At 35.0% G+C, this 72,089-nt stretch overlaps 3 protein-coding genes and 1 long non-coding RNA gene across 4 annotated transcripts; 1 reads left to right on the top strand and 3 right to left on the bottom strand.

Moving 5' to 3' along the window:
• Positions 1–12,401: 12,401 nt before the first annotated feature.
• Positions 12,402–13,040, bottom strand: LOC139890158 (uncharacterized). Its single transcript, XM_071873054.1, has one exon. It carries the CDS (start codon positions 13,038–13,040, stop codon positions 12,402–12,404), a length of 639 nt encoding a protein of 212 aa, XP_071729155.1.
• Positions 13,041–25,082: 12,042 nt separating this feature from the next.
• LOC139893792 (uncharacterized) lies at positions 25,083–26,004 on the top strand. The gene is made up of 2 exons (XM_071876979.1): positions 25,083–25,106; positions 25,195–26,004. Exon 2 carries the CDS (start codon positions 25,214–25,216, stop codon positions 26,000–26,002), a length of 789 nt encoding a protein of 262 aa, XP_071733080.1. The 5' UTR covers positions 25,083–25,106; positions 25,195–25,213; the 3' UTR covers positions 26,003–26,004.
• An 8,813-nt stretch (positions 26,005–34,817) lies between these two features.
• On the bottom strand, positions 34,818–38,314 carry LOC139893791 (rop guanine nucleotide exchange factor 1-like). The gene is made up of 5 exons (XM_071876977.1): positions 38,086–38,314; positions 37,537–37,653; positions 36,756–37,273; positions 35,759–36,100; positions 34,818–35,299 (listed from the first exon to the last, which is right to left on the bottom strand). The coding sequence occupies exons 1-5, from the start codon at positions 38,312–38,314 to the stop codon at positions 34,982–34,984; spliced, it is 1,524 nt and encodes a 507-aa protein (XP_071733078.1). The 3' UTR covers positions 34,818–34,981.
• A 21,318-nt stretch (positions 38,315–59,632) lies between these two features.
• On the bottom strand, positions 59,633–60,117 carry LOC139893790 (uncharacterized). Its single transcript, XR_011774709.1, has 3 exons — positions 60,006–60,117; positions 59,828–59,920; positions 59,633–59,717 (listed from the first exon to the last, which is right to left on the bottom strand). It is a non-coding gene; the product is annotated as an uncharacterized lncRNA (long non-coding RNA).
• Between the last annotated feature and the right edge of the window lie 11,972 nt (positions 60,118–72,089).

Below are 72,089 nucleotides of genomic sequence, written 5' to 3'. Positions count from 1 at the left end.
AATTGATATGAATATTTTTCCCCTGATTATTATTACTTGGTAACCTAAGAATTAGGGAACATCACTAATTTTGAGAATTAGTGCATGCCTAATTGACGCGAATCCTAAAGGTAGCTACCGGGTTTAACACCCCCACCCAGAATGTTCACTAGACGGAAGTGCTAGTGGGCGTGGTGTTTAGTACTTCGAAGTTTATATGATTATTATACAGACGAGATGTTCTGTTTTGGGGATATTATTATGCGCATTATATGTTAAGGTCGGTTACCAAGTCAAGTTATGAAAGCAATGAAAAGTGAATGTTATGTATCGAGAGAATAATTTTATACACAGGTTATGTGTATGTTATTTTGTGCACGAGATATGTGTACGGTTACTAAGAATTATGAAAAAGGATTTCGTACACGAGAAATGTGTACTGTATTTAAAACATATCGCATGTACATTACAGGTGGGTATAGGATTCGGGCCCATTTGTACCATGCAGAATTTAAATCTTGTGGTCTATCAAAATGATGAATTTTATTGTTTTATGGTAAACTTATGAACTCACCAACCTTTTGGTTGACACTTGAAAGCATGTTTATTCTCAGGTATGAAAGAAACCTTCCGCTGTGCATTTGCTCATTTTAAAGACATTATTTGGAGTCGATTATCGCAATGGAACCAGATGTTGGTGACTTCGTCCAGATGGATTAGGACGGGGTATGACATACAGCTCGCTGTTTTCGCGTTTTTTACACCAAAACATGATTCTTGCTCAATCTGATCATGAAACCACTTCAAAAACATTATATAACAACTATATAACATATATCTAACATCAATTAAGCATAACAAACACATTTCATGAAGAATCAAGCATCAAAACTCACTTTTTATTCATGAACACAAAAACCCAATACTTAAGAAATCAAACAATGATTCAATCTTACAAACCTGGATAGATGATCACTAAGAAGTAACAATTCAATCCTTAAATCTTCTTGATCCAATTCCACACTTGAATTAGATTAGAGTTTGAGAGTGATAAATGTTAGGTACGGGAGCAATTTGGAGAGTTCTAGAGAAAATGAACTCACTAGACTGATACATACACATAAATGGGTTGTAAACCCATACCCCACAACACACGGGTATTTATTGATATCTTTCGTACTTCGTTAGGAGACCCTAACGGAGTCCAAATTCAACAAACGAACCTGTTCTGTGACCCTTGTCACAAACTGGTCTCAACTAAACAACTAAATAATTATAAACATATAATTATTAAAATTACTAATTTTGTCATACCCAAGGGTACAATCGTCATTTCAACTAGGCCCAAAAAGCGGGTGTTACAAATCTACCCTCCTTAAAAGAGATTCCATCCTCGGAATCGGGTCAACTATGGTCAACAAACCCAAAATTGTTACTCGAACCGACAAGACACACGGTTAACTTTATCGATCTTATCCCCGATACCGACATTATCCATCACAATTGCATAGGGAAACAAGATTCTTGACGTCAATACACTTCTGATACAAAATAATTTGTTACAATCTTCATCGATCAACGTTCATTAATCCACTTAAGCCCACAAATTACACGATCAAGTCAAATAATCAGAGTCAAATTCATGTTTCTGCGCCATTCTGTATCATAAATTTCACGATCTGTCATCCAATTCAACTCTTTATACAGTCCACTTTTCACAATTATCCCAAGCTTAGGCAATAGAATTAGTCATCATGCTAAAATCTATACCTATGTCCACGAAATTGTCTCTTAAGTCAACAGAACTTCACAGGTTATTCGTCTCATGTCCAGTCACATCACAATCCAATATAGCACAGGCCACCTAATTTTTCTTCAGCTTCCCAGAAATTCCGTATGATTTATCACAATATACTTCTGTTGGCCGGACATAAGCATATTATCCTAAATCATACCTTCATTCTGAGTCGCTCGAACCGGAAAATACTACTTGTCCCATTCACTAGCTTAATTCCAACGAGTCTCCTCAAACGCTTCGGCAATAACTAAGCTACTTTATAATTAACCAATCACACCATCTGTCCAGTCATAGTTATTTAAACATTGTCTATCAATCATCTAAATCTAATCTATCAACCATATCATACATCCAACAAGCATAGGAAATATGTGGTCAATATAGTTCACTACCGTCATAACAATCATACTCATGTCACTACCCAACAACTTCATGTCGTCCAAAAGTCCACTATACAAACATACTCAACGCATCTCTATCCAAGTCACGGTTCTCAATCTCAAAAAGTCAACCTAAGGATCACCCCTACCCCACATGGCACACAAGGGTCACAACCAAAACATAAACAACATAATACAACAAAATAAATCTTACACTACTATTAAGATCTACTAATCTAACTGATTTGTTCGAGGTGGTGTATAAAATAGTTATAATTTTTACAAGGAAATACTATTAAATACGATACAATTTTACACAAGTGATTTATTTATTTATAGAGTGGATATACCTAAACCTTGCTACAACACTTATAGGCAGTGTACCTAATCGTACAGTAGTGTAGTTTTTAGTAAGTCCGGTTCGTCCACAGGGAACTCTAGCCAAGCTTAACGCTATATTTGTAACTTATAATTGTAAAAATACAAAAATATATAAAAGTAGTATTATTATTATAAAAGGGGGTTTTTACCGTTTAATGACCGGTTTGTCAATTTTAAAACTTTAGTCGCAGTTAAAACCTAATGTAAAATATTAAAAATAAATATAACTTAATTTAAAGCGTAAAGTAAATAACGATAATGAAATTGCGATAAATAAAAATGCGATAAATAAAAAGAACGACAATTAAAGAGTACGATAATTAAAAGTACAATTAAATAAAATGATAATAAATAAAAGTGCGATAATTAAAAGTGCAATTAAATATGAAATAAAGGAAATTAAATATGAAATAAAGGAATTATGCTTATTTAAACTTCCGTAATCATGATGTTTGACGTGTTGTTTTTAGTTTATTCCCATGGGTTAATTGTCCTTTGTCCTGGATTATTCGATATGTCCATACGGATTTGTCCATAATAATCCATCAATCATAATCATAAAGTGCGAAAGTCTTCGTCAAATTATTCTTATTCCCGAAGTCAAATATTCCAACTAATTGGGGATTCGAATTGTAACAAGGTATTAATACTTTATTTAATGAATACACCAGGTTATCGACTGCGTGTAGTCCAAGGTTTTACTACTTTGTTAACAATTACACCAATTACCCTTGAATGTAATCCACCCCTGTTTCAACAAGTCTATTAACTATTAATCCAGTTCTGTGTCCTGTAAAATGAACAATTATTGGTATTTATAGATATCCCGCCCACCGTACCCAGTCAAGCGTATGTGGTTATATATAAATACGTCAAATTATAAGTCTATATATTAAATCAATGAGGTATCATTTAGTTAATATAAAACCCATTAATAGCCCATAGTCTAATTTTTACAAGTGTCGTTCTTTTATCCAAACCCCAATTATGGTACAAAACTCAATTACCCAATTTTAATATTTAGCCTAACATCACGATTACTTCGGCATTAAATAAGCATAATAATAACTTAGCTACGAGACATTAATTTAAAAATAACATTAACCATAACTTACAGTGATTAAAAATAGCGTAGCGTTGCACGGACAGAATTTCGACTTACACCCTTACAACATTCGCTAACATACCCTTATTATTAGAATTAAAATTAAAATTAAAATTATAATTAATATATATATATATATATATATATATATATATATATATATATATATATATATATATATATATATATATATATATATATATATATATATATATATATATATATATATTTACGTATGAGAGAATGGAAAGAAAAAGATGTGTAAAAGATCGCTCAAAACTGCGAAATTTATAGCATGTGGCCTGACTTTTTGGCTCATGCGATCGCATGAGATTATCTCATGCAGGCCATGCGATCGCATGGCCTGGGATTCCAGCTCACATGTCTTTGTTTGCATTCTGCCGACGGTTTTAAATATAATATATAAATAATTTTAAGAATTATTTAAATATTATATTATATTTATGTGCATAGTTGACTTATAATTTTTAGTCCGTTGCGTCGAGCTTTGAGCGTTGACTTTGGTCCCGGTTCCGGATTTTCGAACGTCCTTGCGTATAATTTAATATCTTGTACTTTGCATTTCGCATCTTGTACTCTTGTAATTTTGAGACGTTTCTTATCAATAATTGGAACCACTTTGATTGTACTTAGTACTTTTGAGCTTTTTGGTCATTTGCGTCTTCAATTCATCGAATCTGTCTTTTGTCTTCACCTTTTATTATTTAAACGAATATCACTTGTAAATAGAACAATTGCAACTAAAAGCTTGTCTTTCTTGAGGGATAATGCTATAAAATATATGTTCGTTTTTAGCATTATCACTAACACACATATATATACGCACAATCCTATACATGTATATAACTAAACAATACGAGGATTTTGAAGCATACCTGTATTCACATCATATTCAACATCTGCATCTGCAACCATCTGATAAGCTATTGTTGTTGCCGTAGGTGGATTCTTTCTTTTCTGCCCAACTGGAGAACCAGAAGATCCACTTGATGACACTTCCAACATACATCCTCTTGGAACGAACACATCCGAATCTCGTGCCCCACAATACCACATCTCAAACATCTTTTGGTTGAATCTGAACAACGACCACTATGAGATGATCTACAACTATAACACCAAGAATTCTGACTTGATGCTGTCCCAATCTGTTCTAACCCACTTTTCTGTTTCAACTTAACAGACTTCTTTGACCTAGTGTCCGAATGACTCATCATCTGATCTTGTTGTGGTACCACATAACCTACCATTCTATTTCTTTCTGCTTTAATGTCATCTTCTACCATCTTGGCCATAACAAACGCTTACGATAGCGTTGTCGCCATCCTAACCATCGTTCTGTACTCTGGTAAAATTATATTAACAAAGTGCTGAATTCTGGACTGCTCATCTGGAACCCACTGCTGCACAAACCTTAATTTATCCATATACTGCTCAATCACCTCATCTATCGTCATCTGATGAGTCATTTTCATTGCCAAAAATTCTGTCTTAATTCGATTGAGATCATAGGACGAACAATACTGTTCACAAACTTTACTATAAAATTGTTCCCAAGTAATCATGTTCACTTGCTCTTTCGGTATACTAGAAATAACCGTATCCCACCAAACCATTGCCCTATTTTTCAACATACGACTAGCATAAATAACCTGCACTTCTGGTTCGCACTGACAAGCCTAAAAAACCTTTTCTATCTCTCTTAACCAGTTAAGGGTTACCGTTGGGTTAGAACTTCCTGAGTACTCTGGTGGATTACAATTCAGAAACTGTTTGAAGGTACATTTCTTCGGTTGTTGAAACGTCGACATCTGATAAGGACCCCACATCTGATTTGGAAACTGTTGATTAAACTGAGGTGGCATCTGATACTGTTGAGAAAACTGATACTGAGGTGGTAACCATTGCTGTTGTTGGAAAGCACTTCCAGTTTGCTGATACATATTTGACTGACCGGATACCCACTAAACATCTGATTCGGTACATTACCACTTGGATTCAATATTACCTGACTTTGTTCTAATTCTCTTATTCGATCATTCGCTTCCTTTAACTGACTTTCCAAATCAAGAATTTGTTCTTGCGGATTTTCTTCTGACACATACCCGTCTTCATCTGGGGCTCTGAATGTTCCGGGGGCTGATGGACCAGTTGCGTTTCCTGTATTATCTGCCATATTTGCACTACCACAACAACTCACACAAATGCTTAGTGGAAAACAGGTTAGTACCTATCAACTAACGCATGTAATCCCTACATTCACTTAACCCGTCCCCTCAGATATGTTTGACAGAACACAAGGTTTGGGAACATGACATTCAACACAATGTACATGCGGCCAAACCTATGCTCTGATACCAAGTTGTAACACCCTGATTTTTTTTTAAATCACAGCGGAAGACTTAATTTACATAAATACCCTTAGTTAATTACTCCATTACAAACCACCGGTGTTACATTAAACGACTAGTTACATATTTATAAAAGTTAAGACATCAGAGTTCGTCTTGTCAAACATATCTTCAAACAACCACTTCTATCCCGAAACCCGCTAACATCCAAAACCTGCAAGGGAGGAGGTGAGGGAAGTTAGCACAAGGCTAAGTGAATGGGATCATATAACAGATCTAGCATACAGTACCAACTTGTACAACTACAGCAACTACAACAATCAATAACAGGCAACCGACAACTAACAACTAGCAACTATCAACTGGCAACTATTAACGAGCAACTATGCTCCAACTAGAGACTCAGCGGCTTGTACGAGCACACGACCACTAGCTGATCAGTCTAGCGTCTACCGAAAGTTCTTACTACTGAATCCCCAGTATAGTAAATCCACATGCAGGTGATGCGTCATTTAGCACTATACTCAACAAACAATAGCCAACTGGACCCAACCACAACAAGGTTGACCTCTCTGAGCTGAACCTAACAACAATAAGTTCCAGCAGGCAACTATAACTTGTGCAGACAACCGTTAAGCAACTACCACTACGAACAACTGTCCCTACGACTAGCATGGCAACTCTACAGTGATCATTATTACAACATATCTACTAAGCATAGCAACTAAAACAGTATAACATAGTAGCACAACTTGCTACTCTATACTACACCCGGAGATAATCCCACTCACCTGATTACCAGCAATAGAAGGAACTCGGAATTCTAATCTTACTGAGCCTTCTCTTCGTCCTTGTCACCTGAGAATAGATATAACACAGTCAGTAATCATGTCTTGATAACAATCAAACAACCAGATAACAATACAACAACACCAAAACTAACACTTAATCACTTTACAACTGGTCTGTCAACCGTACAAGTAACACCATTACACGCACGTTTGAGAACACTCAACCGTGTGATTGACAACTCACTCGTACGTTTGGTCTATGGCCAAACATCCAACAATGACTCACCTGATCCGTACGGTTCACTACACGAGTGACCAGTGACTCGTACGAGTCACATCTCAACCGTACGTATCATCACAATTAAAACATAAGTTCCCATCACCACTCACTCGCACGGTTCACCACACGGTTGACTACCTCAACCGTACGAGTGAAGGCTCACTCGTGCGAGTGATGAAGAACAGTAGTAGCAACTATTTATACGAGTTTCAACCCAAAATCACAACATCAAACATCAATTCATACACTAAATCAACACATACAACATGTATTCACTATATGATAAGTCTACATCATAATTTCAACCCATAACGACACTAAAAAGCGTGCAAAACAATGCATACACTCTAAAACCCATTTTTCTGACCAAAATAAATTTTGATCCAGCTTTTTAAAAGTTTACCATTGGAAAGGATTTTTCATTACGATTCCAACGATACTTAATTTATCAAAAACGGAGTTACGGTTTGAAAGTTATGACCAAAACAAGTTTCCACAAATCTGACCATGTGCTCACACGTGTGACTGAGGCCTCACTCGTGCGAGTGAGTCCTCACACACGTGGTTGACCCTCAAAAGTGTGGTCACTCGTATGAGTGACCTGTCAAAAGTGTGGGTGCTGATGAACACCTCAGCTCGCTGTTTTCGCGTTTTTTGACCCCAAAACATGATTCTTGCTCAATCTGATCATGAAACCACTTCAAAAACATTATATAACAACTATATAACATATATCTAACATCAATTAAGCATAACAAACACATTTTATGAAGAATCAAGCATCAAAACTCACTTTTTATTCAAGAACACAAAAACCCAATACTTAAGAAATCAAACAATGATTCAATCTTACAAACCTGGATAGATGATCACTAAGAAGTAACAATTCAATCCTTAAAGCTTCTTGATCCAATTCCACACTTGAATTAGATTAGGGTTTGAGAGTGATAAATGTTAGGTACGGGAGCAATTTGGAGAGTTCTAGAGAAAATGAACTCACTAGACTGATACATACACATAAATGGGTTGTAAACCCATACCCCACAGCACACGGGTATTTATCAGTTATCTGATATCTTTCGTACTTTGTTAGGAGGCCCTAACGGAGTCCAAATTCAACAAACGAACCTGTTATGTGACCCTTGTCACAAACTGGTCTCAACTAAACAACTAAATAATTATAAACATATAATTATTAAAATCACTAATTACGTCATACCCAAGGGTACAATCGTCATTTCAACTAGGCCCAAAACGCGGGTGTTACAAAATCTCACGCTCAGAAATCACTAAAGCACATCCCACACACAAGCAAGCAAATTATATACACATACATATAATTATCTCACTCACCTCGATTAACCTTGATGAGCTAAAGAAAACAAAGCTTGAGCTTCACAATCAATGTGAACGCAATTCACCTAACAAAATTTCACACAACAAGCTATAATCAACAATAGCTTCTACCACCTAAAACATTCAAGTGCAATCTCATCCCATTTGCACTTAAACACCAAGGCTAGGTCAAAACCCATGACCATAGTCACTTAAATCATTAATAGCTAGTGGTTAAGCTTCAACCTTACCCATTTGCAGAAATTTAGTACTTCAAGTACTTCTAAATCCAAAACTCCCAAAATCCATTTGACCCATTTAAGCCAAATCACAAATTTCTAATTTATAACAACATGGCACAACACAAAAATCATTATTTCACAAGTTATAGTGATTACACTAGCACTTACAAGTTTTTCAATCTTACAAATTTGTCATTTAAAACCCTAGGTTCCAATTTAGGATATTCACACCCAATTCACACATCAAGAACCCTAATTTCACAAGAAATTGGGTCTTTGACTCAACACCAACCCAAACCCTAACCCCAACTCGATATTAGACAACATAAATTCGGATTTAGGGCTTACCTCAAGTGTAGAACAAGGCTAGGGAGCAGCTACACTTAGTTTAGGCAATCACTCCCTCTTCCTCCTCACAAGAACAAACCTTTCTCACTCAAGAAATCACCGTCTCTCACTAGTGTGTGTAAGTTGATTAAGAAAGTGATAACAGCAATAATAGATTTGCTCTTTAGCCTCAAAATGCGTTCATGCAAAATTGCTATTAGGTCCTTCTTCTTATTTCATTTAAATTACAAAACAATCCTTCGGCTTTGGTCAACTCACGCGACGCGTAATAAAGAGGCGCGACGCTCCTTGTAGCATGAAACAAGATCAAGAGCTGTTACAATCTCCCTCACTTGAACCGGATCGCGTCCCCGCGATCCATGCCGCGCCTGTCGAAGGAAGATACTTCAGCACAAATTCTTCAGGTTGCCATGTAAACTTTGACCCCTTTAGGTGCCGCCATTGCACCTTATAGGTCCTAATCTGTCTATTACGCATTTCCTTAATCTTTTCATCAAAGGATAGCTATTGGTTCCTCAACATACTTCAATTTGTTGTTTAAAGTAATTTCATTAAACGGAGCCCACGCCGAGTCATTAGAAAGACACTAGCGAAGGTAGGAAACATGGAATGTGTTATGGATCCCCGCAAGTTCTTTAGGTAACTCCAACTGATAGGAAACTTCACAAACACACGTGCCAAAATTTTAAACGATCCAATAAAGCGAGGAGCAAGTTTTCCCAGTTTTCGGAAACAAATTACACCATTCTATGGCGAAACCTTAAGCATCACCATATCACCTTCTTGAAACTCGATCAGTCACCTTCGTTTATCCGCATAAGATTTTTGTCTATCTTGTGCCGCCTTAAGACGAGTACAAATCATCTCAATATTTTGGTATGTCTCCAAAACCAAATCGGTACCTCCAATCTCTTGTTAACCTACCTCACCCCAACAAATCGGGGTTCGGCACTTTCTCCCATAGAGCATCACATATGGTGGCATTTCAATACTCGTATGGAAACTATTATTGTAGGAAAATTTCATCAAAGGTAAATGTTCATCCTAACTACCACCGAAATCGATAACGCATGCCCGAAGCATGTCCTCAAAAGTTTGAATGGACCGCTCACTTTGACCGTCCGTTTGAGGATGATATGCGGTGCTCAAATTGAACTGAGTACGCATCTCCTCATGAAACTTGCCCCAAAGTCGATAAGTAAATCGTGTGTCCCGATTCGAAACAATCGACACCGGAACCACATGTCTTGATATCACCTCCTTAATAAACAATCTTGCCAACATTATTGACAAAATTGTCTCTCAAATAGGAAGAAACAACGCGCTTTTCGTCAGTATATCAACGATCACCAAAATAGTGTCGTATTGGGTTCTCGTCGTCTTTGACAATTTCGTGATAAAATCAATGATATGATGCTCCCATTTCCACTTGAGAAATTCTAATGGTTGCGACATACCATAAGGCTTTTGGTGCTCAACCTTCACTTGAAAACACGTAACACATTGCTCGACATACTTAACGGTATCGCGCTTCATACCGGGCCACCAATATTCCCTTCAAGACAAGATACATCTTTTTCGCCCCTGGAGGGATAGAATACTTTGATTTATGTGCTTCGTCAAGAAGCACTTGTCGGTATCCACCCAATTTCGGTACCCACACCCTTCCTTGAAAGGACAACAACCCATGTGGGCCTAATAAAATAGACTCCATCTGCCATTGAATTAGCTCTTCAAATTTATTATTAACAAATGCTTCAATTTGAATCTCACCAAGCTTCACGAGGAAATCGTTAGTGATCGCCATGCGTAATGATTCCACTCGTATCGCCAGATATCAATTCTTTCGACTCAACGTGTCCGCAACAACATTTGCTTTACCCAGATGGTAAAGTATCTCACAATCATAGTCCTTCAACAAATTAATCCACTGACATTGACGGTTGTTCAATTATCATTGATCAAAGAGATATTTCAAACTCTTGTGATTCGTATAGATCATGCTTTTAACACCATAAAGATAGTGACACTAAATTTTCAAGGCATGAACCACCGCCGCCAACTCGAGATCAAGAGTCAGGTAGTTCTTCCCGTGCTCCTTTAATTGTCTCAAGGCATAAGCAATGACTTTACCTCTTTGCATAAGAACACATCCAATCCAATTAATAGAGGCGTCACAATACACCGTCATATCACCAACACCCTCCGGTAGCACTAACACCGAAGCCTGACTTTTAAGAATTGAAAAGCAACCTCTTGCTCGTTACCCCAAATAAATCTAACGTTTTTCCTCGTCAACTTCGTCAAAGGAGAAGCAATTTTGGAAAAATCTTAAATAAACCGACGATAATACCCGGCCAATCCGAGAAAACTCTGGACTTTCGTAGGCGTAGTCAGTTGTTCCCAAATCTCTATTGCTTCAATTTTCACTGGATCCACTTAAATCCCTTCTTTATTAAAAATATGGGAAAGGAATTGCACTTCATTTAGCCAAAATTCGCATTTAGAGAACTTGGCATACAACTTTTTCTTCATAAACATTCTCAATACTTCACGTAAATGATGTTCATGTTCCTTTACACTCTTAGAATAAACGAGTGTGTAGTCAATGAACACAATTACCTATTTGTACAACATGGGTTGACACGCCCGATTCATAAAGTCCATGACCACCGCGGGCGCATTTGTAAGACCAAAGGGAATCACCACAAACTTGTAATGCCCGTATCAAGTTCGAAATGCCGTGTTTCTTAATGTATTCATCTCGGATCCACACTTGATGGTAGACGGATCACAAATTAATCTTAGAAAAACAACACGCTCCTTGTAATTGATCAAACAAGTCATCAATACGAGGCAACAGATAACGATTTTTGATGGTCACCTTATTCAACTCACGGTAATCAATGCACATGCTCATACTACCGTCATTCTTCTTCACGAACAAACCAGAGCACCCCAAGGTGAAGTACTCGGTTGGATAAATTCATTCTCTAACAACTCTTGAGTTTGATTCAATAACTCTTGCATCTCTATTTTTTCTAAACGATAAGGCATTTTTAGCAATGAGGGTAGCCCCCAGAACCAACTCAATGCGAAATTCATCTTGCCTTTCTGGCCGAACACCCGGTAACTCATCCGAAAACACATCTTCAAATTCATTTACCATAGGGATACTTCGAATGGACGGAGGCTCTTCTCAAGTATCAACTACACGTGCTAGAAAGCCATACCTCAACTACAAAGGAACCGACGTGCCCGTGCATAAGTACATAGGGGCACAAGTCTTCTACTTTTTTTTTTACCAAGGATGATTAATTCTCCCCCACATGGGGCCTTCACCCGCACAAACTTTTCATGGCATGCAATGTCAGCTCTATAACGATCAAGCTAATCCATGCCAACAAAAACATCGAATTCATCCAATGTCATTGGTATAAGGTCAATCTTAAAGTTTTCATTACCGAACACAATATCACAATTTTTGCACACATCAAACCCTAGTACAGTTTTTCCATCCGTTATTTTGACCGCTACCGGATTTCTCAACTTAACTAGTGTTCTATCATGTTTATTCACGAACTGTGGAGAAACAAAAGATAAATTAGCACCACGATCAAAAAGCAATTCCGCAGGGTTAGAGTTAACCACAAAAGTACCTGAAACAACTTCATTGGATCTCCTTGCCTCCTCGTTGGACATCAAATAGTCACGACTTCTCGCGCCACCTGCCGCCCTTTCTAATTTTTTCGCATGCTCTTTCTTTCTTTCTTCTACCGATAACTCATGAGACATTGATTTTCGGTGCCCCTCGTTTTGGAAATTATCACGTGCACTAGACAAATGGCCTCTTTGCCCACAGTTAAAGTATCGAGGACCACTCTCACCCGAACCACCCTTCTTAACGCTACCGACACTCTCTGTTGCACTTTTAGCCTTCTTGCTTGAAACATTAGTGGCCTCAAACTTCCTTTTACCCAAATTTTGATCCACTTTCTTTGGTGCATGTGACTCAAAACCTTTGGCCATATCAAATAGTCTAGCGAAAGAATCCACATGGTCGAGACTAATTTTCTCGCGTAAATTCTCATTCAAAGCTCTATGGAAACTTTCATCAATAATCGGTCATTACCGGCGTATTCCGGGCAAAATCGTGCCTTTGCCAAGAAAGTAGCCTTGAGAGTATTCAAGTCCATAGACCCTTGTTGCAAATTTTGTAGCTCATTTTGTAACTTTGTAAGGTCGGCTTGAGTTTGGATTTCTTTGAAAAATTCCTTTTTGAAATCCGCCATAGACAACCCAAAGGTTTGCTCTTCACCATACATATCAATTTTATCCTCCAACCAAGTCTTAGCGGCTCTCCTCAATAAACTTGTAGCGAGCCCTGTCTTTTTATCGGGAGGGCATTCGATAGTTCGGAAAGACCCCTCGATGTTCGACACCCACCTTGTACTCTTTACCGGGTCTGGGTCCCCCTCATAAGTAAGAGGTTTAGTTAACAAGAAGTTTATGTAACTAAACTCCTTTTTGTTAGTATTGTCTTGGACCCCCGTGATAATGAGAACCCTCTTCTTCACCACCTTTGGCATGAGGTTTGGGAAACCTTGTCTTGAATTCGGCTTTAAATACCTCTGAGATTTGTTCCTTAACAAACTTCGCAATCTCATCATTAATTGCTTCAATAAAAGCTTCCTTGACCTTGTTGGTGAAAACTTCGAAGCAGTTTTCCAATGCAGACTCGATTTTACTAGTCAGTTCCTCGTCGGGACTAGGAGTCCTTTGACTTTGTCCACTTCCAACCTTTATGCTGAAGATTTCACAAGGTTAAGTACATAATTGAAGTAAATAAGACGCACCCCATGATTCCCCATCTTGCTTGACACTCGTTGTACCTCGTTCGCTTGACACAACGTGCGACCATATTAATGGTGGACAAGCACTAATACCCTTGCATCCCGTATCAACCTCATTATTACCACGACTATCTCGCTCGATAAAACATAAACACGCATAAACATGTCACGAAATATAAGCATAAGTGTAGCAAATAAACATGTGCACTAAAGTACTAACAACATCCGATTCGTCCCGTAACCCGACAAGTCATACTACTACATACAATTTAGCCTAAGTCTAGGCACCCATCTTAATGGTCACCTAGATCCCTTAGGCCATGCTCTGATACCACTTGAAACAACCCGAAACCATTTTCGAAAAATTAACACTTTTTTTATATAAGTCAGTCACATGTCCCAAGCATACGGCGCGACACGCCAAAAAGTTGTGCGACGCGCGACACACCTGCACTAGATATTCAGAAACTTAATTTAACTTCGAGATTCAAAACATGCCTTAGCGCGTGGCACGTACGTAATACGCGTGACACGCACGACACTTGGTCAGAATTCCAGAAGCTAGATCAACTACTGTTATTACCTTCACGTTATACTGCGCGGCGCCCACATATTTGCCCGACGCGCAGTAACTAAGAAGCTCGAGCTACAATTTTTTTTTAAAACAAGTTCAACCTCAACATTAAGCAACCAATTAACCTAATCAATTTCCAACGCCTGTTATATGATCACATTCAACCCAAAATATATTAATCTACAAGTTTACAACATCGGGTAACACATGACCCATAAATTCGTTAAGTGTATAAGATAAGCCAAAATATACATTGTTTGACCAAAACGAGCATGACTTTCAGGACCACTACCAAAAGCACGGCCCTACGACAAGCTTCTCCAATGCCTTACCCTTGTCCTTCGCGGTGATAAAATCTATAAAAAGATATAAACAATGAGGGGTAAGCAACGTGCTTAGTGAGTGCAACAATTACATGCATACATATATAACCCACTTACTTGCACATACTTACACATACTAAGCATACATGACTAGCATCTCAATTAACAAGTCGTCACAATACATCAAGCTAAATAAACAACACATAATATGATTAGCATTAACAACACATACCAATATGGATCCATATTCACACAAATATGGGAATGGTACTCGCAACGACCATCGGTACCCGCAATGACCATTAGTGTACACGGACACATGATGTAACACTAACCCCAATGGTGGTGTCGAATACACGAACTAAAGTGACCAACGAAATTGGCTACACCCACCCGTGATGCACATGTTATGGTGATACGAACGCACGATATTCACCATAACATATGATGTGGTATCGAACACACAAACTTGAGCTAATCCCGTACATGGATAACGCTCTAGTGAAATCTCACGCCCAGAAATCACTAAACCACATCCCACGTACAAATAAGCAAATTATATACACATACATATAATTATCCCACTCACCTCGGTTAACCTTGATGAGCTAAAGACAACAAAGCTTGAGCTTTAGAATCAATCCGAACGCAATTCACCTAACAAAATTTCATACAACAAGCTATAATCAACTATAGCTTCTACCACCCAAAATATTCTAGTGCAATCTCAACCCATTTGCACTTTAACATCAAGGCTAGGTCAAAACCCATGACCATAGTGACTAAAATCATTAATAGCTAGTGGTTAAGCTTCAACCTTACCCATTAGCACAAATCTAATACTTGAAGTACTTCTAAATCCAAAACTCCCAAAACCCATTTGACCCATTTAAGCCAAATCACAAATTTCTAATTTACAACAACATGACACAACACAAAAATCATTATTCCACATGTTCTAGAGATCACACTAGCACTTACAAGTTTTTCAATCTTACAAATTCATCATTTAAAATCCTAGGTTCCAATTTAGGGTCTACACATCCAATTCACACATCAAGAACCCAAATTTCACAAGTAATTGAGTCTTTAACTCAACACAAACATAAACCCTAACCCCAACTCGAAATTAGACAACATAAATTCGGATTTAGGGCTTACCACAAGTGTAGAACAAGGCTAGGGAGCAGCTACACTTAGGGTGCGTTTAATAAAACTGAATGATTTAGCGCTGAATGGTTCAGAACTTGAATGATTCAAAGCCTCTGAATAAAGTTTGTTCTGAATGAAAATAAGTTGTTTGATAATCATTTAAAATGAAGGATATAAGCTGAGTAAAATTACCTCATTAAAGTGTAACATGAATAAAATATTCAATATACTTGTTAGTTAAGTGTTCAGGATAGGATTTGAGGAGAAAACTACAGAAAATTTAGGCTCTTAATGGTTAAGAAAGTGTTTCATCTCTGAATGGTTCAAAACTGAATTCTGAACCATTCAACATCATATGTCATTCAGAGGTCAGAAACAAACCCACTGAATGCTGAATGGTTCAGCATTCAACACTGAACCATTCCATTAAGAGACAAACAAACGCACCCTTAGTTTAGGGCTTCAATTTGGTGCAAATCACTTCCTCTTCCTCTTCACAAGAACAACGCTTTATCACTCTAGAAATCACCCTCTCTCTCACTAGTGTGAGTAAGTTGATGAAGAAAGTGATAAGTGTGAGAATAGATATGCTCTTTAGCGCTAAAAGCCGTTCATGCAAAATTGCTATTAGGTCCTTCATCTTATTTCATTTAAATTACAAGACAATCCTTTAGCTCTGAACAACTCACGCAACGCAAACAAAAAAAAAAAAAAAAGAAGGCGCGGCGTGCCTTATAGCGTGAAACAAGATCAGGAACTTTGACCTCAACACTTTCACTCTTCATTTAGAAACTTATTTTCTAAAAAAGGCATATTACAGAATTAATTTATTTATACAAAACGTTTTGTAACGTTTTCTATCCTTGGTATACAGTACGTGACCCTAAATTCAGGCTCTTTTCACACATTTTTTCAGATGGGATTCATGTAACTTTCGCACACCCTACATATGTGGTAGATAGAATCTTTTAGAGTGATTGATCTTTTTTTTATGCAAACAAGAAAAGACCCATGATTTATTTGTTCGTTTTTCCCATCATCATAATCTTGACACATTGAGAGCTTGTGGTTGAATAATTATGGCCAACTCCCTTTTCCAATGCCTAAATTCTTAAATCTAGCTACACGTCCAATTTCCATTGCATTTTGTACAAGTCATCATATCTTATGATAGTTAAAAACACAACACTCTTATCAAGATTACCATCCACCCCTCTTAATTATTTTTCACTGTGTTGTCCTCTCTCATCATCATCACCACCTTGAATAAATAACACCATCCGCTCCCATTCAATTCTTCTCACAAATATATATGTGTACACATTAGTTATTGTTCTAGTGTGCTTTTTTGGCATTAGGGTTTCATACAATACAAATACAAACCTTTCTTTATTTCATGGCGGTTTAATAAAGAGTTTTCTACAGATTTCTTTGGCATTCTGTCCACCTCCATATTTATTGATCAAATCCCACTATATCAAAAGAAAAAGATAAATAAGAATTTTGTGTTTTTAAATTGCGGTTTTATTTGTAAAAAAAGTTAAATAAAATCATGAAAAATGTGTGTTTTTTAATGTGTGAAATAGTGTGTGGAGGTGGGCATACTGTCAATGGAGCTCTGTTGGTATCTCTTTGTAAAACCCTCTTGAATCTTAATACAAATATACAAGTTCTTGTGTTGAAAGAATTATATCATCTTTATTATTACTGTAAATTAATTAATCCTTGTTACATGTATACTACTCGTATATATGTTTGTGTATTTCTATGTTTTTTTGTTTTGATTTATTGGATAGAGTTGAAAGCATTATGTTTTTTGCAGTACTGGTGTGATGATTCATTCCCAAAAGCAGAGATCTTTGTGTAGTGTAGATGATGATCATCATCAAAAGCAAAACCACTTAACTTTTTCTGTAAGTCTTTACTTTGACCTTTTTTTGACCTTTTCAACTTCAAAGTAAAACCCTAGATTTCTGTTTATAAACACACATAAAAACACAATCCATGTATACATAGTTCTTAACTTATAAAATACATTTATTTTGTTTTTTTGTATACTTTTATGGGTACCGAGAGATCATTTGAAAGTTCCAAAACAGATGTTTAATGTTCATTTGTAATTTTTTTTTTCTTTCTTAAGTGTTTTTGATGTAATTTTTTTTAGATCCTTGAATGACTCTACTGATCATAGTTTGAACTATATTTTTGCAAATTCTTGTAACTAAATTCAACCAAGAGCTAAATGCATGTTTTTGGGTTTGTTGTTTAAAGTAATTCATATGGGACTTGATCTATGATTATTATTATCATAGGTGTTTATTTGTAGATTGTATTTGGAAGTGGAGATCTTTTTGAGTATCTAAAACTGTAAATATTTGATTTGACACATCAAAATTTCATCAGATCGATCAGAATATCTTGGAAACGAAAATTAAAGGTAACTAATTATGATGGACGTGGTAACTAATTGCATTGGATATCAGATACAGACTTTCGTTGGGAATCTACATATACTTACATATACGTGCATAACATATATGTACATTTTACATATACATAACATATATTTTTTTGTTTCAACCACAATTTGGGATCTCTCATGGACTAAACCAAAACACGATCATCTTATATAGTTGCATGACCCGTCCTCAACTACTGCTCTGGAGGAAATCCGGATCAATCTTAGTGCATGACCGGTAAAACTCCTTCCTCGCTCCCCCGCAACGCAATGTGCGAAAAGCGATCTTGAGTGGTGTAGTGGTGTAGGCGCTATTTGGATCTTAGATTAAACGTTATACAAAGATTAGAGGTGGAATACACTAATCTACGGTGAGACGAATACTAGTACGCTACGGGATCGATAAAACCAACTAAGGATTGATGAAATCGATGCCTAGGGGTTTGTATTCGGTTGGGGTGTGTTTTGGGACGATAGCAGAAGTGTAATAAGTCGGCTATAGGGTGTAGGGTTCTAACCTAACAAAGGAACCCAACACCCATTTTTATATATATCTGCGGTGACTATCGGTCGTAGGTCTCTGACCTTAGGCCGATGGTATTTGTCCCTCGACCGATGGTCCCTTCCATCGGTCGATGGTTTGTGCTGCTAACCAAAATTTCTAGGCATTAGTTAAACATATCAAACGTAATATATCAACCAATATTGTTCATACATGACTGAAACGTAAACCACAAAATAATAGAACTTGTTATAATATAGAACTTGAGATTAGTGCACCAACAAGTGGCTTTCAAGATCAGGGGATAAACTTGTGTGAAATGTTGTAGTTCACGTGAGTCAAACTCCTGACTTTTAACCGTATCAAACTCCTGACTTTTAACCGTATCAAATTACATTTAAGCTACAACACTAGGTTCATATGAATTACATGTTACATATATGGCTGATTTAATATGAATAAATTCGTGTAGATTCAGTACAACAAATTTATCATTTCTTCGAGCATATTTTTACACATTTACAAGAATGTGTAAAATTTCACACTTGTAATAATATGTAAATACTTTACATTTATAAGTTTAGTATACCGTCATAGTTCACACAAAATTTTAAGGAAAAAAAATTCATACTTATTGGTGCATGTGTACAATCATAAATGTAATGCTCCTTGTGAATGTGTAAATTTTTGTTAAATTTCACATGCTTACTTTACAGTTAAAAGTGCACTATATCGAAGTTGTGATGTGGTTCAGCGGTTGGTGGCTTGCTTTTTTTAGGGGAGGTCAGGAGTTCGATCCTCGTTAGCTACATATTAACACAATTTCATCTCTGCTATGAAGTACTACTCATGATACCTTTCTCACATCGCGTTGGGGGGGGGGGGGGGGGGGTTGTACCGTCTATGTCCCGTATGGGATTGGTGCGGGTTTCCTCTTAGGCACGCAGTTGGGGACGGATATAGCAACCGCGAGAGATGATCGCGTGGGTTGTTAAGTCCCCTTGAATGATTCCTAACTAACCGTTGTCCAAAAAAAGGTGCACTATATCATCATAGTTCACACAAAATTTCAAAGAAAAAAAATTCATATTTTTTTAGTGTACAATCATAAATGTAATACTCCGTAACACTTCAATAATTTTGTTGTACCGAATTTGTTTACAATTCTTCTTATGTTTCCGTGAAGAAATGAGGTATCACAAATCTACTAACACTTTTAAATGTACCGTTTCAACATACGTGTTATATTAAGAAGACGAATGTCTTCCCGAATTATCCCGCTATGAACCTTCCTGCTGATGAAACCTGATACGGTATCAAAGAAACCCTCCATCTACGTTCAAATCGAATATCTCCTTATTTGGTATTTGAAGAAAATGATGTACCCGTCCATTCTGGTTACAATACTGATGACCGTTTTTTCGGATTCTGAATCCGAATAAGTAACTTGTAGTTAACAAAATACAGTTTAGACAGATACTTGAATTATTCTAAGTTAGGGTCAGAAAATTACTGTTTTATTTCATACCTAAGCAAAGTGCATGAACCAAAATCATTTATAGAGGCATCTCAAGACCCACATTAGGTTGAAGCAATGAATGAAGAGATGGAAGCTCTTAGTAGGAACTGTACATGGGTGTTAATTGAACTTCCTTTAGGAAGAAAACCCATTGGTAGTAAATGAGTATATAGAATTAAATATAAGTCTACTGATGATATTGATAGATATAAAGCTAGACTTGTTGCAAAAGGCTATAGTCAAAGAGAAGGCATTGATTTTGATGAAAATTTTTCTCCTGTTGTAAAGATGGTTATTGTTAGAATAATTATATCTATTGCATATCAAAAGAACTGGTCTTTGTGTCAAATTGATATTAATAATGCTTTCTTATATGGTAATTTGACTGAAGATGTTTATATGTCCTTACCTGAAGGTTATTTTGATAAATCTAATACAAGAGTGAGTAAATTAACCAAATATTTGTATGGTTTAAAACAAGCTCCCAGAAAATGGAATGAGAAATTTTGTTATGCTCTATATGAATTTGGATTTATACAAAATATTAATGATTATTCTTTATTTGTTAAAGTTTCTAAAATTTACTGCTTATATCTGCTTGTTTATGTTGATGATATCATTTTAACTGGGAGTTACACCAAATTTATAGATGAATGTAAATTGGTTCTCAAAATCAAGTTTAGAATCCAAGATTTAGGACATCTTATATACATTCTTGGTATTGAATTACTTGATAACAATAACTGTTTCGTTTTGTCTCAAAGAAAGTATTGTCTTGAAGTTATTTCTGAATTTGGTTTGTTAGGATGAAAACCTGCCATAACTCCATTAGAAAGGGGTGTTGTGTTTTCTAATTTTGATGATCATGACTCAACTGACTCACCTCTTGAGAATACAAGTGAATATCAAAAGTTTGTTGGAAAATTAATTTATATAACTCTTACAAGACATGATATTGCTTACGTTGTACGCTATTTGAGTTAGTTTATGCATGCACCACTTAAGTCTCACTTAAAAGCTGGGTATTAAGGTATCTTAAAGGTTGTCTTGGTAAAGGAATTACTGCTACAAGAAATAATGACTTTGTTATCACTGCTTTTGTTGATTCTGGCTATACAAAAGGTAGTATGCTTAGAAAATATGTTACTGGATTCTGTATTTTTTTGGGAAATAATTTGATTTCTTGGAAAAGCAAGAAACAATCAACTGTTTCTAGATCATCTGCAGAAGCAGAGTACAGAGTTCTTGCTTCTGTGACTTGTGAAATTATTTGAATTTTAAAAGTTTTAACAGATTTAAAAGTTAATACTATTTTACCTAAAAAAGTTTTTTGCGATAACAAGTCTGCTTTATAAATTGCAAAAAATCATGTTTTTCATGAAAGAACAAAACACTTTGAAGTTGAATTACATTTTATAAGAGAAAAAATTTGTAATCGTATAATTGAAACATCTCTTATAACTTCAAATGAAAATCATTCTGACATTTTTACTAAAGGGTTAAGTGGTACACAACATAGTTTGTATGTGAAAGATTAACTTTGTTTAATCTTTTTCATAGTTAGATTGAGGGGGGATATTAAATCTTATAACAATTTAACTATGATGTGTTCTACATTTTCTAATTTCTGGGTTAAGATGTGCAGGGACCATGGGGTCATTTTTTCAAAGTTAAGATTGTGGCTGAAGTACAAAACATGATACTTTGGTGTAGTTGCTGAAAAGAAGAAAAAGGAACATGAGGGACTTGATTGCAAATTTAATTTATATATTAAGTTATTTTATTTAATTTATTCTTTATGTTTTCAGTATTATCAATCTGTTTTTCTCTCTACCCAAATTAGAGTTTCGTTCATCTTTGTTCTTGTATACTGTGAGAGACTGATAAGTTCAAATATGTTGAACTTATCTTGTGAGAATCATACTGTGTGAATTGGTTTTGAGGTTTACAATCGTTTTTTGATTATGAATCTGTTGTAGTTAATTTCAACTTCATGTGATTGGAAGATTCTTTTTCTGTGATTGAAAGATTATTATTGTGTTTTGTCAAATGTGCATGTTACCTACAAATTGGGGGAAAATATGACATGAAAATATAAAGAAATTTGAGAGTTGGTTCAAACAATAAAAAATGTAGATCAAATATGTCAATTTGGTAATTTGTATTTTATATAACATAGTATTGTTGGACTATTTAGTGTTTTAAAAATTAATTTCAATAAACTAAGAAATTGGCCTTCAACTCAAAATAGCCTCAGTTGTTCACTGGTTCAATGGGGTGTAGTAAAGTCACAGGGTGTATGATCAGTTTATTGTTGACCATAAGTTCAAGCTTTGAAGGTAGTGTTGTACTGCATGCAGAATGAGTTGTAATAATACAATGATTGGTAGGAAGTTAAATATATGAAGGATTGTTTGATATGCATGCATTAATGAATTGGATGGTAGGGCAAAAGGGATGATCATGAGGAGGGAAAAGGTTTAGGTACTACCAACTTGTCAGCCAATTTATGATCTTTTACTTGTAATTTAGTCATATTCTTTTTGCTACTACCTCCACTCAACATTAATGAAGCTCAAAAATGATACTTTCCTTTTTAAAATGGGGTTAAACTTATTACTATTTTACTAGTTGCTACTCCCTCCGTCTAATATCTATTATTCATCATTTTTTTTTAAAATGTCTCAAATTAATTTTTCACTTCTATAAATGAAAAAGAATAATGTGACAAAGTTCATTTGTGACCCTACTTTATATATGTAAAGACAAAAGGATATGTAAAAAGTAAAAGGTAAGACTAGAAAGTTAACAAAAAGTACATATGTCAGATACTTTTTCTTAAACTATGTATTTTTTGTCTGGGGACAATCTATTTGAGACGGAAGGAGTATAACATAATACTAACAGTTAATCTTATCTGATTAGGAATACAGAGCATAAATGAAGTTTTCAGTGTTGTTTTGTTAATAAACAAATAAATGAATGAAGTTTTCGATTTAAGTTATGTGGGAAGGACTGTCATCTTTACACATATATAAGTGATTAACGGGTTATTTCATAACTGTTTTGACCATTTCATTGACCATCACTGTTTGTGAGGCTTTAGAGAACTCTTGTGAGGAGTGTTTTGATAAGCTATGATATATATATATATATATATATATATATATATATATATATATATATATATATATATATATATATATATTATACCTATATTATATATTATATAGGTTTGTGTATGATTGTTACCAAGACAAAACTTCAAATGTAGTCCATGTTGTTTGTTGAAAACGTTAAGTTTTGTTCTTAAGCTTTTTTAATTATGGATAGTCATGTGATTTGCACTTCAATCAAGAATACTACATCTCACTAATGGACGTTAATTATTTCTGTTAAATCTAGAACTATCCATAATTTAAAAAAGTTCAACGACGAAACTTGATGTTTTCGACAAACCACATGGACCATTTTTAAAGTTTTGTCATCATTTAAGATATAACGTTAAACACACACACGGATATATATATATATATATATATATATATATATATATATATATATATATATATATATATATATATATATATATATATATATATATATATATATATATATTAATTATAATAGCTGAAGAAACTACAGTTTATGGTCTGTTTATTTTCCAATTAATGATTCCTTTTTTAACTGCTCTTATATTAGTAATTAAAATTGTTATTTTTTATTACTTAATCTAAAAAATAATATGTATCTAATAATCTAAGAGAGATTGAAAATAGCGCCATATATAAACAACACTTATTTAAAATAAAAGTAAACAAACCCTTAATCGGTTTTATAGGCAACCTTTTTGTTTCATGCGAACCAACACATTGAATTTGAATATTGAAATACTGAATAAATTAAAACAATAAAAGCAACACTACTTCATGTATGTATGTCACACCAGAGACTACGGCTTGGACTGGACCATGGATTTACTAGCTATTTTGGACCTCCACCAGTAGGCCCAAAGAAGAGCAGGATCCGTCTGGAACTCTGGGTTTCAAGATTTAAGAATTAGGGCCTAAGAATTAACAATCTTATACTCCTTCGTCTCAGATTAAGTGTCTTTAGACAAAAATTACAAAAATTGCACAAATTAAGAAAAACTAACAAGACAGATGTATTTTTTTTATACTTTTTCTTTACTTTACTATTTTACTCTCATTTATTTAATTAGTTACCCTTTCACTTTTGTAATTTAATTAATTGATTAGGGACAATATGGTAAACTTGACTAAATCAACTTTCCATATTTGATAGTGGACACTTAATTTGGAACAACCCAAAAATAGAATACTAGACACTTGAGGGAGTATTCTTATGTACCTATATTCTATTTTATATATTTATAAAAAATAGGGATTATAGCCAAAATGCTCATTCCCATGTAGTTTCTTGCGCTGGAGCTCAAAAAATTTTTTTTTGCCAGATTGCCCTCGCAAGACGCAAGGAGGCTTGCGAGTTGCCCTCGCAAGGCGCAAGTTTGCGTCTTGCGAGCTTGCGACCTTATCCGATCAGATGTTGAATTTTCAGATAAGATTTATTAAGATTTCTTAGATTTTTGTCGGATAAGATTTTACCCTATTTATAGTATGACCCTGGAACTTGTCTTTCACAGTCTCATAAAAATTCCATCCTTGTGCAATTCATTGATTAAAGGTACTTTAAGGTACTAATTTAAGCATTTTTCTTCACTAATTATTGTATTTATTATTTGTTTGTATGATGATTATTTTTAATTAGTTTGTTATTTACAGTTAATCTCAGTTAATATCCATGGACAGAAGAGCTAGAGCTTCACACCGACCATCACAAGGAGAGTCATCACAACAAGTTGCTGAAAGACGACGACTATTAGCCGACCGTCCCATTCTTCCTGGGGTTAGGGTTGTTGCTCTAGGTGGTTTTTCCGCGTACTGGCGGGGAATAGATGCTGGAGCTTTTCTATATCGTCAAGTTAATGAGTACTATCCCAGACTTGTTAGGGAATTCTATGCTAACTATGTCTTTGATCCACGTAAACTGAAATGTGTTCACGTGAACATGTTTGGTTATTCCTACGATTGGACGTTGGAGGAGTTTGGTGAGATGCTGGATATTCCAGATGGAGATTTCAAGTTTTTCAGTCTTAGCAAGGATGTGAAAAAGGCCCCGAGGAGGTCAGCTACAGGAAATTCATTCTCAGCTTCTGGGTTTGTTTCGGGACTATGTAAACCTGGTTTTTACATGCCAAACAGTGGTCCTGTCATTATCAGGGAGGAAGATATTCAGGACCAGTATCAACAGATGATGAATGTCATCAAGAAGAATGTCATGTTTCGAGATGATGCTGATGTGGAGCTATCTGTAACTGAAGTTTTGATTTTGATGTGTTTGCTCGAACAAATCCCAATTAATCTGGCATATGTGGTTGCTAATCGGATGGCAGGATTGGCTGCAGCTGGTGGGAGTGGATTGCCGTATGGCATGTTGTTGAACAACTTCTTTGCTGATGAAGACGAGTTGGTGCATCCTTCTGATCGAGAAGTGTTGAATGCTCAGATTATGTATGCTGCTGCATTTTAATTAATCTTGGTTGATCATGTAATAAAGTAGGTCGTAGGGCCTTTTGTACTACTGGTTAATGAAATGGTATTTTAATTTTAGCCTATCTGTTTTATTGGTCATTTTAATTTTCAGTACAAGTTCAAGGACGACTGGAGTAATTTGGTCAATAACAACTTACACTTAAGCACTAGATAAATATTTGTAAACATAGATGGACATATACATTAACAGTAGTTAAATAAATAAAAAAAACTCAAATAGCAGCAACACAAAATAGTAATCATAAAACACGCAAAGACGCAAAACATGCCTTGCGAGACGCAAGACGCAAATTTTGTAGATCTTGCGTGCTTGCGTCTTTGCGTCTTGTGTTTTTTATTATTAGGTTATAAACCTAATAATAACATTCACTTGACACACACACACTTCGCAAATACGCACAGACGCAGAGAAGCAAATTACGAAAAACCTAGCCAAACGCAAATACGCAAAGATCCATCATCTTCTCTCTCGTTCAAACAGTAGATCGAACCCACCATCACCACCTGCACTACCACCAGTTCATCCATTGTATTCACCACCACCACTACGTACCAGCGTCTACGTCACCAACTACGTCACCATCGTCTTCGTCTGCTCCATTTTAACTACGAAATAAATCAAGATATCAACCTAATAACAATGGCAAATCCGCAGGTTAGTTATTCCTTCACTATATATGTTAGTTATTTGGGAGGTGTATATCAATTTCATATGTTCATATATAAATCTGAAAATGTGCACACCAACTGTTCGATGAAATGTCTCTGTGATAATCATCATTATTAAAAGATAATTCTTGCTTTTTTTTAATAATGGGGTATATTATGTCTTGTTTTGTATAGTGTTTTGGTGAAACAACAATTTGTTGCTGGTCAAATTAATTTGACTGTCCAGGCAAAATGGTCGTTTTGCGTCCTTGCGTTTCGGACACAATCAAGTCGCAAGACCATACTTGCGACCTTGCGTACCGGTAGTAAAGGACGCAAGACCAATTTTGCGTATTTGCGTATCATATGCTGATGTTCTTATTGCTAATTTTACAGGGATGGGTTGAAGGTAAACTGACGATGAAGAATAAAATAAGTATTATAGGTGATGTGAAGAAAGTAATGACCGAAAATCAAATAAAAATATTTAAACAAAAGTGTTTTGGTGTATGGTTAGATCTTGAATACATGGGAAACGATCCCGGACTTGTACATGCAATGCTCCAACGTAAAACTGAACGGCCGGAAGGTATTGATGATGATAAGTACCCCGAGGAGCAAGATGACATATGGTTTAGATTTAAGCCTAATTTTTCTATTAGATTTGGTCGCCGTGAATTTTGTCTAGTAACGGGGTTTTTGTTTGGTACCCGTACGGATATGGCACATTACATCCCTAAAAATTATGAAAAAGAGACGGCTCTAATTAGACAACGTTTATTTCCGCCCATTAAAGAGAGCACAAACATTTTGATTGGTGATATTGAAAAGAAGCTTCTAAAAAGTAGTCGAGTTGGTGTTTCGGACGATGATGTGGTTCGACTAGCAATCATATTAGTTGTAGAGAGAGCTTTTATGGGTAAACAATCTGCCCATGTGGTGAACAAGAAATTCTTATATTTAGTTGAAGATTTTTCAAGTGTTAATAAGTACCCATGGGGGTCTCGTATATGGGAACCGACTTACGAAGCGGTTAGTGAAGGGTTTGTTGTTCGGGAAAGCCAATTAGAGAGCGGCAAGGCGTACACTTTGGCGGGATTTATGTGGGCATTTAAGGTAACGACATGTTTGATTTCAAATAGTTTTATTATTTAAAGATAATATATATATTGATATTGTTTAAACAAAAATGATTTGTAGATTTGGATCCTCGAGGCTTACCGTCGTACCATTAAATCCTTTGCTACAAAAACGGACAAGAATGGAGTACCGAGGGCTCTTTTTTGGAAGCGTACAACAGCGGAGACTTTTGGAATCTCGGATTACATTAAACTCTTAGATATTCAGGTCAGTGGGCTTTAATATTTGGAATTACCATTGACTGGTAAATGACTGTTGAAACAGAGAGGAAATGGCAAGGACGCAAGACCCTTCCTGCGTCCTTGCGTCTTTGGTAAGCGTGGTCGCAAGGTTGTACTTGCGTCTTTGAGTACGTGCTACTATAGAGACGCAAAGAGTTGTTTGCGTCCTTGCGTCTGTTTGACCAGAAAAGTTTCAAGTATTTTTTGTTATCTTGTGTATAAAGTCGTGTTTGATTATGCAGGATGATTGTCCCAAGAACAAGAGACCTATACGTGGTCTCTTCCCCACTGATACAGAGAAGGAGTGTCAATGGAGTGTCTTGGAACTTTAGTTGAACAGGAGATCCAGCAAGAAGAAACCCCAATAATTCCAGAAACTGTAGAGGAGACACAGACACAGACACAGACACCAACACATCAAAATACCGAGGTACAAGAATTACATCGTGTGGTAGCGTTGTTGACCGAGCGGGTATCCAAAACTGAAAAAGAATTTAAAGAGCGGTTGGACAAAGTTGAAAATGAATTAAGTGAATGTAAAAGAAAATTATCGGAATACGAAGAAAACCCTTTTCCAGAGCAAGAGTATCCGGTATAATAAAATTTATTAATTATTTTTATTTTTTGCATTTGAATATTTGTTCTCAATGAATTTATATAATTTTTATTTGTTATTTGTTATTTGTTATTTGCTTAGGACGATACGTATTATGAGAAATCTTTCTCTGACAATGAGATTGTCAACCCTTCTCCGATGCAAATACGACGTAGAATAAGAGAAAGACGACCCACGCGTGCATTAAGGTCCCCGTTTACTTCACCTGGATATAGAAAACCAATTGAGAAGGTAAATTGCTGCATTATAATATTTTAGTTGTGTTTTTTTTTTTAAAAAAATGCATAAATATTTGGTGTTCTTGACTCACTGATGTGGACGCAAGGTTATGCTTGCGTCCTTGCTCTTCGTGGACGCAAAGTTTGTCTTGCGTCCTTGCGCTTTGTGGACGCAAAGTTAGTATTGCGTCCTTGCGTCTGTTGTTTTTATTAACCAGATTTCCTGTTTTGCACAGCTGTCCAGACATGTCATTGAGAAGGTGGAAAACATGAATGCGATCAACCTAGATACAGAAGAGCAATGTGTGGATGAGCAAATGGTTGATCAGAAAGCTGTTGATGGACAACCTGATGCTATGGTAGTTGATAATGTTGCCCCTGGTGAAATAGAAGGACCAAAGAATGTAAGTGGTAAGGATGTGAAGGTGACTTTTAAGAGAAAAAGGAAGGAAAAGGACTGGGCTAGTGAAGAAGAAATCTTTGTCATGATCGACAGACTTATCAATGATCAAGGTTGTCTTAAACCACCACCCACTGGAGCATGGAGAGATCAGAGAAAGCATGAACCCCCTGCAAAAGTTCCTATGACAATTATACAGAGCAAGCAAGAGACCCGTTGCATGTTCATCTTTCAAAGTGATCAGTTCATTTACCTTGGTCCGGAGTTTTGGATTCGCTTGCTGGGGTTAGGAGAGGCAGGATATTTGGAGAACTTGGTGAGTGATCTTCTTAATGTTTTGTTTATGACATGAATTATTGTGTTAATATCTTAACCTGTCTTCTTAATTTGTAGCACACTGATAGCTGGGCTACATTTCTTTTAAGATATCGTCAGAGATTTCTCCCCAGAGCAAGCCAGATGTTTAACACTCCTGAGTTACCACATGAGGTGGTTAAAGCAAGTTCTCGATGGACAATTATGCCATCTGGATTCCTGGCTCAGCTTGCAAACTTTAAAGAATTTTGGGGATTAAGTCAGAAGGAGAAGGAGGAGAGGTTGAAGCAAAAGGAGGAGAAGTTGAAGCAGGCCAAGGCCAAAGATCCTAATTTCAAAGAGAATGAAGGGTTCACTACCTTTAGGGTACCAAATTACACTTATATAATTGCTCTTGGGGATGGTAGTGATGAAATGTATCCAGCTTGGTCTTCATGTGATCAGGTAAGCATTTTAATTATCAATCCGGTGTTGATTAAAATTAGTGATCAGTTGATGTTTTTTGTAAACTGGAACAGGCGCAAGGTATATCTTGCGACCTTGCGTCTCGTTATTTACTTGGACGCAAGGTTAGTCTTGCGACCTTGCATCTTTTATTTTGCTAAGACGCAAGGTTAGTCTTGCGACCTTGCGTCTTCGTGTTATTTGGACGCAAGGTGAATTTTGCGTCCTTGCGTATGTGTTGTTTTCTGACTAAACGTTCTTTCTGTTTCAGATCTTGATCCCAGTACACTTTAGAGTCCCAGAACATTTCTTGCTGCTATCATTAAAGTTAGAAGAAATGAAAGTTTATGTGTACGACAGTTTACCCGGTCTTGCTAGTGAACAGCTACAACATGTTGTCACAATGATGTGTGAAAACTTGCCCGTCTACTTGCACGCGATTGACTACTATAACAAGACGCCAGAATCACAGCTTGAAGATTACTACCAAAACAATGAGAGTATGGAGTTGATGATTGAATCTGGGTGTAATGTGCCAGTGCAGGCAGGTGAAACCGGTGACTGCGGTGTTTGGGTGTTCATCCATATGGAGAGACTGGTGTTTGCACATGAGGGGCTTGACATTGGAGATCCAAAAAAGGCTGCACAGGAATATAGGAACAGAATGGCAAGGACGTTCTTCCGTGCACGTTTTGATACACTACCACCACCAGACGAAAAAGATGCGACAAGGGATGCTAAAAAGGCTGCACAGGTTGTTTGATTGTACCCTTGTTGATATGTATATGTGTTGTTTGAACTTGTTGTTTGTATATGATTACAAGTACTTACTAGTAGGTCTATATAAATGTGACTCTGATGGGAAAGAATAGACTGTAAGAGTAGCAGTATGCAGAAAGATGGACAATCTTGTGATTTGACCAGGGTTTGGAAGAAAGATGGACTATATTGCAACCTTGCGTCTGTGTTAATGAGGTCGCAAGGTCTAACTTGCGACCTTGTGTATGTGCAAAAGGTCGCAAGGTGAACCTTGCGACCTTGCGTATGTGCAAAAGGTCGCAAGGGATATCTTGCGACCTTGCGTATGTGCAAAAGGTCGCAATTGCTATGATTGGACTCAAGGTTTAATGATAGCATACATAAACCAAAATATAGATTATTATTACACATAACATAGATAAACTTCTAGAATTTATTACAACGAGAAGATATGACATAAAAAACATACAATAGGAAAATAAACCGAAACTTGGAGATTGGTTTACTAATTATCGCTCCCTAGATTGCACGTTGTATAAAACTGAGACTGATAAGCATGAAACGCTTCTTTGTCAGTGAGTTTCTCCTTACCCTTCTTCGACTTTGAAGTTGAGGCCGATGTTTTTACTACCCTTTTCGTGGTTGGTTCACTAGTTCGATCAACTGAAGATTTGCATGTATCCCTACCATGACCTGGTTCTTTGCAACGAGTACATGTTCTTACTATTTTTTCAGTGTCTTCACCCGTTGACGGATGACGTTTTGTTGATTTTGGGCGTCCGGGAGCTCTTTTCGGCTTAATGGGAGGGTTTACAATTGGTAGGACGTTGGGCCCCGGATCCGACCATTCAGACCGATGGGGCAAAGGAAGGATGTGTTCCATATACGTACTTATATAAGTTTCTGTCGTGAACCAATGAGAGACAAATTGAGTAACATCAGCTACTCCAAACAGTCGTGCTACTGTAATAACATGTCCGCAAGGTATGCCTGATCCCTGCCACTGCCCACATGAACAAACTTTATTTGCTAGATTAACGAGGCCATTTTTTCGTCCATCGCGCACTTCTACTAGATTGTTTGTCGATGAAATTGCTTGCCATCTTCTTGACTTTTTCATCCTCTTGGCTAGTTTATGTTCAGCATATGGAGTAACAGTTGAAGTAAGACTAACCGATTGGTTGCGATGTTTGAAATACCAATCTTGTATCGAAGCGCGAAAAAATTCCAATAACATGCAAACAGGTAGTTTTCGAGCATGTACGGATAGTGCATTAACAGACTCTACACTGTTGCTAGTAAGGTATGAATACCTAACATGTTCCGCTCTACTTCTAGACCATTTGTGGAACCCGACATCACTTAAAATTTTGTAAGACACTTTCAATCTTCTTCGAAATACATCAAGATGATCCTCAAAATCCGACGCACGATAAGCTTTGACCATTTTTCAATAATGCCATTCAAAATATTTGAATTTATTCGATTTACTTTTAATGCTTGCAAACAAATGACGAGCGCAGAAACAGTGAAACGCTTCGGGGAACACGGTTGAAACACCATGTGCTATTGGCAAACCTCGATCCGAAATAAAAGTAAGCTCTGACATACGATCACCCATTCCCCAAGTCATCAAGTGGTCTCGTAGGTTGCCCAAAAGCCAATCCAAAGACTCGTTTGTCTCACCGCCAGCAATTCCATAAGCCAATGGCAAAATTCCATTATTGCCATCCATCGCAACAGCAACTAAATTTGTACCCAAATATCCTGCCTTCAAATGCGCTCCATCGACGATGATTATCGGGCGACAATGTTGAACAAATGATTGAATCTGCAGGAATGAACAATGTTAAAACAAATATGTTTTTAATTTTTTAATCGATACGCAAGGAACGCAAAATTTAAAATATACATATTAAATGGTAATAGTGATACTTACAACTACGCCAAGGGAATAATAACACATCAGAAATCTATTTTCTTTGTCTGTGATCAAATTCGTTACGCTTCCGGGGTTGTGAATCTTAATGTTATGTAGGTAAATTGGAAGCATTTGGTACGACTCTTCACTACTCCCACGAAGCATCTGTAATGTATGACATTTGGCCCTCCATGCTTGATTGTAAGATATGCTGACACCAAATCGGCTGCCTATATCCGCACATATATCGTTTGCTTTATATTCCCGGTTTGCAGATTTGAATGAATCCACAAGCATACTACCCAACACCTTTTTGGTTGCATGTTTATTATTTCCCATAATTAGTGTGCGTGAGCATGTGTGTACGTCATGCAGTTTCTTTACCATAAAGTTTTCAGTGAATCGTATTCTGTAAGCACTACATTTCCACTCACAGTTTGGCAACACACATTTAGCGGTGTATCGAGATTTGTCTGACTTTACAGGCTTTATTTGGAAGTTTTCTTCAAGACATTTTGTAAATAGGGTGTTTATAAACTCTTCTTTGTTCAAGAAAGTTTGACGGACTTTAATTAAATCTGACACCCTATACGTGGTTGGTATTTCAGTCGTCTGTTCGCGCTCTTCCTCATGCTGACTCAAAAGAGTTGGCATATTCCAGAACGGATCTTGCTTTTCTTCTTCATATTGGAATTCTGCGTCTCCGTCTTTTCCTCCATCTGAATCACTATCTTCGACAAGAGGTACCTCAAACGGGTGGTCTAATTCTTTAATTTTACATACGTTTTCAAGACCATAGTTATGCAAATCAAACTCTTCTGTGTTAGGAAGTGGCAATTCAGGTTCTTCCGCTTCCAAATTGTTGCTTGCAAGGTTTTCTTCGGTATCATTTTGTAGTAATAATTGCTGTGGTTGGTGTTTTGGTGGTTTTGGTGGTTTTGGTGATTTTGTTTTTTTTTGGTGTGGGTGTTTCTTGGTTTTGTTGTAGTAGTGGCTGGTTTGTCGAGAATTTTGTTTCTGGAATCCGTTGTGGCTGATGCATTATTACTCTATCGACAATATAAATATCAATAGGAGCATTTACAATTGCATATTGTAAAAACTCTAGAAAGTCTTCATCATCATCAGTAATATCAAAAACTTGATTATTAAAAACGTATCTCATTGAAACAGCTGCATTCGGTGGGAATTGAATCTTTTTAAGAACATTTTTTAACAATATTCTCCGATTCATTGGTTTTACGGGCGCAATTGGGAGTCTTAACCGAATTCTAAAACAATCTCGTGGCATATATATGGGTATGTTGTTAATGTACTCAAAAGAACCCCCACAACATATATTAACAACAAATTTATCATCATTAACACAATTCATAATGACAAAATTAGTGAAAAAGTGGTTAAAATAGTACCTTAACGTGGGTATAAGCTCTGCATTGAAAAATTTTGAAATATTTATGAGACTGTGATTTCAAAGTCTCAGGGTCAATCTATATATAGAGACATAATATTATCCGTAAAAATCTAGGATATCTGACGAAATCTTATCCACAAAATCGTATTTCTGATCAGATAAGGTCGCAAGCTCGCAAGACGCAAGGACGCAAACTTGCGCCTTGCGAGGGCAACTCGCAAGCCTCCTTGCGTCTTGCGAGGGCAATCTGGCAATTTTTTTTTTTTTGGGCTCCAGCGCAAGAAACTACATGGGAATGGGCATTTTGGCTATAATCCCTAAAAAATATTATTGTGTCATCTTTAATTAAAAAAAATATAACATGGAGCTAAAGATTAGTTTATAACTTTGATTTTAACTATGATTTAGATTGTGATGTCATATATGAATTTTAATTTTAATACTTGATTTGAATTTCAGCCATTGACATGTATTAGTAATGCAAATAAAAATAACTTTCCTATTTTTATTATTATATTTTTATTTATTATTAATTATTATTAATTATTATTTTCATTGCTGTTAACTGAAGTTAATACGTTGTATAGTCTCTATACAGCTACCTAATAAAATTTGATAGGTTAATCAGTAGGTTAGAAGCTAATGGTAAGCTAAGAAGTTGTGGATTGACCACTCTTTTAAAATAAACAAAAAAAAAAACAAAAAATTATGAGTCTCATTATAGGTTAGAAGTATGCCAACAAGATGCTACATTATGTCCCCATACTTTAAAGAAGAAATATTCCACAAGTACAATTGACCCATATACATATCCTACACAAATCTTCATACTAATATTCTACATAATTATGTATTCATGACTAATTAAATGTTAACCTTTCAAAAGCCTCTTCCATTGTATCGATATGACTAGTCGAACTATACGAAGACCTTCTCTTATCTCGGCTTCTAATTGTCAAAGGTGAAGGACTGAATTCTGGTGCTGTAACCATAGATGACCAGGAACTGCCTCGCATTGCTGGCCTTTTAGCCCGAAGATTAGCTGCACTAGCTTCTGCTGCCACCCGTTTCTTGGTTGTAGCATCGACGTATAAAAGATCATCAATCCTTGCCATTAAGTTGAAAGCTACACTTTCAATCACCCTTGAGTAACTCTCAAGAATAGCTTGTCCCACATCCTACATAAACAATTCTATTAGAACTTAAAAATGCACTTAAGTATAGCTTATCTAACTAGCCAACAACTAAAATGGCTCAAAAGTTGTCCAGAGCCCTTATAAACGTTAAATTTTTCGATACATGTAAAAGAATAATACAACGTTTTATCATTATAAATAGCAAAACAAAATATCATTGTTTCTAAAATCTCTCAATCAAAAATGAATTTTGACTAGGGGTAATTTATGTCAAAAAAAGATTATTTTTTCTTGCGTAAATGTTTTTTTTTTTTTTTTTACCTTGTACTGATAGCAAGACAAGTATACTTAAAGACTTGTTTTTAAATTACGGGTCCTCTCAAAATTTCGTACCATGTTCAATGGCCTATCCTGCACACCTATAAGACGTCCACGGGTTCGAACCTCATTGGAAGCTTATCTAGGAGTGGTCGCGTACATCTGAGTAAAAAATCAGCGTACCTTGTTAGATTGAATCTTGTCAAGATCCAACGTTGTGCGTGGAAGGCCCGGGAATTGTAGTTTTAAGTTCTTCAAAAGAGTGTTTGCCCTTCCTGCCAACACTTTCTTTTTGTCTTTATCACCACTCAGCCCTTTTACGTTTCCCGTCCATGATAGTTTTGCGGTTCCTTGTGTCTTTGTGCATTTTCGTGTCCAAATATGCATGGCTGCTTCGATTCTGTTTGCTATTTGAAGAGTGGTGCATTCTGATGACATCTCTAAGTAATCCAAAAGGGATTCAGGTGAGAACTGTGCGGTTGATATATACTGGTGAAGCGTTTCGCCTAAACAAACTTTTGCACTCTGAGAGTTTCAACAAAGAAAAAGTTTGTCAGCATGTAACAACAAATATACTATGAAAGATAGGAATGTAAGTGAGAACTTTGAAAGAAACTGTCCCGAATCAGTAAAGTGAAGAAACAGATATTTGAACATAAAGTATTAACAGCTGTGGCAATTTCGACCCATATACTAATGAATGGGTCAATCTTTGTCCTGTGGCAATTTCGACCCATATACTAATGAATGGGTCAATCTTTCTCCTGTGGCAATTTTGTCAAATCAAATGTTGAGTTAATAGGATAACTAGTCAAATGGGCCAAAAATGTCATCGTGTTTTACTTATCTCGCTTTGTCATGTTTCCCAACCTGCTTGACCCGACCACGTTGCTACCTTCGCATTGTGGCGAATATCGGTTTGCTTCATCTAACAAGTTAGAGAAAAAAATTGTATTTTTTATTTATTTCGTGTTTTTTTCCAGTCTGAACTTTCGCAATTTCGTTGTTCGGATTGCGGGCAGTGTTAGACTAGGGTTATGTTAGTATAGTATAGCCCGTCCCGTTTGTGAGTTTGGGGTTTTTGGGATTTCGTTGTAGTCTATAAATAATGTCATAATAAATCATATCCACGGGGTTTTATCCTTCTACAGGCTATGAATATGTAAATAAATTCTTATACCTTCGGCAAACTATCTAAGTAAACTTTAGGAACTTCCATTTGTGACAAAACATTGCCATTAATCGAAGCAGCGGCTTTAAATATTTGATTACTACGTTCCCGACATTGTTTCAACCTCTTAACCGTATTTTCCGACAATCCTTTAGGCGGAACTTTTGGGAATGGTAACCACCATTTCTCTTCATATTGAATTAAAGAGCTATCTGATAACGACGTATTTGAATGTCTCTCAGCTAACCCTCGATCAACGTAACAAAACTCTGAATCATTGAACCCGTCAAGCATTGTCACGAGCATCACGTCTAGCTTTTTAAGTGCGGGAAGGTTTACGTATAAATCGGACCTTGGTCTAGTCACCATGACCTCAAAAGTGCCACCTTCCGGGAATTCTTGAAATGACGGTGTAAGCTCGACGATTGAATCGCTTACTGATAAAAGCCATTCGATTTCCTTTCTCCACATTGACTTGTTTTGTTGACTTAAGGGTTCCAATTTCCACAAATCACCAAAAACAGTAGCTGCATATGAACAACAATTAACATCAATCATAGTCTTCTTTGACTTTATCAAGTCAAGATAGTTTTTATAAAACTGTTGATGGATACCAAGTTCCTTCACATATGCACTCAATTTTTCTCCTTTTGTGGCAAACACAATATAACTCATTGTGTATCCCTTATTTTACAAGGAACTACCATAATTCATTTCAATTATGTAGTTTGAGAACAGTTATATTTGACTTGTACTTTAACTGTTAAAAAAGGTAGAAAATGGTACAAACCAGAGAGATTTGTAATTGCATTAGAAATTGCAAGTGCAGTACAAACTCCATTTCCTCTTCCAGTCATATCTTCACCAAGTAGCAACTTAGAGAACCTATCTTTCATCAATTGAACCTCTACAAATAACATTATAATTATAAATTATAAATTATTATTAAAAGAATTACTAACAACAAAATTAAAATTCAATTGATAAACATGAATCCAATCTTTTAATCAACATACATTTCTAATCAATCACTATCACCTCCCTACTTATAAGATCAAATCAATTATCAATATTAATCTAATATCTAAACAAAATAATCACAATTTTTCAAATTAGAAAACACAAATCTTATTATGTTTTTCTTTTGAAAAGATTATTACCAAAGCCAACTTCTAATTATCAACGTGTAAAATTGTCATTGGTGCAAAATGTTGATAACAGACAACATTAACGAGCCTACATTAAAAGGTAAACATATAAGGTTTCCCCTGTTCACACTACATTTTTTATGCCCAGAATAAATATAATATATTACTGTAGTATACAAAACGGACATTACCAGTAACGTTTTGGCTCTCATCTTTGCTGGCATACTTTCCTCCGGGCAGTTTGACCGGCGAAAGGACGGGCAAGTACGAGTGGGACCCGAACAATGGCGGCGTACTAGTCGAAGTAGAAGCGATCGGAGAATCAAAAGACGAAGCGCCACAACTCTCGGATTCACTAACATCAGCACTAACACTATAATCCTCAAACCTGTGATCAGATTCATCACCTGAGTTTTCCATTAATTGATGGTAGTATAAAACAAAAGTAAAGTAATATGTTACTTATGATATGTTAATTAACTAACAAAATAAAATGTGACAGTGGATTAATAATTTAGTGGTGATCGGAGAGTGAAAAAAGAAAAAGCGTTAAAGTGGTTAAAGATGTCTTCTTTACAGTTATGTGTGTAGTGTAACGTCAACATGGTGTTGGAACACTGGTCCCATCTTGCCGGTTATAAATATAAATAAATTTTTATTTAAAATTTAAATTAAAAATAAATGTGTACTGAATATTTGTTTTTTGTTTTTGGTATGATTGTTTTCAATGGTGACGGTGGTGGTTCCACCCCTATGTGTATTTAGTTATTTACATCACATAATCGTATAATCAATTTCACATGTCCTGTTTTCTTTTCTTTGTAAGATTGAGAGTTTAGGCCCGATATATTTTTGCTTACGTGGATTTTAATAACTAATTTTACACTATTACTCCCACCTTCTAAAAAGAGTAGTAATATATCACCATATTTTTTTTATATATCAACCATTATTCCATTAATATGCATTTTTTTTAACGGCGATTTAACCATTAATATGCATTAATATTAATAATTAATAATATATACAATCGCTTAATATATACAGTATATATGGAATATACTAAACATGATGATGATAATGATGGATATATCAATGTCCTTCTAAAATCATGTCCACCTTTATTTGTTTATTTATATAGCTTTCAAAATAATTATTAATTTATATAAAATAAATAATAAATATTATAAATATTATTAAGCAAAAATTTCCTTGGATATAAAATAAAATTGATATTTATTAAATATTGTTTATTTATGGCGTATCTTTTTTATTTTTTTATTTTGTATTTTTTATTATTTATTATTTTTATTTTTATTTATTTATATCTTATTTTTATTTATATATTTTTTTCCTTCTTTTTTAGGCCGGAGGTCCTCACGGAAGCAATCTCTCTACTCTGAGGTAGGGAGAGGGATGAATTTCTCTTCATGTGGGTAGAGAATTTTTTCTCGACTTGTGGATAGAGAAATGACTTCTCTTCTATTCTAAGATAGAGGAAGGATTGTCTACATCTCACCTCACTCATACCTCGCATATACGGGATTGAGTATTGTTGTTGTTATTGATATTTATTAAATTTATTCTAAATCCAACAAAAACTTATACGAAACACTTATTCCGAGACGCGGAAATATGAAGTTTTATAAACATCTTTTTAAATATAAAAATTGTATTTTTACTTTCTATTAAATTTAATATAATATAATATTTAATTTTCATAGATTTATTAAATTTTAAATTTAAATTTAATAACATTACACAATTTAAGAACACATGTTAGCAAAATTTATAAGGCTGGTCCCAACCATTCGTCCAAGAGGCTCGCCCAGGTCCGCCCAGCCTGGGCGCTGATGGCACGAATCCGCCCAGGTGTCCGCTCAGGGGTCCGTCCAACTCCCTCGTCTTCATTTTCGTCCAATTTCAGCACATTTCAGGACGGAAGAGGCTTAATTTTGTGGTAATTTTTGCCAGTGGTCTTGTACAATTGATTAATTAATTAATATAGTGGGTGAGGAAGGAGTGTCATTGTTGAGAGTGTTTAATCCTGGGTTTAGTCCTGGGAAGAAAGTGGGATGTAAGTGATTATGTGTCGCTGAATGGTTGGCTAGTCCTGAAAGAAGTCATGTTTTGATTGGGACCTCTCTAATAAAAATGTTGAAATAGTTTGGTACACGCCTAATGACCTCATAAAGATATTGTGATTAAAATTCGGTAGGTTATGTAAAAGTTTTAATAACATTTATAACAATTTCAGTTAGACAAATTTGGGTGGGTAGGATATTTTTATATTTTTCTTTATTTCGAAAACCTACTTTCCTTTACATTTAATATGTCAATAAATTGTTTAATTTTATTTTCGGTTTTGCCCCGGCATACGATAATAACAACTTAATGAACTTCACAGTCTTAAAAGAATACTTAAATTGCCTATAATATTCAGCTGTTTAACTTAGTATGAGTTTTGCTATAGTTTAATGAATATAATTCACTTCCGTTTATATTGGTTGTAAATTAATAAGCGAATCAAACTGAAAAAAAAAAAAAAAAAAAAACCTTAGGTTCTAATTTAAATAGAAATCGAAGTTGTGAAAAGCTAAACTAAAAAGAGCCTGGATGTAAAAATAATATCATCATGAAATTAGCAATTAAAAATATGATTACCAATCCAATGTTGTCTTTGTAATCTTACAGCTCATGACTAGTCTTTTTCTAAAAGTATTGTTGTTAAGAGAATAATACTAGAAAAAAAATATTACCGGTTAGTTGGAAACCGGTTCGTCTCCAAAATATTGTGACTGCCTAGGTGTTGGTAGTCTAAAACAGAAATTATAAACTTATTGTAGTCTAAAACAGAAATTATAAACTTATTGTGTAATTAGAGTGCTCCCAATGGAGTAGTTCCTCAATTCTTAGTCTTGGGTGCCACATCAGCGCCATATCAGCACTTTCTTTTCAGGACTAAACCCAGGACTAAACACTCCCAACAATGACACTCTTTACTTAAATAAATTGGGACCCAATATATATATTAATTAATTATTATGTATACAAATTTTGGATCATCATGTACAAGCCAACAAAACACTTTCATCCGTCCACAAAAATTACAAGAAAGCACGAAGAGAGAGACGAGTAGCTGGACGCTTACCTGGGCGGAGCCCTGGGCGGATGGCTGCCATCAGCGCCCACCTGGGCTGGTGGTTGGGCGAGCCTCAAGACGGAGGCGTTGGGTGCAACCTTATTGTGTAAGTGGTGGTGGCGTTTCAAAGATAAAGATGAGGCGTAATGTAATAGTTTCATTATATGATCATGATGGCAGATTCATAGGCGAACAAAATTTCTTTTACTGCCCATCATTTTGGGGTAACATTCGAAAATGTGGAAAGGAAACAGATTCCATAGACACTCCATTAACAACTACCTTTTTCTCAAAAAATTGGCCGCAAAATTCTACTATTTTTTGAAAGGACCTGCGGCTATAGAATTTGTCTAACAGCCTTACTCTTTTATTACCAAGGATTGTGCATTAAAAGACAACCATAATGCAACGGTTACGGATCGAATATGCAATAATTCGAAGGGGCTAACCGTGTACCACGTCCGAACGAGTTTGAACCTAATTTGGGCCAACTAATCTCATGGTTTAATAGATACCACTATGCCAACGGCCGCTTAGAAACAAAGTTTCTATTTTAGTATGAGCTTTTCTTTCAAAAATGAAAAAAAGCTTAAACCTTGAACCACATAAAGGGTCCTAAAAGCTCGCATAAAATAGGCCCTCGGTCCACTAATATACATACATATACATACATACATAGCATGCTCAAATTACCACGTGAAAACTGACAACTCGTGAAAGAACAGTATACATGGAAATATGGCATTTTGAAAGATGTTGTAGCATGTTACATATCTTAGCTCATAGCACATAACTCTTGTGATCTTGATATGAGTACCCAATTTGCCAATTGTGATCCTTCACTTGACTTGTATTAGTTTACACTATGACAGTAGAAGTGAACAAATGGACACGTCGGACCTATTACTTGTCTATTACCATCATTGTATGTATGAGTTTATTATCATCATCATTGTATATATATATATGGGTCAGTTATGGATTTATGTCATCTATTGTTATGTGTTAGTTATAGGAAGGTTTGTAGTTATTGAACCTGGGGAGCGGCAGGCTACTTTGGTAGTTGAGGGCTGAAGAACTAACAACACAAGTTCAGTTGACCAGCTTTTAATATGTTCAGAATATCAGCGGACTACGAAACATCTTAAGCTAAATATTCAGTAACATTTTTTGCCTCAGCTCTAAATGCAGTAACCTTGAATGCTCCAGAAATATTGTATTATGTATAATTGGTAAAAACTTGTATAGTTAGTAAAAACTTGTTATATTGTCCAATGAAACTTATAGAAATAAACCAAAGTTTTTGCTGCAAAACCAACTATAGGTGATAATCGAAGAAAGCATACCTTATTACGACAAACAGGGCAAGCCAAAACAAACTGCTCTTCTGAAACATCAGGTTACCTATATACATTATACATAATTATACATAAACATAATAAACATATAATATTATATCAAAAGAATGTGAATTAAAGTATAGATGCATAGAACCATATTAAAAGATTCAAAGTAACCTCAAATAGTATTCCATATACAACTTATAAACAAACTGAGCATTTGAGCTATATATTATCAGTCAAACACATAAACGCATTTGACTTTTTTTAGTTTATTGTTGCTAAAACTACACAAATATGAAAACTTAATTAATTGAAAGCAACAAGCTTTGCAGTTCGGCAGTGGAGCTACAATGTATATATGAAGTATAAACCACAATTAGTTTTATCGTAAATACAAAAGAATAGAGTATCTAATATAAATTATGAACTGCAAATGTAGATTTGAACCCTTCCTAAACATCATAGTATAGTTCATTAAAACTTAAAGGCAATGATTACCCTTAATAATTCCATTATCCAGGGAAGATAACAAGTTATCAATTACTCTCTATTCTATGAAGCATGATTCCAAAAAAGTTTATGAATCTGTTGCTGACGATAATAATTTACACTCATAGTCGATTCATTAGATATTTGATAACAGAGTTCAACTAATGTAAAAGAAAAAAAGATTATAACCGTTGATATTGTGACTTAAATGAAACAAAGTTGTGAATTGAATCTGATACCTTTGTGAAATTGTATCCAACACTCCATCCAAAGTAGAATTTAATACCTCTGCTTGAAAGAATCTGAAATAAACATTAATTTTATTTTCTTACAACTTATTCTTACATTGTTCAAAAATAGTTTTATACGAAAAATGAAAGCATAAAGAAGGCAAAGATTACTGTACTTACAGTATGATGAGAATATACCACACCATCATTTACTGCCAAAACACACACACTTTTTTCTATTAATAAGCCACTGCAAAAAACAAAAATAAATAAATAAAAAATTTGCATTAAATAACAGTCATCGTAGCTAACATGCGTCGTTTTTTACAAGACTTGTCAAAAAACACATAATGACCAACATCAAAGCCGTCCATTAACACAGTTTTAATAAAACCAACGACGAAGTATTTTAGACGTCACAACATGAACCTACATTATAACCGTAAATTTTGAACAGAATTTGGCAAAGCAGAATCAAAAACCCACATAAAAAATGTCAACTTAAACAGATTATAGCAAACCAACATCCAAGGGACATTATTTTGCAAGCACAACATAAACCGACATCGCAACCGTCAATTTAAACAGATTTCAGGAAACCAACATTGAAGGGATATTTTACAAGCCAATACATAAACCCATTACAAAACTGTCAATTTAAAAGATTTTACTAACCAACATTAAAGCGACAATTTTTTACAAGCCACTACATAAACCAACATCAAAAAAACAGATTTTAGCAAACCAACATAAAAATCCACATCAAAATCGTCAACAGATTTTAGCAAACCAACATCGAAGGGGACATATTTTACAAGCCACGATATAAACCCACATCAAAACCGTCAATTTTTAACAAACCAACGTTGGAAGGACTTATTTGTACAAGCCACGACATAAAAACTGTCATTTTTTAAACAGACTATGGCAAACCAGCATCGAAGCGGCATTTTTGTAACAAGCCACGACGTAATCCCACATCATAAACCGTCGATTTAAAGAATTTTTAGCATACCGACATCGAAGGGACATTTTTCATAAAGCACGACAAAAACCCACTTCAAAACCATCGATTAAAACAGATTTTAGCATACCAACAACAAAGGGGAACACTTTTTACATGCCACAACATAAATCCCATCAAAACCATCAATTTAAATAGGTTTTAGCAAACCAACATCCAAGACACACTTTGTACAAGCCGAAATATATAAACCAAATCAGAACCCTCAATAATCTTTAAACAAATTTTGACAAACAAACATCGGAGGGACTTATTTGTACAGACCATGACATAAACCAACATCTAAACCGTCATTTTAAAAAGACTAACATGTTCAGACTCGGATATATTCGAAATCCAACCACATGTGACCGAGAAAATAGGTTACGACCCTTGTTTTTATTCTCGGATAAGGGAAGGATTGTCTACATCTCACCTCCCCCATACACCACTCAAGTGGTATTGGGTACTGTTGTTGTTGTTGTTGTTGCCTTGTACTATGTCCGAACGTGTCTGAACAAGTATGGTGTCAATAACCAACATTACTTTAAGACCCTGTGTACATCGTCCTAACAAGTTTGAACCTATTTTTGTGTCGACTCGTCAGTTTTCACGTATATTATCTGTTTGTTTTTAAAAAATGTCATTTCAAAAACCTACTCCACGTCTAATTAAACACCCACCCCACCACGCCGGATCACCCGATAATATAATAACACATGGAGTAATATTCAACCTGACTATTTGATCATAATGACTCCTTCCAAAATATATATCCTCATCCATATCACATTCGGCATCAACTAATTGTAGCTCTAATTACATATATTCCTGCCAATCAGATAAACATGGTAAATTTATTCAGATTACATGTTGATTCTATGTAGTCAATCATACTTGCAGAACAAAGTATATAAGTTACATTTAAACACTAACCTCTATTAACTTTTGCCTTTGCTTCTTCATTCATACTCCAAAGAGGGATGACTTCTCGTATGGTGTCTTTGGAGTATTGAGTGTTAAAACACTAATACTCAATCATATCTGAAATTTAACATCTACGAACATCTAAACTCTCTGTAATTTCATCTCTCTTAATTGATACCAATTTACAAGATACAACGAGGATATTTATAGACCCGAGATACAAGACCTTACTGCCCAATAAATGCAGCAACCCAACTAACTACATTAATTGCACCGTCCCAACTAACTACATTAATTGCACCGACTACCTACTAACATTAAATGTGTATTCGTATGTCTTATGTATTGTAACACTCCCCCTCAAGCTGGAGCATAGATATTGATCATGCCCAGCTTGTCACAAAACTGACGGATACAATTTCTAGGTAATGCTTTGGTGAATAAGTCAGCCAACTGTTCATTACTTTTGATATGAGGTGTTTGAATAATTCCTTTTTCTAACTTTTCTCGAGTAAAATGACAGTCAACTTCAATATGTTTGGTCCTTTCATGGAAAACGGGGTTGCTTGCAATATGAATAGCTGCTTTGTTATCACACCACAGATTCATTGGTTCGGACTGAGCAAAACCGATCTCGCTAAGAAGGTTACGAACCCAAATAAGTTCACAAGTTGTCTGGGCCATGGCTCGATACTCAGATTCCGCACTTGAACGAGATACCACATTTTGTTTCTTACTTTTCCAAGATACAAGATTTCCTCCAACAAAGACACAATAACTGTAACATCCCGCGTTTTTCCGTTAAATTTATTTTTAACACTGTCTTTTTTTTTTAAATAATATCTTTCGTTATTTGTATTCGTGGATTCCGTTAACAAACGTTCATAATATTCTCGTTATTTAATTATAACATCACTCGTTTACTCGAGCGTTCTTAAAATATTCGTTTGGTTAATTCCCGCACCCGCTTTGAAACTTGAGGGACTAAACTTGCCAAGAGGGCAAAGAGATGACTAGGTCAACTAGTCAACCTTCACCCTCCTCCATTCAATCACCTCCACCTCTCTCTCTTTCTCTCTAGCAAGAACACACACACAAACACCCAATTCAATCATTCATCATCTAAATTCAATCTTGGAAGCTCACAACAAATCCGATTACATTTTCGTGATCCTCTCTTCATCCTCTACATTTTGATACAAACTTCATCTCGTTTGGGTAACATTTCTAAAACTCTAGATTTCTTTAAATTCGTGTTTTTGACTTGAAATTGTGTTAGTTAGTGTCTATGGCTCGTGTCTAGCATGAATATATGATTTACTTGCTCGATTTGTTGTTTTGAGTAACTAGTTTGAACATTTGAAATGGGTTTGCTTAATCCTTGATTTTGGATGAGTTAATGTTGTTAGATTGTTAAAGTGCATGTTTTAATTGTGTTACTAGTATCATTAGCCACATTTTGATGTGTAGGTTGATTAAGAAAACTTCAAAAACCCGATTAATGATTTTGTGATGTTTGACTAGGGTTTGATAGTTCTTGACATGAACTTTTGATGCTTGAATGCCATGGAATGTTAATTGTTAGTGATTAGTTGTAATGTATGCTTAATTACCTTCGAAACGGCATATCGTATGTGTGAATTGGATTTCCGAAACTTAAAATGCAATTGATGAACTTGAAACTTTGAAAATGGACTTTTAAACGATCACTTGACGAGAAATCGGTTATGGAAAATGTTGTTTTTGTTTGATGAAACATGTTTAGTTGTGTTCCTTGTCAAAAGAGCTTTCCAACGGTATAAGATACGCTTCCTAATTGTTTACGGTTTGAGTTTTGCGTTTGTTTGAAATTTTACCAAGCCTTGAACAAGTGAAACAGGCCAGGGACCAGGCCACGGCCATTGTCGCGCCGCGGAGCAATTTGTCGCACCGTGGCCCAAAGGGTGATTTTAGAACATGTTTTTCAAGCTTTCTGACCTTCAACATAGGCATTTGTCGCGCCGCGGAGCAATTTGTCGCGCCGTGACAATTGCCTGTTTCATCCGAACTTCAGCAAACTTGTTTTGGCCATAACTTTTTGACCGTAACTCTGTTTTCGATGAATCAAATATCGTTGGAAACGTAATAAGATTTCCTTTCTAATGGTAAGGTTTTGAAATGTCAACTCAAACTTTATTACAATCGTTCTAACATGCTTTTATACTTGATTCTTGCATGAAACTTGACAACGTGATTCACATGCTATACTATTCGAGTCGTAACGAGCCATAGGACTAATTGAACACATTTCACCCAACCATGTGTCGTAACCGGTTAATTGATACAATTTACTTGTTTAGGTCAAGACTAAGCAACTTTCATGCACACGTTTACTTTGTGAAGTACCTTTATACTCGTGCACTCGAGGTGAGATCATAGTCCCACCTTTTCAACAACTTTTTATACTTTTAAATTGTGGGCTGAGAAACATATACTTTGTTACATTTTGTACTACTTACTTTTATACTTTGAACACAAGTACAAGGAAAACAAACATTCTACAGCGAGTTTAGAACGAAAATCCTCAATTCGATTATCATTAGTTACACTTGCCGGGTGTAAGCGAGAACTTATGTTATATGGCCATATGGGTTGACAACCCTCATCTTTGACGGTTCGCTACCGTCTACGGATGAAATATATTTTCGAGAATCAGTGTTTGTTCTAGCACTAAGTGATGGGGTATACAATGGAAGGAATGTTAAGCTTTGATAATTGGGTGCTCGCGAACCAACTTTTGGAATGCAACTTTTGGATGATCAATTTATGGAAATACTAAATCTTGTGGTTCAAAATATAACGTTTACTAATACACCTATGATTTCACCAACGTTTTTCGTTGACAGTTTTCTATATGTTTCTCAGGTTCATACATGGCTATTTGATACATGCTTCCGCGTACATTCATACTTGCTTGGGGTCAAGCATACATACATGCATACGCTAGTGATAGCACCTTTGGATTCAAACATATTGTTTACATACTTACGCTATTTATAGCAACTGTGATTTTAAACTAATTATGTCGCAAGATATTTCCTTTGTACTTTACTACTTTTGTAAACTTAAACTTGTTGTCGATCCGTTTGGTGAACTAAACTTTGCAAGTCATGCACGTTTCAAATGAACGCGACATAATTTTGGTCAAACGAGTCTCATATAGGGACTATGACCACGCAACGGGACCTAAGTAGCGGCGCCGTCAATGACGATTTGGTCGGGTCGTTACAGATGGTATCAGAGCTGGTTTAACCTTAGCCGTAAAGGTAGTCACGCGCGCCGGCTGTTAGGCCGGGCACTCATACGGACTATGCTTTTTGGCGGGTTAATCGTAGAGGGGGTTCTCACAGTGTTACCTGTGACGAAGCATTGGCTCTTACCCCTTGCGATCCCTTGGAATTTGAGGGTTGGCAGTTTGGCAGAAATGCGGGCCGTAAAATCAGTGTCTGAGGTACACTCAGTGGTCACCAAGAGGTTAGCTGGAAAGGCACTGGGTGGGTTTCTACCCCATCTGTCGTTACAGATGGTATCAGAGCATTGGTTGTAGGGAACTAGGACGTGCATTAGTGTGTCTAACAGAGTCGTTAGGACGCATTAGTGAGTCTAGACTACAATCGGATAGTTAGCATTTGCATTCTGGCATACATTTGCTATAGATAGCACTTACTTGACTACTTGTGCATTATACTTGAATCATTCTTAGGCAAACTTTTTAATGGTACCCAACCTTCATCATACGAACTCGTATTCCGCCACTTTTTGGTAACACACGTAAATTCATGATTCATACACGTATGGATGACGACGAATTCATTAGTCACACTTGTTCGGGAACTCTGTCTCCCGAATTGTTATTTGCCACCGTTTCAACTTACTATCGGTTTCCCACTGGTGTTTCTTACTATCTACTTTTTAGTGTTACTACCATCACTACTCTAGGTGAGTATCGTCATCAACATTTATCACTACGGTTGCGTACTACTCGTTATCATGACTCGTTACTCTTTTCATACCTAAATACATTATTGTTTGAATCGAACCGATTTGACGTTAACAATCGTTTATACATTTCCCGCGGGGAAACGCTTCTTTAGAGTTGTAGAAACTATTTCGATTTAATACGAGTCACGTTTGAGACGTCGTTACATTTTGTTCATTTTAGATTTTCGCGATGACACGAACTTGAATCTATAGAGTGATGTGGGAATGGAGGTATGAGTTAGCGTAATATAACGGCACTCGATCAATGTGGTTATATTACGGTAAGACATACCAAAGTTCTAGTGACGCGTGATGGTGGTTAGACTCGATCAACCTAAACACCACCATGTGCCATGTACATGACTTCATCCTTTCAGGTTTGGACATCCGAAAACTCCGAGAATATTTATAACAACCATACCGGGGACACACCTTCGATTTTTGTCGAACTATACTTATGCTTCCGAATGAATTACCGATTCCATTCGACTTCAACCGTATGTCACACGGGTATACTAGCTCGTCCTCGCGCAGTCTTATTGACTAACTACAATTTACTCGTTATGCTCACATCGGGGCGGAAACTTCTCTTGCATCACCCTCGTACTTCCGGTTCAGGAGGTCCTTATTCTAAATTCTCAATGGAGAGCGACTCTTCACGTCATACAAGTATTCGCCGCGAGGGTGGATAGTCCTAACAATCGTTTTCAAAACCCGATAAGAACTTGCCCCGACGAACGTTTTTGGAAACCGATAAATCTTCTGCGACGCGAATTTTCTTGAGAAACTTGTCCTAGCTAACGTTTTCAATTCCTAGCAAACTTGTTCAATATGCCTTAGGGAAATGTACCCCGTTTCGGATCGAGATCCTCGTTTCACTTCTAGATTTTGGAGTACCTTACAAAAAGCCTCGGGACCGCGTTTAGACATGAGTACCGCGTACCATCCACAACCCGACGGACCGAACAAACATGCGATTTAAACCTTGGAAACCATAATACAAGTTTGTATTACCAACTTCAAATTTATTTGAGAAAAGTATTTTCCTTAAACCGAATCCTCGTACTACAATGATTTTCATTCGAGTTTTAACGTCACTCCTTTTGAAACCACATGTGACCGGAAACGTCATTCTCCTTTTGTCGAACCAAGTAAACGATGATCAATTCACCGGGGCCGAGGTTATTCGTGAGCAACCGAGAAAATTTAGTCATATTCAGGTAAAACCCTACGCGACTCGTAATCACCAAGAGCTACGCCGATGTTAGACGTAAATATTTCAAATAAACCGCGTCACGTTAAGAGTCGCACCTTGGAAAAGTGCAATCCGTTTCGGGAAACGTAGGAAGCTAAATCCGCGATATTTTGATCCTTTAAATTCTTGGGGTGTTTTGGACCCGTCGCTAGCCGTTTAGACTTTTCCGACTCATTTTGGGTCTCCGTTTATCCTACATTCGATGTATCAACTCAAAGACGTGTTTTGCGAAACGAGAACTTGTTATCTCCTTTGATGAACTCACTATCGACGATAACCCTCACTTCCTAGGAGGACCGGTTGAAACCATAAATCGTGAAGCCAAACCCTAAAACAACATATGATCCCGACAGTCAAAATTCGTTGAAATACCCTAGGACGTACTTCTCCCTTATTCGTAGAATTTACAACGCAAGATCTCGAGTAAGATTCAACAACTACTACTTCCAACTAAATTTCGGGACGAAATTTCTTTTGAGGTGTGGATAATGTAACATCCCGCGTTTTTCCGTTAAATTTATTTTTAACACTGTCTTTTTTTTTTTAAATAATATCTTTCGTTATTTGTATTCGTGGATTCCGTTAACAAACGTTCATAATATTCTCGTTATTTAATTATAACATCACTCGTTTACTCGAGCGTTCTTAAAATATTCGTTTGGTTAATTCCCGCACCCGCTTTGAAACTTGAGGGACTAAACTTGCCAAGAGGGCAAAGAGATGACTAGGTCAACTAGTCAACCTTCACCCTCCTCCATTCAATCACCTCCACCTCTCTCTCTTTCTCTCTAGCAAGAACACACACACAAACACCCAATTCAATCATTTATCATCTAAATTCAATCTTGGAAGCTCACAACAAATCCGATTACATTTTCGTGATCCTCTCTTCATCCTCTACATTTTGATACAAACTTCATCTCGTTTGGGTAACATTTCTAAAACTCTAGATTTCTTTAAATTCGTGTTTTTGACTTGAAATTGTGTTAGTTAGTGTCTATGGCTCGTGTCTAGCATGAATATATGATTTACTTGCTCGATTTGTTGTTTTGAGTAACTAGTTTGAACATTTGAAATGGGTTTGCTTAATCCTTGATTTTGGATGAGTTAATGTTGTTAGATTGTTAAAGTGCATGTTTTAATTGTGTTACTAGTATCATTAGCCACATTTTGATGTGTAGGTTGATTAAGAAAACTTCAAAAACCCGATTAATGATTTTGTGATGTTTGACTAGGGTTTGATAGTTCTTGACATGAACTTTTGATGCTTGAATGCCATGGAATGTTAATTGTTAGTGATTAGTTGTAATGTATGCTTAATTACCTTCGAAACGGCATATCGTATGTGTGAATTGGATTTCCGAAACTTAAAATGCAATTGATGAACTTGAAACTTTGAAAATGGACTTTTAAACGATCACTTGACGAGAAATCGGTTATGGAAAATGTTGTTTTTGTTTGATGAAACATGTTTAGTTGTGTTCCTTGTCAAAAGAGCTTTCCAACGGTATAAGATACGCTTCCTAATTGTTTACGGTTTGAGTTTTGCGTTTGTTTGAAATTTTACCAAGCCTTGAACAAGTGAAACAGGCCAGGGACCAGGCCACGGCCATTGTCGCGCCGCGGAGCAATTTGTCGCGCCGTGGCCCAAAGGGTGATTTTAGAACATGTTTTTCAAGCTTTCTGACCTTCAACATAGGCATTTGTCGCGCCGCGGAGCAATTTGTCGCGCCGTGACAATTGCCTGTTTCATCCGAACTTCAGCAAACTTGTTTTGGCCATAACTTTTTGACCGTAACTCTGTTTTCGATGAATCAAATATCGTTGGAAACGTAATAAGATTTCCTTTCTAATGGTAAGGTTTTGAAATGTCAACTCAAACTTTATTACAATCGTTCTAACATGCTTTTATACTTGATTCTTGCATGAAACTTGACAACGTGATTCACATGCTATACTATTCGAGTCGTAACGAGCCATAGGACTAATTGAACACATTTCACCCAACCATGTGTCGTAACCGGTTAATTGATACAATTTACTTGTTTAGGTCAAGACTAAGCAACTTTCATGCACACGTTTACTTTGTGAAGTACCTTTATACTCGTGCACTCGAGGTGAGATCATAGTCCCACCTTTTCAACAACTTTTTATACTTTTAAATTGTGGGCTGAGAAACATATACTTTGTTACATTTTGTACTACTTACTTTTATACTTTGAACACAAGTACAAGGAAAACAAACATTCTACAGCGAGTTTAGAACGAAAATCCTCAATTCGATTATCATTAGTTACACTTGCCGGGTGTAAGCGAGAACTTATGTTATATGGCCATATGGGTTGACAACCCTCATCTTTGACGGTTCGCTACCGTCTACGGATGAAATATATTTTCGAGAATCAGTGTTTGTTCTAGCACTAAGTGATGGGGTATACAATGGAAGGAATGTTAAGCTTTGATAATTGGGTGCTCGCGAACCAACTTTTGGAATGCAACTTTTGGATGATCAATTTATGGAAATACTAAATCTTGTGGTTCAAAATATAACGTTTACTAATACACCTATGATTTCACCAACGTTTTTCGTTGACAGTTTTCTATATGTTTCTCAGGTTCATACATGGCTATTTGATACATGCTTCCGCGTACATTCATACTTGCTTGGGGTCAAGCATACATACATGCATACGCTAGTGATAGCACCTTTGGATTCAAACATATTGTTTACATACTTACGCTATTTATAGCAACTGTGATTTTAAACTAATTATGTCGCAAGATATTTCCTTTGTACTTTACTACTTTTGTAAACTTAAACTTGTTGTCGATCCGTTTGGTGAACTAAACTTTGCAAGTCATGCACGTTTCAAATGAACGCGACATAATTTTGGTCAAACGAGTCTCATATAGGGACTATGACCACGCAACGGGACCTAAGTAGCGGCGCCGTCAATGACGATTTGGTCGGGTCGTTACAATAACCAGTTGTAGAGCGTTTAGTTGCAGGATCACCATTATAATCAGCATCAGAAAATCCCTCAATAGTGTGATGACCATGATTCTGGTATAAAAGACCACGACCAGGTGTACCTTTTAAGTACTTTAAGATATGAGTGACAGCATCCCAATGTGAGGTTCTCGGAGATGACAAGAACTGACTAACAACACTCACCGGGAAAGCAATATCAGGACGGGTGAGTGTAAGATAATTTAGCTTGCCAACAATCCTTCTATATTTTTCTGGGTTCATAAGAAGTTCTCCTTCGTCAGTTTTTAATTTTACACTAGGTATCATTGGTGTTTCACAAGTTTTTGCATTAATCATCCCAGAATCACTGAGCACATCAAGGCAATACTTTCTCTGAGATAAGAAAATACCTCTTTTATTTCGAGAGACTTCAATACCGAGAAAATATTTCAAAGGACCAAGGTCCTTCGTTTGAAATTGAGTACTTAAGAATGTTTTTAACTTGTGAATTCCTTCTTTATCACTCCCAGTAATTACAATGTCATCCACATAAACAACAAGCAAGATGCACCCAGAGTTTGATGAAGCGAAGAATACGGAGTGATCATATGCACTTCTTCTTAGGCCAAAGTTTCTAACTACCGCATTGAATTTTCCGAACCAGGCACGAGGAGATTGCTTCAAACCGTAAATTGCTTTTCGTAATTTGCATACTTTACCAGACTCCCCCTGAGCAACAAACCCAGGTGGTTGCTCCATATAGACTTCTTCTTGCAAATTTCCATGTAAAAAAGCATTTTTCACATCAAGTTGGTGAAGTGTCCATTGATATGTAGCAGCTAAAGAAACGAATAATCTGATAGATGTGAGTTTAGCAACAGGAGAAAAGGTCTCAGAATAATCCACCCCATATGTTTGAGCATATCCCTTAGCAACTAAACGAGCTTTCAACCGTGCCAAAGAACCATCAGGATTAACCTTTACCGTGAAGACCCACTTACAACGAATTGCCTTTTTAGAAACAGGTAAGTTAACTAATGCCCAGGTACCATTATGATCGAGTGCATTCATTTCCTCAATCATAGCAGTACGCCATCCAGAATGAGCCAAAGCTTCACCAACAGTTTTCGGAATGGAGACAGAGTCTAAAGTGGCAACAAAAGCACGAGAAGAGACGGACAATTTATCATAAGAGACAAAGGAAGCAATAGGATAAGTACACTTACGCTTACCTTTTCGAAGAGCAATCGGTATATCAGAATCAGAATCGGAAGATTGGGTATCATGAATATCACTAGAAACATTACTCGGTGACTCACCGGAAGGATCTACCGACGATGACTGTGGCTCAGGAGCGGGCACTGATGTAGGACGGGGTCGTCGACTGTATATATATTGAAAATGGTCAGTTTGTTCTGATGGTGTGGGCTCTGGTGTGGGATCTGATGTATGATCTGGTGTGGGATCTGGTGTGGGAACTTCCATGCTATATCTCAATAAGTCATCACTCTCCTCATGATTGCGAGAAATGGTTGTAGGAAAGAACGGTAATTCTTCTTGAAATGTGACGTCTCTGGAAACAACATAGCGTTGGAGAGTTGGTGAAAAGCATCTATACCCTTTCTGAAGACGAGAGTATCCTAGAAAGACACACTTAATAGATTTAGGATCTAATTTGGTTAGGTGAGGTTGGGTGTCTCGAACAAAACAAGTGCTACCAAATATCTTAGGCTCGATTGGAAACAAGGATTTTGTAGGAAATAAAATACTATATGGAATATCACCATTAAGAACTTCAGACGGCATGCGATTTATAAGAAAGCACGCAGTTGATACGGCATCAGCCCAAAAAGGTTTTGGAACATTCATTTGAAATAATAGTGCTCGGGCCACCTCAAGAAGGTGTCTATTTTTCCGTTCCGCAACCCCATTTTGTGCTGGTGTATCAACACATGATGACTCATGCAGGATACCTTCTTGTAGCATATATGATTTAAAAGACTCTGAGAGAAATTCTTTTGCGTTATCACTTCTCAGAGTTAGAACAGAAGTATGAAATTGTGTTTTTACTTCAGCAACAAAGGAACAAAAATGATTAAACACTTCCGAGCGACTTTTCATTAAATAAAGCCATGTAACACGAGAGTAGTCATCAATAAAAGTAACAAAATATTTAAAACCAGATTTTGATGTCACAGAACACGGACCCCAAACATCAGAATGTACTAATTCAAATGGGGACGCAGCCCGCTTATTGACTCTAGGACTTAAGTGGACTCGTTGATGCTTAGCGAACTAACAAGACTCACAATATAAAGAGGATAAACCGAAAAACTTAGAACATAGTTTCTTCAGATTCTGTAAAGAAGGATGACCTAACCGACAATGCATCATAAGAGGAGAGGATGACTTTGAGCAAACTAATGATCGGGGAATTTTTGTTGTAGTTTCAAGTATGTAAAGTCCATCAGATACCCGTCCTTTACCAATAATCTGTTTCGTCGAGAGATCCTGAAAGATACAAGAGTCAGGAAACAGTAAGGCTACACAATTTAAGTCACGAGTAAGTTTGCTGACGGATAGTAGGTTAAATGAGAAATTAGGCAGACACAAAACGGATGATAAAGATATAGATGGGGTGAGGTTGATAGTGCCGGAACCAAGAACAGGGGAGGTGGTACCATTTGCAATTGTGACATACGATGAGTGAGTATTGAAGTCGGAGTAAAGATGGTTATTACCTGTCATATGATCTGAGGCACCAGAATCAATGACCCATTTGGAGGCTGATGATAAGAGACACGTGTCCTTACCTGTTTCGGCAAAAGCAGCGGTTGAAGTAGTAGGTTTCACAGATTCACCATTTGCAACAGTTGAAGATGCAGCATGTGCTGAAAGATTATTCCTCATATTTTGAGTTTGCAATTTCTTGCAAAATCGTTTAGTATGTCCAAGTTCATGACAATAAAAACACTCCACACCAGAATTAGTGGGTTCTTCCGTTGTTCTATCAGTATGGCCTCCTCTTGAACTTCCTCGATAACTTCCTCGATAGCCTCCACGAGACCTCCCTCCTCCTCTAAATCCTCCACGACTGACAAGAGCAGTGTTGTGCTCAGAAACTTGAGGTGTTTTAACATCCTCGTGACGGAGGACAGGAGCAAATGTTTCTTGAAGAGAGGGAATTGTAGACTCGTTCAAAAACTGGGACTTAATAGCATCATGTTCTGGTCGTAAACCAGTTAGAAAGCTCATGACCGCTACTTGCTCACGTTATGTCTGCATAGTCTTAATATCAGCACTCAAAGGCATCACAGAGTTAAACTCCTCATATGTTTTCTTAAATTCCATAACATAAGCCATTAAAGATCGATCGTGTTGTTCACCGCGATGAAAAGATTTGCACACATTAAATATTCTAGAGATATTGCTCTTTCCAGAATATAGAAAATCGAGATACTCCATAAGCTCTTTTACATACTCACAATGATTTACCAACGAAGTAACCGAAGATTCAATGGAATTCATAATTTGAAGAAAGAGTCTGGCGTCATTTTGTAGCCACAGATCCCGTGTATCATCTTTAGGAGGTTCGGAAGTAAGATGAGAAGCTTTTCCCATGCTCCTAAGATATACACGGATTGTCTTACTCCATTCAAAGAAGTTAGACCCATTAAGTTTATTGTCGGTCAAACGGGCTGCAATAGGAATAGTCTCGCTTAAATTACAATCTATTTTCTTTTCATCGCTCATTTTTTTTTTTTTTTTTGGAAATAAAATTAAATTAAAATTAAAATATAGCTTAAAATAAATACGTAGTATTAAAAGATACTGATATACTTTAAATTGATGGTGGGACTGCAAGTTGGTATACTTTAAGCATTTTTTTTTTTTTTTTTTTGGTAAATAAATAAATATCTATGATATAAACCTTGCACATTAGGAGTGGAATATAATAAGAGGTAGAAAGAGAACCCTCCCAAGAGAATCCAGACAGAAAGAGAGAACCAACCACACAGAAAAAAAAAAAAACCGACAGAGAGAATCACGAGCAATCGGAGAAATATTCCGGACAGATGATCGGAATCACGAGACTGATGATCGGAAAAGAGAACCGGCGGTGGAGAGTTATCCACGCGCCCTCACGCGCCGGCGAGTGGGCGGCGACTGGCGGTGATAGGCGGCGCGTGGGATGGCTTACGGCGGCCGGAAATTTTTCGTATTTTTCAGATATACAATTCGGGACCTTCTGGGACGTTTGGCGGGGGTGGTGAGATCTGAAAGTGACTTCGAAATGGTTCAATTTTGGAGACAGAAGTGATATTGACAGTGGGTGGTTATGGTGGTGGTGGTGACTTACAGACCAGACTCAAACACTCATAGGTACGCTCTGATACCATGAAATTTAACATCTACGAACATCAAAACTCTCTGTAATTTCATCTCTCTTAATTGATACCAATTTACAAGATACAACGAGGATATTTATAGACCCGAGATACAAGACCTTACTGCTCAATAAATGCAGCAACCCAACTAACTACATTAATTGCACCGTCCCAACTAACTACATTAATTGCACCGACTACCTACTAACATTAAATGTGTATTCGTATGTCTTATGTATTGTAACAATATCCTACATAATTGTTAAAAAATATTGTTATATGTACTATCTATCTATACATTATTATAAAGCGCGTGCCAGTAATCTTACGTGTCAATTTCTTAATTAATCTGAATTAAATTTGTACGCGTGTCATTTTCTTAATTAAATAGATTAAATAATTAATTTTTTATATGGGTTAAAATTTACATACCATACTTATCATCAATTATATTTGAACATTATTAAAGAATAACAAGTACTCCGTATATAATTGTGGATACGTAATTGCCATTTATATTTTGATTTTGGAATAACAATCCAATACTATACATACTAATAATAATTTAAATTATTAAATAATTCGTGGACTTGAATATTAACGGAAGGGCTCATAAACGTATCACTATATGTATTATATCTAATGTTGTGATCGCATATTCGCATTTAGTTAAGTATGTCAAACGTTTTGACATTTAGGGCACAAAATATAACAGACGGGCTCATAAAGGTAATATTATATGTTTTCTTACCCCATTGTTATCGTATTGGAATTGTATTATATATTTGATTAGTATCAATACTAACGTTATCAAAAGCTAATTTATTCAATTGTCGTGCGTTGCACGGGCTCATAAAACTAGTAGAACTTATAAAAATAAACCAAGTGTTGATCCGCTCAACTACCTTCTTTTGATATATTTTTGATAATAGAGGTTAACTATTAACCGTTGATATAGTGCTTTAAATGAAATAAAGTAGTGAATAGAATTTGATACGTATGTGAACTTGTATCCAACTGTCCAACCATAGTACTTGTAAGAATCTTACAAAATAACATAAAAGAATACGAAAAAAAACAATGATTGGATTGGATACAACCTGTTCCAACATTGTTTCAAGAACAGATAAATATGATATATTAAGGCATAAAAAAGGCAAAGATTACCATACTGACATTATGAATAGAAGATAATTACTGCACTCATAGTCGAACGATACCTTCTTTTGATAGATTTTTGAAAACGAAGTTCAAAAAAGATTGTAAGTATTGATATTGCGACTTAAATGAAACAAAATTGTGAATAGAAGATGGCCCATTGAACTTGTATCCAACTGTCCTTCCAAAGTACTAAATAGCTTTACATAATCTGAATAAGAACATTGCTTTGCTTACAAATTGTTCCTAAATTGTTTATAAAACAGTTATATACGAAAAACGACAGCATAAAGAGAAGATAACAAGCCATCAATTACCGTATTTTAATATACTTTTGATAACAAAGTTCAACTAATATGCAAGAAAAATTCAATAGTCCATCCGAAGTACTTAACAACATTTTACTAAAACGCTAAAAAGAATCCGAAATAAACATGGATTTGCTTACAACCTGTTCCTAGATAGAAACAAATAAAGAAAATAATCAAGAACCAAAATATTGAATACCGAGCGATTAGTAATTAATTAGTTGTAAAAAAACTAATCTTGTTAATAGCATGAGAAAGACCCTGGTTCAATCTTGTTAATAGCATCAAAGAATCAACCCAAGTCTAAAGCAGAAATAAATTCTTTAGCAGAGCATCAAAGGATTAACTTCGATTATAATAAAGATCGAATAGATTACAAAGAAGTTCATTGCATGATACATACCTGATCTGTCATCATCAGCAGATGAGTCCTAAATCTTTATCACCAACAGATAATAAAACTCTAAATTTTGATTAATCAGATACCGAAACCCTAAAAATAAAGATCAAACAGATAACAAAGAAGTTCATTGCATTATACATACCTGAACTGTAATCATCAGAAAACTTCAATAAATAAGTCCTAAATCTTTATCACCAACAGATAATAAAACCCTAAATCTTGATTGATCGGATCCCAAAACCCTATAAAAAATAAAGATCGAATAGATAACAAAAAATTCATTGCATTATACATACCTGAACTGTAATCGACTTCAATAAATGAGTCCTACATCTTTATCACCAACAGATGATAAAACCCTAAATCTTGATTGATCAGATACCCGAACCCTGAAAAAAAATATCAGGAAAGATAAGCTTCAAATTACTACGCGTTTATTGAGTATGAACTTGCATATTTATAGCATGATGTTACCGTTGTTAAACGTTAGTCGAACCCGGTGTATCTTTTTAAAAAAATGAATTTTAATAACCTATACCGTTGATCAGATGATAAAGACTTACGAGCACATTTTTTAAGAACGGTCATGTAAACAACAACAACAACAATAACAACAAAACACAATAATGTATGGGAGATATGAGATGTAGACAATTATTCCCCTATCCGAAAATAAAAACAAGTCATTTCTCTACCCAGAGTGAAAACAATCTCAAAAGTAAAAAGTCATCCCTCTCTTTATTCAACGGATAAAGAGATTACTTCCGAGTGGACCTCCGGCCAATAGGTCGGAAAAGATTTTAAAAAAAATTGAATAAAATTAAAAATAAAATTGAGACGCCATGAAAATGGTTAAATCAAATTTCCATGGGTTTTAAATCCTGCCTGAAGTTTAATTTAGGCTCTAAGAGTCAGTCAAGTCGCCAATAAATCGACATTTGCTGTCAACTCAATAACTAGAGCCGTTGTAAACATCAATGATAATCGCTTTAAACAACGTTTTTTTACGTCAGATCTAGAGGGTACTTAACCACCTCCGCGATCATATATTACTCACACACACGTTAGAAAACCATGGTATGAATTTCTTTCAATATCTCATATTCTATTCCATTAAATGTGGGAACTCTCGTTAGCCTGCTGAGTGTAAACATGGGATAAAAAATGTGAACAAAGCTTTGCAATATTTACTCTTTCGGTTGATATGAAAATGGGAAAACGCCTCATACATGAATTTATGGTGAACGAAATGCCTCGTTATCCAGAATTCATTGGGTTCACAAAGATGGACTTATTTCAGACAGTAATTTAAAAAGCTTATTTGAGAATACAAAATGGCTTAATGTATTTGAAAAATGTGATGTAGGCACCGTATGAGCACGTCTACCCGTCAATGAGTTAATTTTTCTCTCCGTGGTAGTGACTCGCAGATACCCACAGCTTGCAGATAAACCCGAAGGTTTAAAAAATATATATATTAGCTAAGCTGTGGGCACGGATACCCATGACAAGCGGGTAAAACCCGCTAATAATAACGGATTTACATTGAAAATATAAGCATATTAATGTGTAATTATATATATTTATGTGGGTTAACGGAAGTGAGTTGCTCATACGGGGTATCACTTATTCGTGGGCCGCATTTTTGTAGGTAAGAATGATCTAACCGAATAATCGATGATAGGATGAACCGGACTTGTGTTTGACACAATTCCCTTAAACATATTCGACGTCTGTTTCTAGGGTACACCGGTCCGAATCAGCGTACTGCCGAACTTGAACACTTGCCTGAAAGGTAACCGGATCGGGAAGACCTTGTTGTGGGTGAGAGGAAAAACTAATTGAGTTTGTGCTCTTAGTTTTTGGTGTATTTTTCTACAAAGCCTAAGACATTTATTTATAGTGAATACTATATCCTTAGGTTTGCTCTCACAACAGATGTGGGACAAAAACCAAAACTTCTGAATTTTGCACCAAACTAGGAACTTTGAGATTCGATATCTCATTCACCTTTAATCTGTTTTGGACACACCTTAGTTCATTATAAAGCCCTCGCAAGAGACTACAAAACCCACTAAATCATCATTAATATTGACTACTCTATCATATATTAATTAGTGTTCAAAGTTGGTGAAAACGCACTTAGTCTACTGGCTGTGAGTAAACGGCGATGTCTTTGAACTCGTCTGCCGTTTGTGTAGGTGACAATACGCTTCACACAAGACTCTCTCTGAGAACATCAAGTCCTCATAGTTATGTTCGTTATGGTCATGAACATTAGCCTGGTTATGATAGAGCTTATTAAGTATTGTGCCCCAACAATACCCTTCGAAGCGACCCCACTTCTCTCTCACATAGGTGATTCACCACCGAATTGCTACTGATTAACCATGCATGGTTATTTCAGTTGAATCATTAAAATCCATTGGCTTATCCTCTTACATGTCACTTTTAGGAATGGACTAGGAAGTCTACTCTTAATTAGTAAACCCCCTTTAAAAGGTGTAGGGGTTGCTAGTTTAGCAATTAACTCCCCCACAGTGACTTCGTCAGTTAATACAAGTAGGTTGTCATATTCAACTCAGATCTTGGGATCTCCAGTCAACTGAGTTAGGTTTTCCTTCAAATAAACTTAGCCTTTCAAGGGTTTCAGTCTCATTCCCACGCACGACTCGTACACTAACTCTTTGCTTAAGCCTTTTGTCAGCGGATCTGCAACATTATCCTTTGACTTCACATAGTCAATAGTGATAATTCCTCTAGAGATTAGTTGTCGTACTTTATTACGTCTATGTCTCATATGTTTATTTATACCATTACAATAACATAGTAATTTACATTAGAGTTACATGCTTAGTTACAAATCCAAATTCAAATATAAAACATGAAATACATGGAAAGTTCACACTTCTGTAATTAAATTCCTCCTTATTATTCATCGAACAAACTGTTGTCTGCGTCCATTAAAGATTCCTATCAAAATCTGTAACGACCCGTCAAAATCGCTATTGACGCGGTACGTTATTCATTAATTTCATAGTGAGGTTTTGACCTCTACATGATACGTTTTGTAAATATTGCATTCTTTTGAAAAGGCACACCATAAATGAATATCTATTCCAAGGTTTTTGACATCTGATAATTTCTACATATAGACAATCACCGTAAATAATAGTTTACAATAATACATCCGTTGACAATGCAGTCAAAATAAGATACATGGTGATGATTTTGAGAATGCAAAGTTTTCTCGAATAAAGCATGTATGACTCCATGCACATAGCTTGTATAACGTATAAGTAAACAGCGGAAGACTTCTAGGAACCTGAGAATAAACATGCTTAAAATGTCAACACAAAGGTTGGTGAGTTCATAGTTTTAATATTGCGCATAATCTGTATATAAAGGTGGATCACAAGATTTCAGTTGTTTCATCCAGAAACGTTTAACAAAATATTCTACAAGATTGAGCACCCTGGTAACTAAACTTTAACGTATATAAAATAAGTACCCCTGTTTTAACATACATGCAACCAACATGTGTAATACACGCAAACCAACGTGTACTAACCTCAAATAGCATACGTCTGTTTTATAGTTCAGGCTAGGGTTTCTATACCTGGAACAGACGGGGATGTCAAGCCCTATGGATCCATATACAACTACTCGCGCCCACCAGTTCTTATAACCGGAAGTTACTAGTTACCAAAGTTAAGGGATTTTTGGTTCAAACTCAGTGTAGAATTTAGTATGTACTTGTGCTCATTGCGTTTAAAATAAAGTGCATGTATTCTCAGCCCAAAAATATAGATTGCAAAAGCAATTAAAAATGGATCTATAAAACTCACAGTTCAATATTGAGATTCAATATTGTAGGTAGACATAACGATAGTGGATGATTGTATGGTTGATCTTGGATTAACGAACAATACCCAATATTTTCTTAGCTATAATTCGTTTGAAAACCCGTAATTAGAACACCCGTGTATACACTCGATGTATTATTTTTCTCGTTCGATCTTAGAATAATAATAATAATAACAATAAATGGGTTTTGGTATACACTGGTTGTCGATGGTTATTGATAAAGAAAAAGAGAGATGAATATGGGGAGGTGATGGTATGTTAGTTAACAAGAACAGAAATATATTACTTATTTATATAATACCCATGTCCATATCTATATCTAGTACTCTATATAATAAATCAATAGCAATCATTTTGTCACGGGATATTTACATTCACAGATTGAATAATACACTTGGACTTTTGGGCTAATCTCAATATTCAATGAATTAGTGTTTATGGACACCACACACCAAAAAGGAACCAATGGATATAAACTTTATGTTTATTTATTTAGTGCAACCCCACACTACTTGCATAATAACATACATGTTTATAGTGTATCGAAAGAAAAAAAATGGAAAGTGTTTTTGTCTTTGTCGAGTAAAAGAAAGCATAATTATTACCAAACAAATGGGTGTTGGTTCTTGTTGACATATCAAGTTGATATGATATGTATTTAATCAAATTGCAAAACGTGTGTAACAAAAATTATATTATTAGTTGTCACTTGTATATAATTATACATACATACATACATATATATATATATATATATATATATATATATATATATATATATATATATATATATATATATATATATATATATATATATATAAAATCTATAATAATAATGAATAATATAATAATTAAATATAAATACAAAACGCGTTTTATAATTCTATAGAAATAAAAACTTCAGTTTCAATCAAAACACACAAACAAAAGCAAACGGTGTCCCATCCCATATTACTAACTTAAAAGGTATATATCCCACATTATTTTTAATAGTAGTACTACACTTTATGCTTAATATATATGTTCTTACACCAAGCTTTGCTTGCTTGTATCTTTCGCTTTTAAACTTGTAGTCTTTTTTTTCTTCTTTTTAACAAAGTCATGGGACTATACTATTATATAGCATAACGTGATAATTTGTTGCATCAATAATTAAACTTCCGTCCGTGATATTGAATTCACAAGAGTTATAGTAACATCACTTTTATAAACTTCACGTGTATGTGTTGTTTATATTATTTGTATTATTCTTTAAAATTATTACCCTACTAACAATATGTGCTACCATTTGTGTGATTTTTGAAATAAAATGACTACTTTTTCGTGAATGATACTTAACATGTCAAAATTACTATAATTATCAAATATGGATTAAGAATTTTGAGGGTTGTAATAACATATCATTTAAGAATCGTATAGAAACAAAAGTTCACATATTTAGTTGTAACAATTAAATCGCATAATATTTTATCAACGTCTTTCAACTTATTATATATATATATATATACATATCTATTTATAAACCGTTGTTCGTGAATCGTCGGACAAACAAGGCGGTCAACCGTTATATAAAACTCATTTACAAAGTTTTAAAACTTGTCAAAATGTATTGCTTATCATGACGAAAATATTAAATCATATAGAGAATTGGTTTAGATAAATCGAAATTTTACGGGTCATCATAAAATCCATCCATCTATATCCATATCTAAAACAAAACAAAAGCTCAATTGTTTCATAATGCAGCTTATCGTCAACTCAACATGTAACTTTCATTAGTCAAAGTCAACACCTAGTACCAAGCTAAATCAGGTATTAGTACAAATCACATACATAGTTTTTTTTTCATAATGTTAACCCCGTTTATGCACTAAACTTTCAAAAATTCCAATTCATAAAGAATGACCTCTATTACACCTAAAGTAGATACAAAATTGATTCACACCTCAACGGTCTGGTATCCATGTATCACACACTTTAAATAAATAACAATAATAAGAATTCAAAATCAGATTCACGAATAAATAAAACGAACAGAGTTAATAAAATACACCAAAGGCCCTAAAAATGAAACTATACACTTACAATATCATTTATTTAAAATGCAAAGTCTTCAAATCCATATTATGTGTTGCCTACCATATCAAATCGTGCAAAAACCCCAAAATCCAAATAAGTGACGCAATATAAAAAAAGAATGTATGAAAATCAGTATTCATGCCAATAATAAGTAGATGAAATATACTTAATTATTTAATAAACTTTAAAAGCATGAAAGAAATCGATTTGTCCCTTTGTATATGAAGTGTCGACATGAGCGTCAAATCTATAAGCACCTACGTTGATGTGTATACATTTACTGTAAGACTAAAAGAGAAAAATAGATGTTTACACATATTAAATAGCAGGGATTGTAAACAAGCGAAAAGTTAGACGAAAGGAGAACCTCACAAGTCATCCCACAGTAAGTTCCAAAGGTTAGTTACTATAACCATCATTGGTGCCTTGCATGCTCCGAAAGACAATATAATCACATAGAGTTAACTGAACCTACTAATGAAGTAACAAATATACTCATGGTATATATTACCCAAAACAAACAGTGTAGTGACCCGACAAAATCGTCATGCGCCGTCTACTTAGGTCCCGTTACGTGATCATAAGTCTTTAAAACAACGTTTGACCAAAAATATGTCGAATTCATTTCAATTATAAAGATGTTTTAAGGTTTACAAAGTAGGTTCGACGACCAAACATGTTACAACGTTTTAAGTACAATTGAAATCTATGTGACACAAATCAAGTTAAGTCAAAAGCCGCTCCACGTATGCATGTGATAATGCTAAAAACGAACATATATTTCATAGCATTATCCCTCAAGAAAGACAAGCTTTTAGTTGCAATTGTTCTATTTACAAGTGATATTCGTTTAAATAATAAAAGGTGAAGACAAAAGACAGATTCGACGAATTGAAGACGCAAATGACCAAAAAGCTCAAAAGTACAAAGTACAATCAAAGTGGTTCAAATTATTGATGAGAAACCTCTCAAAATTACAAGAGTACAAGTCGCAAAACGCAAAATACAAGATATTAAATTGTACGCAAGGACGTTCGAAAATCCGGAACCGGGACCAAAGTCAACTCTCAACGCTCGGCGCAACGGACTAAAAATTATGAGTCAACTATGCACAAGAATATAATATAATATTTAAATAACGTCGACAAGCTTGAAAACAAAATTATGTGAGCTGGTACCTACCTCCATGCGATCGCATGGCCTGTAGGCATATTATCCATGCGATCGCATGAGCCACTTTTTGTGGCCACATGCCTATAAATTTCGCAGTTGGTGATCGAATATATATCTTTTTCCTTTCATCTCTCACTCGTATATATATATATATATATATATATATATATATATATATATATATATATATATATATATATATATATATATATATATATATATTATAATTTTAATTTTAATTTTAATTTTAAATTCTAATAATAAGGGTATGTTAGCGAATGTTGTAAGGGTGTAAGTCGAAATTCTGTCCGTGTAACGCTACGCTATTATTAATCATTGTAAGTTATGTTCAACCTTTTTAAATTAATGTCTCGTAGCTAAGTTATTATTATGCTTATTTAATGCCGAAGTAATCGTGATGTTGGGCTAAATATTAAAATTGGGTAATTGGGCTTTGTACCATAATTGGGGTTTGGATAAAAGAACGACACTTGTAGAAATTAGACTATGGGCTATTAATGGGTTTTATATTAACTAAACGATACCTCGTTAATTTAATATATAGACTTATAATTTGACGTATTTATATATAACTGAAACAACCCAACCCGTATTCCATACGATAATTTTTTTTTATAATACACATTTATGCGCCAATTAAATATGTAAATCATTCCACAAGTTCCATTTAAACGTACATCAACTTAAACGTTTACAAAAAGGCACGAAGGCCATTAATTAAGTTTTATACAAGTTTGACCCACTACAATGATAGTTTATAATCCAAACGACCTCGAGCATGGTTTGGGGCTAAACTACCCAAAACGCTAGGCCAAACTTCAAAAGCTAACACCAAAAGCACCCCTGACAACATAAGCGGGAGACCACTGAAAGAACCCGTCCTAATCCATCCGGACGAAATCCATATCGATTATAAATGATTCCCAATAGTTGATTTCATCGCGAGGTACTTGACCTCTATATGATACATTTTACAAACATTGCATTCGTTTTGAAAAGACAATCTTTCATTACATTTAAAGTTGACAGACATGCATACCATTTCATAATATATCCAACTATAATTGACTTAATAATGATCTTGATAAACTCAACGACTCGAATGCAACGTCTTTTGAAATATGTCATGAATGACTCCAAGTATTATCTTTAAAATGATCAAATGCACAGTGGAAGATTTCTTTCGTACCTGAGAATAAACATGCTTTCAAGTGTCAACCAAAAGGTTGGTGTGTTCATTAGTTTAACATAAATAATCATTTCATAATTTTAATAGACCACAAGATTTCATATTTCCATTTCTCAGAAACATACGTCCCATGCATAGAGACAAAAATATCATTCATATGGATTGAACACCTGGTAACCGACATTCACAATATGCATATAAGAATATCCCCATCATTTCCGGGATCCTCCTTCGGACATGATATAATTTTCGAAGTACTAAAGCATCCGGTACTTTGGATGGGGCTTGTTGGGCCCGATAGATCTATCTTTAGAGTTCGCGTCAATTAGGGTGTCTGTTCCCTAATTCTTAGATTACCAGACTATATAAAAAGGGCATATTCGATTTGATAATCCAACCATAGAATGTAGTTTCGATTACTTGTGTCTATCTCGTAAAGCATTTATAAAAGCAGCGCATGTATTATCAGTCCCAAAAAATATAAATAAAAAGGGAGTAATGAAAACTCACCTAATGTATTTTGTAGTAAAAATACATAGAACGACATTGAACAAGTATAGGGTTGGCCTTGGATTCACGAACCTATATCATTTGTATATTTATTAATATACATAGTTGAGCAATATATATATAAATTTATTAGTTATATACTTTTTATATTAATAATATATATATGTTTCATATATTTATTTTGTTATATAATATATTACTTTTCGTTATGTTATATGTATTAAATATATTTTTATATATGTATATATTATTTGTTTGTTAAAAATAGTAATATTAGTAATATTATCATAATCTTAGAAATGGTAAAATTTATAACAGTGTTAATGCTTAATATTATTAGTAACGGTAGTAATATTAATAATAACTCTATTTATGATAATAATAGTGATATTAACATTAATATTTGTGAAAAATATTAATTTTGCTATTAATGATAGTTATAATATTGATTTTAGTAATTACATAATAATAATTCATATAATAATGTAATATTGATACTTATGTTAATATTAACGTTCCTATTATTTACAGAAAGATACTACTACTAATATTTACGAAAATGATATTAATTTGTAATATTTTTATAATGATAATAATAATAAACCCTTTCATCATAATGATAGTAACATTAAAATTATAAAAATCATTAATAATTTTATGAGTAATACTATCGATAATAATAATTTGTATTATGATATTAATAATCATACTAATAATACTTAGTGATAGTAATAATGATAACAATATTGATCATATTAATAATCATGTTACAATGGTTAGTAATAATAATAATAATTAACCTAATAACAACAATAATCAATAATAATAATAATAATAATAATAATAATAATAATAATAATAATAATAATAGAAATCTTAATAATATAAAGTTATACCTTTGTAGTACTAAAAAGAGTAAAACTGCCCAAGACGGGACTCGAACCTGAGACCTCCCGCTCACTCTCATACACACTAATCCATTCCTCTGTTACTCTATATCTGTTTTATACTCCCTATTTAATTTATTTAACCCAACATATCTGTGTGTTATCTTCTTCTTCTTCCTCATGAGCATACAATCGATTCAGCAACCAACAAAACAACTAAACCACCTAATTTTCGGTTTCAAGCTTCTTAACTAAAATCAGTGGACTCGTGATTAATAGCAAATAAAAGAAAAACATAGAAAAAAAAAATAAAAACAACTCCCTTGCTGCTGTCGCAGCTTTTGCAAAAAAAAAAAAAAAATGGGTTTTGAATTTAAGAGCGTATTAGCCAGTAATTATAACATGTAATATGTGAGAAATCTTTCATATAAACTTTCCAATACCTTGATTTAACTTGAATCGTAAAGAATAACACAAATTTGGATGAAGAACGAAGTTTGACTTTTTGATTCAAGAACTTTGACTCTACAATTCGAATTCGTTTTAGAGAATTGGAAGCTGAGATTTCGAAGATTGTTTGAGTAAGGGATTCCTAACATAACTACGTTAATGGATTTTGAAAACTGATTAAATTTTAATTTTTGCCAAAAAAGTGCAGGTACAGAGGACGTGAACGAGAGAGAAAAAGAAAAAGAAAAATAAAATAAATCCCTCTTTTTGATTGATTACTGAAGACGTGATATAGCAATAATATAGTCAAAAGATCCAATTAGAAGAAAACAAAACAAAAAAAAAATATCCAAAGATCACAGATTACACAGAAAGACAGCGAAAGGGAAAGAAGAAGAAAAAAAAATATATAAGGACATAACATCTGATACGCATAATCTTATATATTGTTCTTATCTGCATATAAAATTCTGTATTTTATATAATTATATGTATTTTATATATATATATATCTGTATTTTATATATATCTATATGTATTTATATAATTCGGTTTATATATGATTATAAAGAATCTATAAACCTTAATATTTATAATAAAGTACTAATAATAATTTCAATACAATTATTAATAGAAATTTCAAAATACTAAAAATAATAATAACATCAATAATAATAATATTTGTATTAATAATAATTATAAACAGTAGTGATTTAGAAATCATAAAAATTACAATTTTCATAAGTTTCCTAATAACAATCATAAAAAGAAAATAATAATATGTTTATTAATTCTAATAATAATACTACTCATCATAATATTGTTGATAATAAAATTAATAATTTTGATAATATAATAATTTATATCAAATTTCATATATATCTATATATCAGTATTTTGAATATATGAAGAATTATAATAACATTAATTATACAATTTGATATTTAATATTAATGAAACAAATAGTAATAGTAGCGATAGAATTAATAATGGTAATAATATCAATATTAATAATAATATTTATACATATCATCTTTCATTTATACTTTGTATAATAATATTAATGATACAAATATTGATAAAATTAGTGAAATTAATGGTAATAGTATTACTATTATTTATATTTCTTAATGAATCTTTAATATTATAATTTACAATATATATACTATTACCTATGTATAGAATTTGTTTATATATATATATATATATATATATATATATATATATATATATATATATATATATATATATATATATATATATATATATATATATATATATATATATATATATATATACATATTTGTTTACACACAAATGTTCGTGAATCGTCAGGAATGGTCAAAGTCAAATGCATTCATGAAAATAGTTCAAACATTATGAGACTTAGTTTAATAGACTTTGCTTATCGTATCGAATTCATATAAAGATTAAGTTTAAATTTAGTCAGAAATTAGCGGGTCATCACAGTACCTACCCGTTAAAGAAATTTCGTCCCGAAATTTGAGTGGGGTGGTCATGGCTAACAATAAAAATGTTTTCATGACCAATTTGAGTTGATAAGTAGAGGTTTATCAGCATTGAATAATAATGCTAAAATAATTCGATAATTATTCTAAGAATACGAATGAAGCTATCGCAAAAAAAAGTGAATTGAAGAAAATAAGATTTTCCTTAGCTTTTGACGTAAACAAGGTTGAATTCCGGAATTCAAGGGATTTAAAGAAAATCTTTGGAAACCTATAAGATCTGATTCTTCGGGATTTATGGAATTTAAGATCTCTTTAATTAAATGCGATCATTTGCCTCGATTGCTTTGTCTGTTATTCCCACTATAAATGAACTTCTTTCGTTCCATCATTTTCATTATTCCTATACTTTCATTCTTAATTCTTACTTCTAAAAGATTGTGAAAATGCTTCATCCAGTTCTAATCCTTGATATTTTTCTAATTAACATTTATGTCATCCTTATTTTTAATCTTCCACCAGAAGAATCTGTTTCCTTCTACTATTATCTTGGGATGATACTATTCTTAATTATACCGTGCCTTTATATTGCTATTCGTATTAATATCCACAGTTTGTAACCTCCGTGTTGTTATTGGGCTTTATAATTTCTCTTATATATTGGAGCTCTTTGCCTTTTTATTCTTTTCTCGACCTCTAGTAAAACGAGTAACGGTCCAGAATTCGTAAGTATGGAGTTTCGAGTGAACTTAATGTTCTAAACAAGAAAGAACGTAATCGCACGATTTGATTTGTCAAATTACCAGAATCACTGAGAATAGAATTATCAAGAATATACTTTATTGATATGTCCAGAAGTTAAGCAGAATGAAAGAGTTATGTAACATGGCATGTGATGACGTTATGATCTGTG

The sequence above is a fragment of the Rutidosis leptorrhynchoides genome, chromosome 2 (genome assembly GCF_046630445.1).
Source record: "Rutidosis leptorrhynchoides isolate AG116_Rl617_1_P2 chromosome 2, CSIRO_AGI_Rlap_v1, whole genome shotgun sequence".
Classification (NCBI taxonomy): Eukaryota; Viridiplantae; Streptophyta; class Magnoliopsida; order Asterales; family Asteraceae; genus Rutidosis; species Rutidosis leptorrhynchoides.
The sequence above is the reverse complement of the archived record's forward strand: the minus strand, read 5'-3'. Positions and strand labels throughout refer to the sequence as shown.

Bases quoted from the DNA above. Each gene is read 5' to 3' on its own strand.
- LOC139890158 (XM_071873054.1), bottom strand. From the start codon at position 13,040: ATGGCCAAAGGTTTTGAGTCACATGCACCAAAGAAAGTGGATCAAAAT.
- LOC139893792 (XM_071876979.1), top strand. From the start codon at position 25,214: ATGGACAGAAGAGCTAGAGCTTCACACCGACCATCACAAGGAGAGTCA.
- LOC139893791 (XM_071876977.1), bottom strand. From the start codon at position 38,314: ATGGAAAACTCAGGTGATGAATCTGATCACAGGTTTGAGGATTATAGT. The intron at 36,101-36,755 runs GTATAAGAATTT...TGAAACTCTCAG, and splicing joins ACTTAGATAGTTTGCCGAAG to AGTGCAAAAGTTTGTTTAGG. The intron at 35,300-35,758 runs GTACGCTGATTT...TTGTTTATGTAG, and splicing joins ACAAGATTCAATCTAACAAG to GATGTGGGACAAGCTATTCT.